The sequence below is a fragment of the Macaca mulatta genome, chromosome X (genome assembly GCF_049350105.2).
Source record: "Macaca mulatta isolate MMU2019108-1 chromosome X, T2T-MMU8v2.0, whole genome shotgun sequence".
Taxonomy (NCBI): Eukaryota; Metazoa; Chordata; class Mammalia; order Primates; family Cercopithecidae; genus Macaca; species Macaca mulatta.
In genome coordinates, this window is record NC_133426.1 from 48,420,647 (window position 1) to 48,492,564 (window position 71,918).

A 71,918-nucleotide genomic window follows, 5' to 3' on the forward strand; every position below is an offset into this window, starting at 1 on the left:
AAGTAAAGACAATGTCAGGCATATGACTTCAGGAGATTGAAGACACAGGGAAATGTTAAAGCAAACAAGTATGTATTGCACTTATTAGAGACTGTAAGGAAGGGTCAGCTGCAGTGGCTCATGCCTGTAATCCCAGCACTTTGGGAGCCCAAGGCAAGAGGATTCATCGAGCCCAGAAATTCAAAACCAGTCTGGGCAACATGGCGAAACCCCAACTCTACAGAAAATACAAAAATTAGATGGGCATATCAAGTTCCTCGGTCTGTAGAGAATTAAAAAAAAAAAAAACAAAAAACAAAAAAAAAAAACCTGGGTATGGTGGTACACACCTGTAGTCTCAGCTACTCGGGAGGCTGGGGCAGGAAGATTGCTTGGGCTCTGGAGTTTGAGGCTGCAGTGAGCTAGGATTGGGTCACTGCACTCCAGCCTGAGTGACACAGTGAGACTTTGTCTCTGAAAATGAAAAAAAAAAAAGATCGTAAGGACGATTTTACTCTAGTAAAAGCAAAAGACTACTGTGCTAGGTACAGGGACCACTGCAATGGGGTCTTGCAGCAGGAGAGTGATATTAGGATCGACTTCAACTCCACCAAGGACAAGTGGGGATTTGTAGTCAGGGAGTAGGGTCAGGGAGTCAGAAGATGGGAAATTACTTGGAGGAAACCTCAGGGGCAGGGGGATCCTGGCTAAACGGACTTGACAGGATTTTTGCTGAAACAGGCTAAATGGGCAGAGTCCCTGGATGAAGGACGGAGCCTGAGGTTGGGACCTAGTCAGAAACAGGACTCAGAGGAGCCCGACTTAAGTTTGGTCAAAGGATAGTGTCTGTCTGAAAGCATAAGCAATAAAGTCAACAGCAGTATAATGAATGGATCACAAAGGAGAATTTTTGTGCATTGCTAAGCAGGACTCTGCTTTAATCATTGTAAAAGTTGATTATGGGAAGTGAGCCATTCTTAGTTGATTTTTTGTTTGCTTGGTTTTTTCATTTTGTTTGTTTGTTTTGTTTTTTTTGTGTGTGTGTGGTTTTTTTAGATGAAGTCTCCCTGTGTCACCCAGGCTGGAGTGCAGTGCATAATCTCGACTCACTGAAACCTCAGGTTCGTGGGTTGAAGCGATTCTCCTGCCTCAGCCTCCCGAGTAGCTGGGACTACAGTCACGTGCCACCACACCCCACTAATTTTGTATTTTTACTAGAGACAGGGTTTTGCCATGTTTACCAGGCTCGTCTGGAACTGCTGACCTCAAGTCATCTGCCCACCTTGGCCCCCCAAAGTGCTGGGATTTCAGGCGTGCTCCACCACAATCCAGGCATTGAGTCATTCTTGGCATACACAACTATGTCAGAGTTGAGTGATCAGGGGAAAAAGCACTCAGAGCACATTGCACCTGCTCCAAGAATTGAATTTTCCACAAGGCTGGTGGCTGAAATGGCCTGCTGTCACCCTAAAACCACTTTTACGTAGTAACTGCTGAAACAACCTGCAATGACTCTAAGGCTCGTTTTACCTATTGTCCGCACTCACCAATCAGAGCTTCCAGCTCCCAAAAGCTTCTCTGGTGCCAATGGACTTGCTTTAAAAAATATAGGTAACATTTCTATTTCTAATAAAACTCTCAACTTTCTCTTTGTTCTTTGGACATACCAAAGACCAGTCAGTTTGTGTCTATGATTCTCAAATAAAATGTTTATAGATTCATGGCATGGCGTGGTGGCTCACCCTGTAATCCCAGCCCTTTGGGAGGCTGAAGCTGGCAGATCACTTGAGCCCAGGCGCTCGTGACCAGCCTGGACAATGTTGTGAAACCCTGTCACCACAAAAAAATACAAAAATTAGCTGGATGTGGTGGTGCATGCCTGTAATCCCAGCTATTCCAGAGGCTGAGTCCGGGAGGCAGAGGTTGCAGTGAGCTGAGATTGTGCCACTGCACTCCAGGGTGGGTGACAGAGTGAGACCCTGTCTTAAAACAGAAAACAAAAACAAAAACATAATATAACATCCTTAATATTGTAGTTTAAAAAAAGAGATTCATCTCCATAGTCTTTGATTTTGATATTTGTGGTGTCAGAAGTGGGGTCCAAAGCTGACTCGCCTTGGAGACATCAATGACCTCTGGAGCTATGGTGTGAGGTCTGCACACTTGGCCCCCTTAAGCTTTTGCTTTTCTGGTTGCCTCTTTCCCCCCACCCGGTGAGTCTCTCTTGGATCAAACTGTCATTTTCTGGGGGGTTGAGTTCAGTTTTATTTGGGAATTTGTTAGGAAGGGTCTTTCTCTCTCTCCTGGTTTTGAAACCTCCTCTTTTCTTTTCCCTTCTTTTCTTGTCTTGTCTTTTTTCTCTTTTCTTGTTTTTTTGAGGCAGTGTTTTGCTCTGTCGCCCAGGCTGCAGTGCAGTGGTGTGATCTGGGCTCGCTGCAACCTTCACCTCCCAGGCTCAAGTGATTCTCGTGCATCGTCCTCCCGAGTAACTGGGATTATAGGCGTGCACCACTACGCCTGGCTAATTTTTGTATTTTTTAGTAGACATGGGGTTTCACCCCGTTAGGCGGGCTGGTCTTGAACTCTTGAGCTCAAGTGACCTGCCCGCCTTGGCCTCCCAAAATGCTGGGATTACAGGCGTGAGCCACTATACCCAGCCAGAGACCGCCCGTTTAAGAGGGATTTTCTCCCTCCTGGTTATGAGGCCTGGTTACAGAGATTTTTCTGTTAGAGAAGGCTTCTCATGCTTCCTGATAAGTTTGCACTTTATTTTCAGAATCATTTGCATGCTTAGAGTTTAATTTGGCTTTTGTGTATTAGGCATTAAACCAAATCACCTAGATTAATTTATTTACACACAGGCTCTCAAAGTTCAAAGGCATGCCAACATAGCTCCCTCTTTCTGGGACGCCAGCTGGTAATATGTGCCAACATTATGGGGATCATTCATGCAGTCTGTTTTCCTCAAAGTGAACTAAAATAATACAGTCCAAATGAGACTCCTGTCTCAGTATCTTGAGGCTCCAGAACACATTCAAGACTCAAAGACTGCCTCACTGCAAAATACTGTCTAAAGCTAGCTGAGATTTTCTTCTCCAAAGCCTTCCCCTCTCCTTCCTTTACCGCTTCCTCTTTATCCTTCTTTAAGCAAAACTCTTTTCCCAAAACGCCTCAGCTACTCTGGCATACTGACTATTAAAATAAAGACAGTTGAAAAACATCAGATACAAATAAAATCACTGACCTTTGTAGTGTTTCTTAAAAGCAAAAGATGAAATTCCATGTAAAAGATCTCCTTCCTATAGTAAAAGGAAAGACAACACTCTTATCTTCAAGGATGAGGAATTGAGACCAAGAGAACACTATACAAAGCTTATGAGAATACCTCTTATCTTTTGGGCCTCCTCACATAATTCAGTCACATTTTACCGTTAACAATTCTTTGTCTAATTCAACATGTTGGTAACTGACTCAAACTGCTTTAACCAAAATTTGGGTCACCACCTTCATAAGATTACCTATTGAGGAGGAAAATCTTAAATAAAATTTAGCCTTCTTCCATTTTGTCAGAAATATAATTTAGATCCAATGTCTTTTATAAATTGGTGAGTTTGCATGTTTTACTGTCCCATAATCAAAATTCTAAAATGAAAGCTATCTTTGTTTATGTACGTATCCGTGTTTGGGTGTATTCATACATATGCACATGTGTTATGTTAAATGTGTCAACATGGTAAAATCTGGAATCGTTAGCAAACAATTATTTAAAGAATCCTATTCAGATTGGCTTAAATAGGTGCTCATATAAATATACAGTAATTAACTAAAATGCATTTAGTTCATGCAATTTAATTAAGTCTTTGAAAAATAAGTTGGTTTTAAAATTGTTGGTAAAATAAAATGACAAATGTTTTCAAAATTGTCAGTACACATTTTTGGCTGGGTTTACTGGTTCTATATTTGTCTCTGTTAGATGTTTTAAGGTTATGAAACATAAACCTAACCTAAAAACAGAATGGTCTCTTATGTGCAATTCTTTGATAAGTAAGACTAATTTAATATTGTGGGTGTAATAAAACCACTGTATTTTCTGAGTTATTGGCAAAATATTCATATATTTAAGGTTTTTGCTCAGGTGAACACCTGACATTTACAGGCTATAAAAATGTTTTAACAGGAAAATAACTCGAACTGATGACTAGCTTTATTTATTTATTTATTTATTTATTTAGAGCAGAGTCTCCCTCCGTCGCCCAGACTGGAGTGCAGTGGTGCTATCTCGGCTCACTGCAACCTCTGCCTCCCAGGTTCAAGAGGTTCTCCTTTCTCAGCCTCCCAAGTAGCTGGGACTCTAGGCATGCGCCCCCATGCTTGGATACTTTTTGTATTTTTAGTAGAGGTGGGATTTCACTGTGTTGGCCAGGCTGGTCTTGAACTCCTGACCTCAAGTGATCTGCCCTTCTCAGCCTCCCTAAGTGCTGGGATTACAGACGTGAGCCACCACCCCCGGCCGACTAGCTTTGTTCAATATGTCAGTTTTCATAAGTAATCTAGGTATAATTGTTAAAATGAATAAATGAGGTAAATGTGAGATACATGTTTATAAGTGAAATTTTCATGTAATTTGAAATCTTTTTTTCTCTTACTCTTACCATATGAAGATGAAATATTAAAGTTATGTTATGTTAGATTAAGTAATAGGTACTCACTAAATGCCAGGATCATTTCCAGCTAAGAAAACAATGGATCCCCCTGCCTAGGCCTCCCAAAATGCTGGGATTACAGGGGTGAGCCACCATGCCCAGTGAGGAAAAGAAGTATTAAACACTATTGTTATTAAAGAAACCAAAGATCGTGATGCTTGGAAGGTGTTTCTAAGACTCGAGATAATGGACTTCTGGCCAAGCCAACCCATGGTGACATCATCAGGTTTGCGCCTCCACTAGTGATCAAGGAAGAGGAGATTTGAGAGTCCAGTGAAATCATTAACAAGACCATCTTGTCATTCTGAGGGTAGCAGCTGTTTTCAGTGGTCCATGGGAGCTTGGCTCCCTGTAAAAGCTTGGCTCTAAATGTAGGCACATTCCACTCCCATGTATCTCCAAAGCCTTTTTGTGGAATATCCATTTTTTTCAGTTGATACATAATAGAACTACGTTTATGAACCTGCCGTTTGCTTTGTAATATAAGTAAGAGAATGTAATGGCATCTATATTCAGTGAAAGCATTTTGATGTGCAAGCGTACTTTTTAAGGTGAAATGCATCTATATATACAGACAGCCTTTAAATCACATCTTTCAGTATACTTTATATATGTTTTTATAATTTCCTTGCTGGTATAAATGTTTTGTATTTGAAAAAGTTATCTCTGGGGTACTACATAAAAGGCTTCACCTTGTAAAGTCAAATCACTTTTATCGTTGAATTTTAGGAAGGATGAATGGTTAGTCATATGTAAAATACCAATATTAAGTAAACTTCATATTGGGCCAATGCCAGAATGTATTCTATGGATGTCATTACTTTGAATTAAGAATTAGTGTTTAAAATTCCTAAGTTGTTTTGAGTGCTTGATTGTAATTTGTGGAAAAAAACGTTTATTTTAAATATTTCTTTTCTTTAAATTTAAAATAAAGCATATATTTCAGAAGAAAAAAGATACAGAACATGGCAAGGTGCAGTGGTTCATGGCTGTAATCCCAGCACATTGATAGGCCAAGGTAGGCAGATCGCTTGACGTCAGGAGTTTGAGACCAGCCTGCCAACATGGTGAAACCCCATCTCTACTAAAAAAATACAAAACTTAGCCAGGCATGGTGGCACGTGCCTGTAATTCCAGCTACATGGGAGTCTGAGACAGGAGAATGGTTCAAACCTGGGAGGCAGAGGTTGCAGCGAGCTGAGATCCTGCCACTGCACTCCAACCTGGGTGACAAAGTGAGACTCAGTCTTGGAATTTTAAAAAAAGAAAAAAAAAAGGTACAGACCATTTCCATCACCACAATGCTATCCCTTGTGCTACTCATTTTTAGTAATACCCACTCTCCTCCCATCCACCATCCCTAACCCCTGGCAACCACTAATCTGTTTTTCATTTCTACAATTTTGTCTTTTCTAGAATGCTGTACAAATGAAATCTCATAGTATATAACATTTTAGAGGCTTATTTCACTCCACATGATAACCTGGAGATTCATCCAAGATATTAATATTTGTGTATCAGTAGTTCATATTTTTGTTGTTGTTGAGATGGAGTCTCACTATGTTGCCCAGGCTGGAGTGCAGTGGCACGGTTTTGGTTCACTGCAACCTCTGCCTCCCAGGTTTAAGCAATTCTTGTGCCTCAGCTTCCCAAGTACTTGGGACTACAGGTGCACACCACCACGCCCTGTTAATTTTTGTATTATTAGTAGATACAGAGTTTCACCATATTAGCCAGGCTGGTCTCGAACTCCTGACCTCATGATCTACTTGCCTCCTGACCTCATGATCTGCCTGCCTCGGCTTCCCTAAGTACTAGAATTACAAGCATGAACCACCGCACGCGGCCAATAGTTCATTTTTATTACTGAGTGGTATTCCATGGTATGGATGTACCACAGTTTGGCCATTCACTTACTGTAGGACATATTGATTATTTCCAGCTTTTGGCTATTACAAGTAAAGCTGCTGTGAACAATTATGTACAAATTTCTGGATGGGGATAAATTTTAACTTCTCTGACGTGTAATTGTTGAATTGTAAGGTCATTGCATGTTTACTTGTATAAGAAACTACCAAACTGCTTTCCATGGTGGCTGTAAGATTTTACCTTCCCAGCAACATTTTACTAGATATCCAGTTTCTCTGTATCCTTTCCAGCATTTCGTATTGTCACTATGTCTTTTATTTTAACTGTTGTAATAAGTGTGTAGTGATGCCTCATCGTGGTCTTAATTTGCATCTAGTGAAGCAAATAAATGTTGAACATCCGTTCATGAGCTTATTTGCTTATTTCCTCTTCAGTGAAATGTATGTTCATATATTTTCATAATGTTCTAATTGAATTATTTGTTTGTTTGTTTTTACTGTTGTTTTGTTTTATTTTTGAGACAGAGTCTGGCTCTGTTACCGAGGCTGGAATACAGTGGCATGATCTTGGCTCACTGCAACCTCTGCTTCCCAGGTTCAAGTGATTCTTGTGCCTCAGCCTCCCACATACCTGGGATTACAGGCGTGCATCATCATGCCTGTCTAATTTTTGTATTTTTAGTAGAGATGGGTTTTGCCATGTTGCCTAGGCTGGTCTCAAACTCCTGGCCTCAAGGGATCTACCCACCATCCACCTCCACCTCCCAAAGTGCTGGGATTACAAGCGTGAGCCACCATGCCCGGCATATCGTTGAGTTTTGAGAGTACTATGCATATCCATTATATATTCTTAATGTGAGTCCTCTGTTGGATATGTGGTTTATAAACATTTTCTCCCAGTTTATACCCTGTTTTTTCATCCTTTTAACACAGTTTCTACAGAGCACAAGTTTTAAATTGGATGAAATCTAATTTATTTTTTTCCTTATGGATTATGTTTTTTGAACCATTCACTATGCCCTAGATCTCAGACGTTTCTCCTACGCTTTCTTGTAAAAGTTTTTTTAGTGTTATATTTTAGATTTAAATCTGTGATCCACTTGAGATATATATAAACGTATGAAAATTAGGGTTTTTGTTGTTGTTGTTGTTGTTGTTGTTTTGCCTACAGATATGTAACTGCTCGAGCATCATTTGTTAAGCAGACGATCCTTCCTTCTTTTTGTCTCTTGGTAAAAAATTAGTGTGAGGCTGTTTCTAGGTTCTCTATTTTGTTCCAGTGATCTATGTGTCTATTCTTCTCCCAATACTACCTAGTCTTGATTCCTGTAGCTATATAAGAAGTATTGAAATATGGTACAGCCATTCCTCCCACCTTCTTCTTCTTTTTCAAAAATGGTCTTAGCTATATAAATATTTTTTGAGGAGTCTCACTTGTGTCACCCAAGCTGGAAGGCAATGGGGTGATCTCAGCTCACTGCTATCTCTGCCTCCCATGTTCAAACGATTCTCCTGTCTCAGCTTCCTGAATAGCTGAAATTTCAGGTGCCCACCACCACACCCGGCTAATTTTTGTATTTTTAGTAGAGACGGGGTTTTGCCATGCTGGCAAGGCTGGTCTCGAACTCCTGACCTCAACCGATCCACCTGCCTCGGCCTACCAAAGTGCTGGGATTACAAGCATGAGCCACTGTGCCCAGCGTTGTCTTAGCTATTGACAATTTGTTACAGCAACAATAAAAAATGAACACATAGAAACAGATTAATTAGTGAAAAAAATAGAAAATCAAGAAACAGACTGATTTATGTAGAAACTTCAACATGCATTTCCAAACAGTGGGCAAAAGATGCATTGTATAATAAATTATTACTTGACAAGCGTCTATCCATTTGAAACAATAAAGACTAAATCCTTACTTTAAGCCACATAAAATAATAAATTCTAAAAATTCGCTGACTTAAATGTGAAAACGTGAAGTCATAAAGAACTAGATGAAAATTTAGGAAAGTATTACAGTGTAAGACATCTTGAGTTGGCATAGGCACTTCCTGACATTACACCAAAGCTATGAACAATGAATCTGACATACTTAAAGATGTAAAAACTAAAGTATCATCTAAGTCAAAAGACACTATAAACAACTGTTTAAACAGGCAAATTTTGGAGAAACTGGTGAAGCATCCACAGTAAATTAATAGTAACCATCTCTAATATATAACAAAGGTTTTGCATATCAGTAAGAGAAATTGGAACAGCCCAATGAAAAAAATGTGTTCAGGCATGGCACTACTTCACCATATAGCAGAAAAGGATTACAAAATAGAAAGGATGAGAGGAAAATAATAAAGGAAATGGAGAATAGATCCCAGAAGTTTCAACATTCATTCAATAGATGTTCCAGGCATACAGAATAGAAAGACTGGGCTAGGCACGGTGTTTCACACCTGTAATCCCAGCATTTTGGGAGGCTGAGGCAGGCAGATCACCTGAGGTCAGGATTCAAGAACAGCCTGGCCATCATGGTGAAACCCTGTCTCTACTAAAAATGCAAAAATTAGCCCGGTGTGTGGTGGGTGCCTGAAATCCCAGCTACTTGGGACGCTGGGCAGAAGAACCACTTTAACTCCAGAGGCAGAGGTTGCAGTGAGCTGAGGTTGTGCCACTGCACTCCACCCTCGGTGGCAGAGCAAAACTCCTCATCAAAAAAAAAAAGAAAGAAAGAAAGAATAGAAATACTGGAGAGAAGGAAGTACTTGAAGAAATAATGTTCCAGAATTTTCTGAACTGAACAAAGACATGAATCTTCACCTGAAAAGAGTCACCTAGTTCTGAGAGTGATTAACACACATGTGCACACACACACATGTGCACCCCTCCTCCGCCCCAACCCCACACACACACACCCCCTCTAGGAGTAAAATTTCTAAGATAAAGACAAAATCCTGAAAGGTCCCAGAGAGAAAGAGAGAAGAGAAAATGCAATGGAGAAGTTTTTCAAGGAGCTGATTAAAGATAACTTTGGGCCAGGCGCAGTGACTCACGCCTGTGGTCACATCCCTTTGGGAGGTCAATATGGTAGGATTGCTTGAGCTACGGAGTTTGAGACCAGCCTGGCCAAGAACATGAAACCCATCTCTACAAAAAATACGACAATTATCCAGGTGTGGTGCCATTTGCCTGTAGTCCCAGCTACTTGGGAGGCTGAGGCAGGAGAATCACTTGAGTCCAGGAGGTGAAGATTGCCATGAGCTGAGATGGTGCCACTGCATTCCAGTCTGGGTGATGGAGCCAGGCACTGTCTCAAAGAAAATGAAACAAAACAAAAACAAACAAATAAAAAAAAGTTGAACCTAGATATCTATATACAGCCAGGATAATCCAGAATGAGGGAAAAAATATTCCAGAAAATTCATGACACATATACCCTTCAGAAATAATCATTGGTGTACAGTTCCATGAGAAGGGAAAACTAAATTTAGGAGGAAGGAGGTGGTTTCAATAAGCAATGGTGAGGAGAAAAATAGTAAAATGTATTGAAAAGTGTGAACTTTAGATTATAAATTTTAAAAATTACAGTCTTGAACTAAAATTCCTAGTATTATAAACTTGTCAGATGGGAGGAGGGACAGGAAAGAAAAGAGAAGTTCTTTTGGTGTTCAAGGAATGGATACAGATGCCAGTGAATGATAGAACAGTAGAATGGTCAAAACACTAGCATTTTATTTTGGTTCATTTTAGACAGGGCCTCACCCTGTTGCCCAGGCTAGAGTTCCATAGCACAATCATGGCTCACTGTAGCCCCAGCCTCCTCAGCTCGAGTGATCCTCCTGCCTCAGCCTTCCATGTAGCTGGGACTACAGGTATGAACCACCATCCCTGGCTAATTATTTTTTTATTTTTTGGTAGAGACAGAGTCTTGCTATGTTGCCCAGGCTGATCTTGAACTCTTGTCCTCAAACAAAGCTACCACCTCTGCCTCTCAAAGTGGTGGGATTACAGGCGTGAGTCACTGTGTCCAGTTAATAGTAGTATTTTAGAGTACAAACTCTGCAGCCAAATGTTGCGGGAAGTCAGGGACCCTGAACGGAGGGACTAGCTGAAGCGTCAGCAGAAGAACATAAATTGTGAAGATTTCATGGACATTTATTAGTTATCAAAATTAATAATTTTATAATTTCTTACACCTGTCTTTACTACAATCTCTGAACATAAATTGTGAAGATTTCATGGACGTTTATCACTTCCCCAATCAGTACTCATAATTTCCTATGCCTGTCTTTACTTTAATCTCTTAATCCTGTCATCTTCATAAACTGAGGATGATTGTTGCCTCAGGACCCTGTGATGATTGCATTAACTGTACAAATTTTTTGTAAAACATGTGTGTTTGAACAATATGAAATCTGGTTGTAAAACATGGGTGTTTGAACAATATGAAATCAGGGCACCCTGAAAAAGAACAGAAAAACAGCAATTTTCAGGGAACAAGGAAAGATAACCATAAGCTCTGACTGCCTGTGTGGTCGGGCAGAGTAGAGTCTTAATTTTCTTCTCACAGAGAGCCTTCTCACAGAGGATGGGCGTGTGAGTAGGAGAAATATCACTGAATTCTTTTCCCAGCAAGGAATATTAATAACTGATAACCCTGGGGAAGGAATGCATTCCCAGGGGTAGGCCTATAGACAACCACTCTGGGAGTGTCTGTCTTATGCAGTTGAGAGAAGGGATGACATACACCCTGGTCTCCTGCAGTGCCCTTAAGCTTACTAGGATTGGGAAATTCCAGCCTGGTAAATTCTAGTCAGACCGGTTGTCTGCTCTCGAACCCTGTTTCCTGTTAAGATGTTTATCAAGACAATGTGTGCCCAACAGGACATGGACCCTCATCAGTAATTCTAATTTTGCCCTTGCCTTGTGATCCTGCTCTGCCCTTTTGTCTTGTGATCTTTTATTGCCCTTTGAAGTATGTGAGCTCTGTGACACACTCCCTATTCATACACTCCTCCCCTTTCGGAATCCCTAATAAAAACTTGCTGGTTTTGTGGCTCAGGGTCACCATCACAATCCTACCAATATGTGATGGCACACCCGGAGGCCCAGCTGTAAAATTTGTCTCTTTGTAATCTTTCTCTTTATTTCTCAGACCAGTTGACACTTAGGGAAATAGAAAAGAACCTACGTTAAAATATAGGGGGCTGGTTCCCCCAACAGCCAGACAGGTTGGGTTCAGTTTCTGGCTTCTCAACTTATTAAGCTGTGTGACCTTGTGTAGGTCATATAACATTTCTGTGTCTCAGGCTACTCAAGAGTGAACTGGGGATAACCACATTATCTAACTCATTTGATTGCTATGGTTAAATGGGTAAGTACATGTAAAGCATTTAGAATAGCACGTGTCATGTGGTTAAGTGGTATATATATTTTAGTTGTTGTTAGTAATGACTTCACATTACTTTTAAAATGTAAAGGCATATCTGGTTCCAGAAGAAGATGGTGAACCAGCAATAGCTGCTGGCTTCCTTCCCAAACCCAACACTGCAGATGCCACAGAAGAGGTGGGAAGTGGTTGGAGTTCAGAACAGTTCCCAGTAACAAAACCCTTGATGGTTTGGCCCCACTGAAGGATGAGATAGCTTAGAGTGGGAAAAGGTCAGAGGCCACAGATGGAGGATCAGTCCAGGTGGAGCTTTCTAAGTTGCATTCTTTTTTTCTCCTCGTTTTCTGGAAGGCTTATTACCTGTTCTGAAAACACTATAGAGCAGACACTTGGCAGGGCTGGCCCAGTGCTAGCCCAAAGTGGCGTGATAACATTAAGGAATAGGGGGCTTGGAAAGCTCCTAGAAAAAGTGCAGACTCATCAAAGCTGGCCAGTAACTGAGCATTCCTTTCCTACCTCTTCCTCTGCCCTCTGAGCTAGGCAATTAAAACCAATATCACTCACCCATAGACTCCCTCCACACTGTAAGGCAGAAATCCTGTAAGCATCTCTGGGGGCTCATAGGCTGGGGACTGGAAAGAAGAATTGTCTCAGCTCAGCTCTGGAGGCTCTGTACTCTAAGTCCTATCAATCCAGAAACCCTGAAACTCAAGTGGAATGTCTGGGCTGACACATCTTCCCAGGAAAAAAGAGTAATATGGAAAAACTATCAGATAAACCAGGCACGGTAGCTCACACCTGTAATCCCAGCACTTTGGAAGGCTGAGGTGGGAGGATCACCTGAGGTCAGGAGTTAGAGACCAGCCTGGCCAACATGGTGAAACCCCATCTCTACTAAAAATACAAAATTAGCTGGGCATCATGGTGCATGCCTGTAACCCCAGCTACTCAGGAGGCTGGGACAGGAGAATCACTTGAACCTGGGAGGTGGAGCTTGCAGTGAGGCAAGATCATACCATTGTACTCCAGCCTAGGGAACAAGAGTGAAATTGTCAAAAAAAAAAAAAAAAGTCACTTTTCTAAATGTGAGAAATTCTCATTCATTACTTATTTAAGTACACTTTCTTTTTTAATGACTATATTCTCTTCTTATAAGGGTACTGTTAGATGCGTTTTGACATTTATTCTTCTATCCTCCCTATTAATTAACTTTTCTTTCATTTACTCCATCTCTATCCATTACTGATTACTTTATGAATACTTCAGGGTCATTTCCTCAGTTCAGTAATTGCTTTTTCAACTATATCCATTTTAATATCCAACCCATTCCACTGAATTATTGATTTGAGCAGTTAATGTTTTCATATCCAATGTATCCAACAGGTTATTTATTTATTTATGAAGGAGTCTTGCCCTTTCGCCCAGGCTGGAGTGCAGTAGTGTGATCTTGGCTCACTGCACCTCTGCCTCCCAAGTCCAAGCAATTCTCCTGCCTTGGTAGAGAATTAAAAAATATATATAGCTGCATTTGGTGGTGTGTACCTGTAGTCCCAGCCACTGGGGAAGCTAGGGCAGGAAAATTGCTTCACCCCTGGAGTTTGAGGCTGCAGTAAGCTAGGATTGGGTCACTGCACTCCAGCCTGAGTCTCTGTCTCTGAAAATAAAAAATAAAAAAAAAAAGATCTTAGGAACGATTTTACTCAGAGGCGAGAGTACTATGATATGTACATGGGCCACCGCAATGGGGTTTTGCAGTAGGAGAGTGATATTGGGGTTGACTTCGACTCCACCAAGGACAAGTGGGGATTTATAGTCAAGGAGTAGGGTCGGGGGGTTAGAAGATGGGAAATTACTTGGAAGAGACATCAGGTGCGGGGGGATTCTGGCTAAACAGACTTGACACGAATTTTATTAAAACAGACTAAATGGGCAGAGTCCCTGGATGGGGAGGCATGAGCCACCTCACTTGGCCAACTGGCTTTGTTTAATATGTCAGTTTTTATAAGTAATCTAGGTATAATTGTTAAAAATGAATCAATGAGGTAAATGTGAGATACATGTTTATAAATGAACTTTTCATGTAATTTGAAATTTTTTTTATCTTGCTGTTATCATAGGAAGATGAAATTTAAAGTAATGTTATATTAGATTAAGTAATAGGTACTCATTAAATGTTGGGATCATTTCCAACTAAGAAAACAACTGAAACAAATCACTGAACATAAATACAAGTTTGTTCTTGGCCCTTAAGTTTTATAAAAGACAAAAGATATTTGGATCTGTTAATAAAATGCCCTGTTCCACATTGAAAATTGTTCTGGCTGGGTGCGGTGGCTCAAGCCTGTAATCCCAGCACTTTGGGAAGCCAAGGTGGTTGGATCATGAGGTCAAGAGATTGAGACCATTCTGGCCAACATGGTGAAACCCTGTCTCTACTAAAAATACAAAAATTAGCCAGGCATGGTGGCAGGTGCCTGTAGTCCCAGCTACTCGGGAGGCTGAGGCAGAAGAATAACTTGAACCCAGGAGGCAGAAGTTTCAGTGAGCCTAGATTGTACCACCGCACTCTAGCCTGGGGACAGACCAAGACTCTGTCTCAAAAAAGAAAATTGTTATAAAGCGTATTCAATTAGGAAAAGAGGAAGTCAAATTGTCCTTGTTTGCAGATGACATGATTGTATATTTAGAAAACCCCATTGTCTCGGCCCAAAATCTCCTTAGGCTGATAAGCAACTTCAGCAAAGTCTCAGGATACAAAATCAGTGTGCAAAAATCACAGCATTCCTATACACCAATAACAGACAGAGAGCCAAATCATGAGTGAAATCCCATTCACAACTCTTTCAAAGAGGATAAAATACCTAGGAATCCAACTTACAAGGGATGTGAAGGACATCTTCAAGGAGAACTACAAACCGCTGCCCAACAAAATAGAAGAGGACACAAACAAATGGAAGAACATTCCATGCTCATGGATAGGAAGAATCAATATCATGAAAATGACCATACCGCCCAAGGTAATTTATAGATTCAATGCCATCCCCATCAAGCTACCAATGACTTTCTTCACAGAATTGGAAAAAACTACTTTAAAGTTCATATGGAACCAAAAAAGAGCCTGCATTGCCAAGACAATCCTAAGCAAAAAGAACAAAGCTGGAGGCATCATGCTACCTGACTTCAAACTATACTACAAGACTACAGTAACCAAAACAGCATGGTACTGGTACCAAAACAGAGATATAGACCAATAGAACAGAACAGAGCCCTCAGAAATAACACCACATGTCTACAACCATCTGATCTCTGACAAACCTGACAAAAACAAGAAATGGGGAAAGGATTCCCTATTCAATAAATAGTGCTGGGAAAACTGGCTAGCCATATGTAGAAAGCTGAAACTGCATCCCTTCCTTACACCTTATACAAAAATTAATTCAAGATGGATTAAAGACTTAAATGTTAGACCTAAAACCATAAAAACCCTAGAAGAAAACCTAGGCAATACCATTCAGGACATAGGCATGGGGAAGGACTTCACGTCTAAAACACCAAAAGCAATGGCAACAAAAGCCAAAATTGACAAATGGAATCTAATTAAATTAAAGAGCTTCTGCACAGCAAAAGAAACTGCCATCAGAGTGAATAGGCAACCTACAGAATGGGAGAAAAATTTTGCGATCTACCTATCTGACAAAGGGCGAATATCCAGAATCTACAAAGAACATAAACAAATTTACAAGAAATAATCAAACAACCCCATCAAAAAGTGGGCAAAGGATGTGAACAGACACTTCTCAAGAGGAGACATTTATGCAGCCAACAGACACATGAAAAAATGTTCATCATCACTGGTCATCAGAGAAATGCAAATCAAAACCACAATGAGATACCATCTCACACCAGTTAGAATGGTGATCATTAAAAAGTCAGGAAACAACAGGTGCTGGAGAAGATGTGGAGAAACAGGAACACTTTTACACTGTTGGTGGGACTGTAAACTAGTTCAACCATTGTGGAAGACAGTGTGGTGATTCCTCAAGGATCTAGAACTAGAAATACCATTTGACCCAGCCATCCCATTACTGGGTATATACCCAAAGGATTATAAATCATGCTGCTATAAAGACACATGCACATGTATGTTTATTGTGGCACTATTCACAATAGTGAAGACTTGGAACCAACCCAAATGTCCATCAATGATAGACTGGATTAAGAAAATGTGGCACATATACACCATGGAATACTATGCAGCCATGAAAAAGGATGAGTTCATGTCCTTTGTAGGGACATAGATGAAGCTGGAAACCATCATTCTGAGTAAACTATTGCAAGGACAGAAAACCAAACACCACATGTTCTCACTCATAGGTGGGAACTGAGCAATGAGAACACTTGGACACAGGATGGGGAACATCACACACTGGGGTCTGTCATGGGGTGGGAGGAGGGGGGAAGGATAACATTAGGAGATATACCTAATGTAAATGACAAGTTAATAGGTGCAGCACACCAACATGGCACATGTATACATATGTAACAAACTTGCCTGTTGTGCACATGTACCCTAGAACTTAAAATATAATGAAAAAATTGTTCTATAAAAATATTTTTAAAGATTATAAAGTACATATTCATGAGATGTTAATATATAACAATTCCAAACTACTTTCCAGATTTTTACTAAAAATTAAGATTACGTCCGGGTGCAGTGGCTGAAGCCTGTAATCCCAGCACTTTGGGAGGCTGAGGCGGGTGGATCACGAGGTCAGGAGTTCGCGACCAGCTTGGCCAACGTGGTGAAATCCCGTCTGTACTAAAAGTAAAAAAATTAGCCAGGCGTGGTGGCCCGTGCCTGTAATCCCAGCTACTCAGGAGCCTGAGGCAGGAGAATCATTGGAACCCAGGAGGTGGAGGTTACAGTGAGCTGAGATTACACCAATGCACTCCAGCCTGGGCAACACAGCAAGACTCTGTCTCAAAAAAAAAGAAAAGAAAAGAAATTAAGGTTACTAAAAATTAAAGGTTCTTAGTATATGTAATTCTGTATACAAAATGTACAAAAAATAATTTTTATATGGCAAAATTTTGTGTGATCTGAGTGACAAATACATTTTTATCCTAAAATAAAATGATTGGTTGCCTTATATTAAAAATAGTCTAGGCCGGGAGTGATGGCTCAGGCCTGTAATCTCAGCACTTTGGGGGGCAGAGGTGGGCAGATCATGATGTCAAGAGATTGAGACCATCCTGACCAACATGATGAAAATCTGACTCTACTAAAAATACCAAAATTAGCTGGGTGTGGTGGCTAACGCCTGTAGTCCCAACTATTTGGGAGGCTGAGGCAGGAGAATTGCTTGAACCCAGGAGGTGGAGGTTGCAGTGAGCTGAGATCGCGCCACTGCACTCCAGCCTGACAACAGAATGAGACTACGTCTCAAAAAAAAAAAAAAAAAAAAAAAAAAAAAAAAAACGTCTATGGCTCTACCACCTGAATTTGCCAAACCTTGTCCTGATTTCAGAAGTTAAACAGGGTCGGGGTTGGTTAGTTCTTGGATTGGAGTCCAATATAAAAATGAAAAACTATAGGACTAAGACTAGGGGTAAAAAAAAATGATGGAATGTCTAGGCAAGTTGCTAAGGGTTTATGAAGGATGAGCCTTGGGAAGGGAGTCTTATATGTGATCAGATTGGTTGGGATTGAAAAGAAATTATCAGTTTTTCTAAAAATCGAACATTAGTGTCAAGGGTGCACTGAAAGCAGGACGAGTCTGCTCCTCTAGGATTGACATAGGTTTTCTCAACATGTTGATCTGCTTTTCTTCATCTTTTAAATAATCAATCTGAAAAAATGGGGATTTTGTGTTTTAAAATAGTTTCTTAACTGCATTTATTAGGTTTTGGTTTTGGTTTTGGTTTTCTGAGACAGAGTCTCACTCTGTCGCCCAGGCTGGAGTGCAGTGGTGCGATCCAGCCAGTGCAGTGAGCAAGGTTGCTCACTGCAAACTCCACCTCCCAGGTTCAAGTGATTCTTGTGCCTCAGCCTCCCGAGTAGTGGGGATTACTGGTGCCCACCACCACACCCTGCTAATTTTTGTCTTTTTAGTAGAGACGGGGTTTCAACATGTTGGCCAGGCTGGTCTCAAACTCCTGACCTCAAGTGATCTGCCTGCCTTGGCATTCCAAAGTGCTGGGATTACAGGCATGAGCCACCACACCCAGCTATAATTAGCAATAGTATAATAAATTTAGTTTGTACAATGGTTTTGAACCAAGATCCCAAGCCTAGAGGCCACCAGCTAAACAAATGGAAAGACTATGGAGGAAGTGAATGAGGCCTCCTGTAGTCTTTGAGTAGCATTTTAGGAGTGGGTTGAATGAAAGCAGAGTGCCAACTCTATAAAAGGGACCACTAGGTGATCACTAGGTGACGTAAAGGATTTGGGGATCAGGTTCTGTCAAGTGAAAAATGTAGACATTCAGGGGGTAAGGGTTTCATTATGATATGAAGACTTATTCTGACATCTTGGGAAAAGCTGTCTACAGTGTGGAAACATCATCTTCTCACCCTGATTTGTCGTTCAAATGTCTCTGGTTACGGCATTGGACAGTTTCGTGAACTTTTTGTGTGGTCCATACATCAGGCACAAGACTTGTTCCTTAAAATGTATGCAGTTTTATTTCATAGGACTTGTAAATCAAAAATAAAATCCTAAGCCGTCTGCCCCCAACCATCTGAATGCACTTCCTCCTTAGTCAGGGCTCTTTTAAAATTTAACCTGAGAGACGGTTTCAGGCCATGACAGGAAGTGGGGGTCAGACATGCCTTATTTTACCTCTCTGGCATCAACATCAACACAGACTTGAAGTCTGATAAGAAACATGTTACGGCCGGGCGCGGTGGCTCACGCCTGTAATCCCAGCACTTTGGGGGCCGAGGAGGGTGCATCACGAGGTCAGGAGATCGACACCATCCTAACACAGTGAAGCCCTGCCTCTACTAAAAATACAAAAAATTAGCCGGGCGTGGTGGCTGGCGCCTGTAGTCCCAGCTATTCGGGAGGCTGAGGCAGAAGAATGGCGTGAACCTGAGAGGCGGAGGATGCAGTGAGCGGAGATTTCGCCACTGCAACATAGCAAGACTCCGACTCAAAACAAAACAAAACGAAAAGAAACATGTTACAACCAATTCTCTCTGAAGTGTAGTAGCTGAAGGCTTCCTCTGCAAATAAGAACTTTAAAAAAACTAAGAACGACTCACTTCACATAATCAACTTTTACAATGATTGTAAATCGAGTCCTGCTTAGCAATGCATAAAAATTCTCCTTTGTAATCCATTCATTATACTGCTGTTGACTTTATTGCTTATGCTTTCAGACAGACACTATCCTTTGACCAAACTTGAGTCAGGCTCCTCTGAGTCCTGTTTCTGACTAGGTCCCAACCTCAGACTCTGTCCTTCATCCAGGGACTCTGCCCATTTAGCCTGTTTCAGCAAAAATCGTGTCAAGTCCGTTTAGCCAGAATCCCCCTGCCCCTGAGGTTTCCTCCAAGTAATTTCCCATCTTCTGACACCCCGCTCCTACTCCCTGACTACAAATCCCCACTTGTCCTTGGTGGAGTTGAAGTCGATCCTAATATCACTCTCCCACTGCAAGACCCCATTGCAGTGGTCCCTGTACCTAGCACAGTAGTCCCCGCTCTGAGTAAAATCGTCCTTACGATCTTTTTTTTATTTTCAGAGACAAAGTCTCACTCTGTCACTCAGGCTGGAGTGCAGTAACCCAATCCTAGCTCACCAATCCTAGCTCACTGCAGCCTCAAACTCCAGATCCCAAGCAATCTTCCTGCCCCAGCCTCCCCAGTAGCTGGGACTACAGGTACGCACCACCAAATCCAGCTTTTTTTTTTTTTTTTTTTTTTGACGGATTCTTGCTCTTGTCGCCCAGGCTGGAGTACAGTGGCGTGATATTGGCTCACTGCAACCCCTGCCTCCCGGGTTCAAGCGATTCTTCTGCCCCAGCCTCCTGAGTGGCTGGGATTACAGGCATGTGGCACCACACCCAGCTAATGTTTGTACTTTTGGTAGAGATGGGGTTTCGCCATGTTGGCCAGGCTGGTCTCAAACTCCTGACCTCAGGTGATCCACTAGCCTCCGCCTACCAAAGGGCCAGGATTACAGGCATGAGCCACCACGCCGGGCCAATTTTTGTATTTTTTGCAGAGACAGGGTCTCGCCATGTTGCCCAGGCTGGTCTTGAACTCCTGGTCTCAACCAGTCCTCTTGCCTTGGGCTCCCAAAGTGCTGGGATTACAGGCATAAGCCACTGCATCTGGCCCTTCCTTACAGTCTTTAATAGGTGTAATAAATACTTGTTTGTTTTAACGTTTCCCTGTCTTCAATTTCCTGAAGTCTTATGTGCCTGACGTTGTCTTTCCTCCATCCGATATAAAAATTCCTTTCTTTTGCAGTGGCTTACGCCTGTAATCCCAGCACTTTGAGAGACTGAGGTGGGCAGATCACCTGAGGTCAGGAGTTTGAGACCAGCTTGGCCAACATGGTGAAACCCCATCTCTACTAAGTAAAATACAAAAATTAGCCGGGTGTGGTGGTATGTGCCTGTAGCCCCAGGTACTCGGGAGGCTGAGGCAGGACAATCTCTTGAACCCAGGAGGCGGAGGTTGCATTGAGTCCAGATCATGCCACTGCACTCTAGCCTAAGTGACAAAGCAAGATTCTGTCTCAAAAAAAAAATCCTTTTCTTTCAACACTTTGGAGTTATTACACCATTGCATCCTTACCTCCAGTGTGGTGTTTGAGAGATCCCATGTCAGTTTAATTATTTTTCCTGTGTAAGTAACCTGCTATTATTTCTCTCTGATAATTTTTAAAATATTTTTTGCCTTTCACAGTTGTACATTTCACTGTTCCCGTGTGTGTGTGTGTGTGTGTGTGTGCACTATAATACCTTTAAATCTTAAGTCATTTTTCTAAATCTGAGAACTTCTCATTCATTACTCATTTAAGTATACTCTCCTTTTTAATGACTATATTCTCTTCTTATAAGGCTACTATTAGATGTGTTTTGACATTTGTTCTTCAATCCTCACTATTAATTAACTTTACTATCATTTACTTCATCTCTACCATTACCATTTACTTTTATGAATTTCTTAGATGCATTTCCTCAGCTCAGTCATTGCTTTTTCAACTATATCCATTTTAATATCCAACCTATTCCACTGCATTATTTATTTGGGCACTTAATGTTTCATATCCAAGCTATACAACAGGTTATTTATTTATTTATTTATTTATTTATGTAAGATGGAGTCTTGCTTTTTCGCCCAGGCTGGAGTGCAGTGGCACGATCTTGGCTCAATGAACTTGTGCCTCCCGAGTCCAAGCAATTCTTCTGCCTCAGCCTCTTGAGTTGCTGGGACCACAGGCGTGTGACAGTATGCCCGGCTAATTTTGGTATTTTTAGTAGAGACAGGGTTTCACCATGTTGGCAGGCTGGTCTCGAACTCCTGACGTCAAGTAAGCCGCCCGCCTCAGCCTCCCAAAGTGCTGGGATTACAGGCGTTAACCACCTCGCCTGAGCTTTTTTAAAATTTATTTTTAGACGGAGTTTCACTCTTGTTGCTCAGGCTGGAGTACAATGGTGTGTTCTCAGCTCACTGCAACCACTGTCTCCCAGGTTTAAGTGATTCTCCTACCCCAGCCTCCTGAGTAGCTGGGGTTGCAGGTGTGCACCACCACACTCACCTAATTTTGTATTTTTAGTAGAGATGGGGTTTGCCATGTTGGCCAGGCTGGTCTTAAACTGCTGACTTCAAGTGATCCTCCCGCCTTGGCCTTCCAAACTGCTGGATTACAGGTGTGAGCCACCACGCCCGACCTATCCGATAGTTTTTCTATATAACTCTTTGTTATTGGGAAGATGTGTAAGTCCAGACATTCCACGTGAGTTTCAGGGTTTCTGGATTGATAGGACTTAGAGTAGAGAGCCTCTAGAGCTGAGCTGAGACAATTCTTCTTTTCAATTTCTAGCCTATGAGCCCCTACAGAAGCTTACAGGATTTCTGCCTTACAATGTGAAGGGAGTCTACGGGTGAATGATATTGGTTGTAACTGCCTAGCTCAGAGGGCAGAGGGAGAGGTAGGAAAGGAATGCTCAGTTACTGGCCAGCTTTGATGAGTCTGCACTTTTTCTAGGAGCTTTCCAAGCCCCCATTCCTTAATGTTATCACGCCACTTTGGGCTAGCACTGGGCCAGCCCTGCCAAGTGTCTGCTCTATATGTTCGCAGAACAGGTAATAAGCCTTCCAGAAAACAAGGAGAATAAAGAATGCAACTTAGAAAGTTCCACCTGGGCTGATCCTCCATCTGTGGCCTCTGACCTTTTCCCACTCTAAGCTATCTCATCCTTCAGTGGGGCCAAACATCAAGGGTTTTGTTACTGGGAACTGTTCTGAACTCCAACCACTTCCCACCTCTTCTGTGGCATCTGCAGGGTTGGGTTTGGGAAGGAAGCCAGCAGCTATTGCTGGTTCACCATCTTCTTCTGGAACCAGATATGCTTGTACATTTTGAAAGTAATGTGAAGTCATTACTGACAACAACTAAAATATATATACCACTTAACCACATGACAGGCACTATTCTAAGTTTTTTACATGTATTTCCCCATTTAATCATAGCAATCAAATGAGTTAGATAATGTGGTTATCCCCAGTTCACTCTTGAGTAGCCTGAGACACAGAAAGGTTATATGACTTACACAAGGTCACACAGCTTACTAAGTCGAGAAGCCAGAAACTGAACCCAAGCTGTCTGGTTCCAGAGTCTGTACTCTAAAATACTAGCGTTAACTGGGCACAGTGACTCACTCTTGTAATCCCACCCCTTTGGGAGGCAGAGGTGGGAGGATTGCTTGAAGACAAGAGTTCAAGATCAGCCTGGGCAACATAGCAAGAAAAAGAAAATACCTACCAAAAAAAGAAAATTTAATTAGCCAGGCTTGGTGGTGCATGCCTGTAGTCCCAGCTACATGGAAGGCTGAGACAGGGGGATCACTTGAGCTGAGGAGGCTGGGGCTACAGTGAGCCATGATTGTGCTATGGAACTGTAGCCTGGGCAACAGAGTGAGGCTCTGTCTAAAATAAAACCAAATGAAATGCTAGTGCTTTTAACCATTCTATCATTCATTAGCATCTGTATCCATTCCTTGAACACCAAAAGAACTTCTCTTTTCTTTCCTGTCCCTCCTCCCATCTTCCATGTTTATAATACCAGGAATTTTTAGTTAAGACTATAATTTTTTATGTTTACAATCTGAAGTTTACACTTTTCAATACATTTTACTATTTTTCTCCTCACCATTGCTTATTGAAACCACCTCCTTCCTCTTAAATTTAGTTTTCTCTTCTCATAGGACTGTACACCAATAATTATTTCTGAAGGGTATATGTCTCATTAATTTTCTAAAATTTTTTTTTTACCTCATTCTGGATTAACCTGGTATATAGATATCCAGGTACATCTTTTTTTGTTTGTTTTTGTTTTGTTTTGTTTTGTTGGAGACAGTGTCTGGCTCTGTCACCCAGGCTGGAATGCAATGGCACAATCTCAGCTCACAGCAATCTCCATCTCCTGGACTCAAGCTATTCTCTTGCCTCAGTCTCCCAAGTAGCTGGGACTACAGGCACATGGCAACACACCTGGCTAATTGTTGTATTTTTTGTAGAGATAGGTTTCGCCTTGTTTGTTAGGCTGGTCTCAAACTCCGGAGCTCAAGCAATCCTCCCATCTCAGCCTCCCAAATGCTGGGACTATATGCATGAGCCACTGCGCCTGGCCCAAAGTTATTTTTAATCAGCTCCTTGAGAAACTTCTCCATTAAATTCTCTCTTCTCTCTTTCTCTCTGGGACCTTTCAGGATTTTATCTTTATCTTAGAAATTTTATTCCTAGGGGGTGTGTGTGTGCATGCGCACAGGTGTGTGTGCACATGCGTTAATCAGACTCAGAGCTAGGTGGCTCTTTTCAGTTTGAAGATTCATGTCTTTGCTCAGTTCAGAAAATTCTAGAACATTATTTTTTCAAGTACTGCCTTCTCTCTAGTCTTTACAGTCTTCTTTTCTTTTTTTTTTTTTTTTTTTTTCTTTCACTTTTGTGACGTAGTTTTGCTCTGTCACCCAGGGTGGAGTGCAGTGGCAAGACCTCAGCTCACTGCAACCTCCGCTTCTCGGGTTCAACTGATTCTCCTGCCTCAGCCTCCCAAGTAGCTGGGATTTCAGGCGCCCACAATCACACCAGGCTAATTTTTGTATTTTCAGTAGAGACAGGGTTTTGCCATGTTTGACAGGCTGGTCTCGAACTCCTTACTTCAGGTGATCTGCCTGCCTTGGCCTCCCAAAGAGCTGGGATTACAGGTGTGAGCCATTGCGCCCGGCCCAGTCTTTCTATTCTGTATGTCTGGAACTTCTATTGGATGAACCGTGAAACTTCTGGGATCTATTCTCCATTTCCTTTATTATTTTACTTTCATACTTTCTATTTCGTAATCCTTTTCTACTATACAGTGAAGTAGTGCGGTGCCTGAACATATTTTTTCATTGGGCTGTTCCAGTTTCTCTTACTGATATGCAAAAGCTTTTTTGTATATTAGAGATGATTACTTTTACTGCTGATGCTTCACCATTTTCTCCAAAATTTGCCTGTTTAAACAGTTGTTTATGGTGTCTTTTGACCTAGATGATACTTTAATTTTTACATCTTTAAGTATGTCAGATGCATTGTTCATAGCTTTGGTGTAATGTCAGGAAGTGCCTATGCCAACTCAAGATGTCTTACACTGTAATATTTTCCTAAATTTTCATCTAATTCTTTATGACTTCACGTTTTCACATTTAAGTCTCTGAATTTTTGGCATTTATTGTTTTATGTGGTTCAAAGTAAGGATTTAATCTTTTTTTTTTTCAAATGCATAGACACTTGTCAAGCAATCATTTATTATACAACCCATCTTTAGGCCACTGTTTGGAAATGCATGCTGAAGTTTGTACATAAATCAGTCTGTTTCTTGACTTTCTATTTTTTTCACTGATTAATCTGTTTCTATATGTGTTCATTTTTTATTGCTGCTGTAACAAATTGCCAATAGCTAAGACAACGCTGGGCACGGTGGCTCATGCCTGTAATCCCAGCACTTTGGGAGGCTGAGACGGGCGGATCGCTCGAAGTCAGGAGTTCAAGACTAGCTTTGCCAACATGGCGAAACCCCGTCTCTACTAAAAATACAAAAATCAGCCGGGTGTGGTGGCATGCACCTGTAATCCCAGCTATTTGGGAAGCTGAGACAGGAGAATTGCTTGAACACGGAGGTGAAGGTTGCAGTGAGCCGAGATCACCCCACTGAGCTCCAGCTTGGGTGACACAAGTGAGACTCCATCTCAAAAAATATTTATATAGCTAAGACCATTTTTGAAAAAGAAGAATAAGGTGGGAGGAATGGCTGTACCATATTTCAATACTTCTTATATAGCCACAGGAATTAAGACTGTGTAGTATTGGGAGAAGAATAGACACATAGATCACTGGAACAAAATAGAGAACCTAGAAAGAGCCCCACGCTGATTTTTCACAAAGAGACAAAAAGAAGGAAGGATCATCTGCTTAACAAATGGTGCTGGAGCAGTTGCATAGCCATAGGCCAAAAAAAAAAAAAAAAAAGACCTAGTCTTCATAACTTTATACAAAAAAGTAACTCAAGTGGATCATATATTTAAATCTGAAATAGAAAACTAAAAAAAAACTTTTACAAGAAAACATAGGAGAAACGTCTGAGATCTAGGGCATAGTGAACAGTTCAAAAAGCATAAACCATAAGGGAAAAAAGTAAATTAGATTTCATCCAATTTAAAACTTTTGCTCTGCAAGAAACCCTGTTAAAAGGATGAAAAAACAACATATGGACTGGGAGAAAATGTTTGCAAACCACATATTCAAGAAAGGACTCACATCCAGAATATATAATGGATACGTATAGTACTCTCAAAACTCAACGGTAGGCCGGGTGTATCCCAGCACTTTGAAAGGTCGAGATGGATGGAAGGCAGATCCCTTGAGGCCAGGAGTTTGAGACCAGCCTGGGCAACATGGCAAAAAACCATCTCTACTAAAAATACAAAAATTAGACAGGCATAATGATGCACGCCTGTAATCCCAGCTACACAGGAGGCTGAAGCACGAGAATCGCTTGAATCTGGAAGGCAGAGGTTGAAATGAGCCAAGATCATGCCACTGCACTCCAACCTGGGTAACAGAGCAAGACTCTGCCTAAAAATAATAATAATAATAATAATAATAATAATAATAACTCAATGGTAAAAAAAACAAATAATATGATTAGAAAATTATGAAAAGATATTAACATACATTTCACTGAAGAGGAAATAAGCAAATAAGCACATGAAAAGATATTCCACACTCATTCGCTTCATTAGATGCAAATTAAGACCACAATGAGGTATCACGACACACTTTATTACAATAGCTAAAACAAAAGACATAGTGGCAACACCAAATGGTGACAAGGATGCAGAGAAACTGGACATCTAGTAAAATGCTTCTGGGAAGGTAAAATCTTACAGCCACTCTGGAAAGCAGTTTGGCAGTTTCTTATAAAACTAAACATGCAATGACCATACAATTCAACAATTACACTTCAGAGAAGTTAAAACGTATGCCCATCCAGAAACTTGTACATAATTGTTCATAGCAGTTTTACTTGTAATAGTCAAAAGCTGGATATAATCAATATGTCCTACAATAAGCGAATGGTTGAACTGTGGTACTTCCATACCATGGAATACTACTCAATAATAAAAATGAACAACTGGCCGGGCGCAGTGGCTCATGCATGCAATCCCAGCACTTTGGGAGGCTGAGGCGGGCGGATCGCGAGGTCAAGAGATCGAGTCCATCCTGGCTAACACAGTGAAACCCCATCTCTACTAAAAATACAAAAAATTAGCCGGGGGTGGTGGCGGGCGCCTGTAGTCCCAGCTACTCGGAAGGCTGAGGCAGGAGAATGGTGTGAACCTGGGAGGCAGAACTTGCAGTGAGCAGAGATGGCGCCACTGCACTCCAGCCTGGGCGACAGAGGGAGACTCCGTCTAAAAAAAAAAAAATTACCCGGCCGTGATGGCGCGCGCCTGTAGTCACAGCTACTCAGGAGGCTGAGGCAGTAAAATTGCTTGAACCAGCAGAATCGTTTGAACCTGGGAGGCAGAGGTTGCAGTGAACCGATATCACGCCACTGCACTCCAGCCTGGGCAACAGACTGAGACTCCGTCCCGACAACAAAAACAACAACAATGAACTATTGATACAAAAATATTAATATCTTGGATGAATCATCATGGAATTATGCTGAGTGAAATAAGCCCCTAAAACATTACATACTGTAAGATTTCATTTGTACAGCATCATAGAAAAGACAAAATTATAGAAATGAAAAACAGATTAGTAGTTGCCAGGGGTTAGGGATGGTGGATGGGAGGAGAGTGGGTATTAGTAAAAATGAGTAGCACAGGGGATAGCATTGTGGTGATGGAAATGTTCTGTAACTTTTTTTTTTTCCAGAGAGGGATTTTCACTCTGTCACCTAGGCTGGAGTGCAGTGACACGATCTCAGCTCACTGCAACCTCTGCCTCCCAGGTTCAAACGATTCTGCTGTCTCAGGCTCCCATGTAGCTGGGATTACAGGTGCGTGCCACCATGCCTGGTAAGTTTTGTATTTTTAGTAGAGATGGGGTTTCTCCATGTTAGCCAGGGTGGTCTCAAACTCCTGACCTCAATGATCCACCCACCTCAGCCTCCCAAAGTGCTGGGATTACAGGCATGAGCCACCGCACCTGGCCGTGTTCTGTATTTTTTTTTTTTCTGAAATATAAGCTTTATTTAAAATTTAAAGAAATACTAAAAATAAACGTTTTTCGGCCTGGCGCGATGGCTCATGCCTGTAATCCCAGCACTTTGGGAGGCCGAGGCGGGTGGATCACGAGGTCAGGAGATCGAGACCACGGTGAAACTCCGTCTCTACTAAAAATACAAAAAATTAGCCAGGTGCGGTGGCAGGCGTCTGTAGTCCCAACTACTTGGGAGGCTGAGGCAGGAGAATGGCATGAACCCCAGAGGTGGAGCCTGCAGTGAGCCGAGATCGCGCCACTGCACTCCAGCCTGGGTGACAAAGAAGACTCGGTCTCAAAAATAAAAAATAAAAGAATAAAAAATAAATACACATTTTTCTACAAATTTTAATCAAGCACTCAAAGCAATTCAGGAATGTTAAACACTAATTCTTAATTGAAAATGATGACATCCATAGAATACATCCTGGTGTTAGCCAACATCAGGTTTACTTAATATTGGTATTTTATATATGCTTAACTATTCATCCTTCCTAAAATTCAATGATAACAATGATTTGAATTTATAAGGTGAAGCCATTTATGTAATACCCCAGATATAACATTTTCAAATACAAAACATTTATACTAGCATGGAAATTATAAAAACATACATAAATTATACTGAAGGATGTGATTTAAAGGCTATCTATATACATAGATGTGTTTCACCTTAGAAAGTACACATGCACATCAAAACATTCACTGAATATAAATGCCATTAAGTTCTCTTACTTACGTTACAAAGCAAAGGGCCAGTTCATAAATGTTGTTCTAGTATGTATCAACTGCAAAAAACACATATTCCACAAAAAGGTTTTGAAGACACATGGGAGTGGGATGTGCCCACATTAAGAGCAGAGCTTTTACAGGACCACCTGTCTCTCCAGCCGGCTCCCAGCGACCACTGAAAACAGCTGCTACCCTCAGAACAACAAGATGGTGTTGTTAATGATAACGATGGACCCTGGAATCTCATTCTCCTTGACCACCAGCGGAGGCGAAATCTGATGATGTCGCCATGGGTTGGTTTGGCCAGAAGTCCATTATCTTGAAGTCTAGACACACTTTCCAAGTATCACAATCTTTGGTTTCTTTAATAACAATAGCGTTTAATAATTCTTTTCCTCGCTGGGCTCAGTGGCTCACACCTGTAATCCCAACACTTTGGGAGGCTAAGGTGGGTGGATCAGCTGAGGTCAGGAGTTTGAGACCGGCCTGGCCAACATGGTGAAACTCTGTCTCTACTAAAAAATACAAAAGTTAGCCAGGCATAGTGGTGCGTGCCTGTAATCCTAGCTACTTAGGAGGCTGAGGCAGGCGAATCACTTGAACCCAGGAGGCAGAGGCTGCAGTGAGCGAAGATCACGCCATTGCAATCCAGCCTGGGCAACCACAGTGAACCTGTGACTTAAGTAAATAAATAAATAAAATAATTATTTTCTTCTTACAGCAGTTACAACATCAGAAGGCAGCTTCATGGGTTCATTTCTCAAGATAATACCTATTTTTTTCTGCATTTTCAGCAAGGTTTTCTTCTAAAACTTCAAGGGCTACGATGGCCACTTGGCAGCCTAGTGGATTGCCACCGTATGTGGACCCATGTTCTTCTGGCTTAATGGTCAGCATTATGTCATCATTCCACAGCAGCGCAGACACAGATTGTCAGCCCCCAGAAAGGGCCTTTCTAAGGAGGACTATATCAGGTCTGACATTTTCATGATCAACAATTAGCCATCTATCAGTTCTGGCCACTCCTGTATGTATTTCATCAACAATAAACAGAACCAAGCTGGGATCATGAGATGGGACAAGAGTAAGTTAAAATACCACAAAGCTTACTATTCTTACAGAGATTCAGCTGGTCTTTCTTGTCTGTCTGTCTTTCTTTCTTTCTTTCTTTCTTTCTTTCTTTCTTTCTTTCTTTCCTTCCTTCCTTCCTCCCTCCCTTCCTTCTTCCCTTCCTTCTTCCCTTTCCTTCCCTTTCCTTCCCTTCCCTTCCTTCTTCTCTTCCCTTCCCATCTTCCCTTCCGTCTTCCCTTCCCTTCTCCCTTCCCTTCTCCCTTCCCTTCCCTTCCCTTCTCCCATCCCTTCTCCCTTGCCTTCCTTTTCTTTTCAACAGTTTTTCTCTGTGGCCCAGGCTGGAGTGCAGTGGTGGGATCTCAGCTCAATGCAACCTCCCCTTCCCGGGTTCGAATCATTGAGTGAGCCCAGGAGGTCAAGACCAGCCTGGGAAAAATAGCAAAAGGCAGGGTGGTGCATGCCTGTAGTCCCGAGGCCGAGGGGGGAGGATTACTTGAGCCCAGGAGGTAGAGACTAGCCTGGACAACATAGCAAAACTGTCTCTACTAGAAAAATTAAAAATATTAGAAGGGGCTGGGTGGTGTATGCCTGTGGTCCCGAGGCTGAGGCAGGAGGATTGCTTGAGCCCAGGAGGTCAAGGCCAGCCTGGCCAACATAGTGAAACCCCATTTCTACTAACAACAAGGACAACAAAAAATAGCATGGGCAGGGTGGCTCACCCCTGTAGTTCCGAGCCTGAGGTGGGAAGATTGCTTGAGCCCAGAAGGTCAATATCAGCCTGGTCAACATAGCGAAAGCCTGTCTCTCCTAAAAAAATTATCAGGGCAGAATGGCACACGCCTGTAGTCCTGAGGCCGAGGCAGAAGCATCGCTTGAGCCCAGGAGATTGAGGCCAGTCTGTGCAACATAGCGAAACCGGTTTCTACTGAAAAAAAAAAATACCGTGGGCAAGGTGGTGCATGCCTGTAGACCCCAGGCTGAGGCGGGAGGATCTCTTGAGCCCAGGAGATTGAAGCCAGCCTGGCCAACATAGAGAAACCCGGTTTTAACTACAAAAAAAAAAAAAAAAAAAAAAAAAAAAAAAAAAAAAAAAAAAAACGTGGGCAAGGTGGCGCATGCCTATAGTACTGAGAACGAGGTGGGAGGATTGGCCAAGGCGGACGTAATCAATACCACAATCACATCCCGTAAGTAAATACCTTTTCCTCTCTCCAGGACTACAGGTAAAGGATGGTAATTGTGTGCACCATACTTAGATTCCCTTCCAAAAATGCAATCAGAGGTTGGAGGGCCTTGGACGGATTTTTTAGTTCCAACAGATGTAGAAGCCACTGAAGAATGAATGTCACGACGAAGCACAGCAAACCTCCGCAAATGTGCTAGTTTGGAAAACATTGTGTCTTTCAAGTAGAAAAATCACAAATCGACTATTGTTTTCTTCCCATGGTTCAGACTAAAATACAGATGTTTAACGCAAGATCCAGGGACGGTCTTCAGAGATATCAAAATCTCCTGATGGCACCTGAGGACCACCCACTTTGTCACACAAAGTGTGGATGGAGGAGGCAACAATATTCTGCAATGTCACTGCCCAAGGATGATGGACCAATCAGGGCAGTTAGTGAACTCCATCTGGCCAATTAGAAGTCAGGACAGTAGGCGGAACAAGCGAAGCTGATTTGGCGTCTATCAGTCCAGGCTCCAGGGAAAGAACCTTCTCAAAAGCGGGGCGGAGACTCTGATTTTCCCGCCAAAAGCATCCCCTTGGATTGGCTACTTTAAGTTCAGAGTGCGCATGCTCTGATTTGCTCTTTTGATTCTTCCACAATCAGGGTAAGCGTGCGCTGATTTTCTCCTTCCCTTCTTCCTACCCATCCCCTCCCCCGTGGTGCATTTCTTATCTAGCGTTAATAATGTGTTTATATGAGGCAGGTCGCCATCTCAACTCCTTCCTGTCCGTTTCTAACTTTTTCAGGTATGGTATTTTTCCTAGGAACTCTGTAGTAACTTAAGAAATTTGGGCGGAGCGCGGTGGCTCACGCTTGTAATCCCAGCACTTTGGAGGCCACAGGAGGTGGATCGCTTGAACCTGGGAGGTGGAGGTTACAGTGAGCCAGGGTCATGCCACTGCAGCACGCCTAAGCAACAGAGCGAAAACCTGTCTCAAAAAAAAAAAAAAAAAAAAAAAAAAAACTCACTCAAATCATTCCTTCGGCTCCGGGACTACAGGCACACACCACCCTGCCCGGAGCACCAAAGGTCCTGTGGCTGGAAAGACTCAGGCTGTTTCTCTTGCAGATCAGACTGCTCCCGGTGCCATGAACGGAGACAACACCTTTGCAAGGAGACCCAGGGATGATGCTCAAATATCAGAGAAGATACAAAAGGTGAGGCGACCTGGAGGGGGCAGAGTAGTGGCCCAGGGGACAGTGTGGGGTGAGTAGGTTTCTGAGGGGAAGAGGACAGAGGTACTAGGGACAAGGAGCAGGGTCTCGGGGGAGATCTGGACCCTTGGGAGCCTCCCACCCTCGCTCTGTCATCACCTAGCATCCCTGGAGACAAGTCTGTGATCTTGCACTTCATTTGGTGACTCTCAGTCCACTCTGGAAGGTGGGAAGAGAGTCAGCCAGCAGCATTAAAGCCCTACTGTGTGACAGGGGAGAAGCTAGGGTAGGTCCCCATGTTCTCTCAGTTAACCATGGCATCAACCAGGACGGATTATCATCCCCACTTCCTAGATCCAGCACACAGGAAGTGGCTCCAGCTGAATGGCAGACATGCCTAGCTGAGTCACCGCCAGAATTTCTTTTTTTTTTTTCCAGGCCTTCGATGATATTGCCCAGTACTTCTCTAAGAAAGAGTGGGAAAAGATGAAAGCCTCAGAGAAAATCATCTATGTGTATATGAAGATAAACTATGAGGTCATGACTAAACTAGGTAACAGAAAGTTCTAGGTACACAGAAGTCTGGGGACACATGAGCATCCCTTTTCCTGCTTTGGCTACTTCTTAGGCTACAGAAAGTACCCCACATTTTCATTTTGTGTAGGGAAAAATCGCAAGGCAGCTTCTGGGTGTTCTGCTCTTCTGTATCCTGCAGGGCTGAGGGCAGGGACTGGCCACAGTGGAGCTCATACCTGTATCCTGCTCATACCGTCTTTTCTGATGAGCCCAGCTGTCTCTGTGGCATCCCTCCATCCCCTCAACCAACACACATACCCTCCCTTCCGTCTCTTGGCTTGTCTCTCTCTCTCTCTCTCTCTTTTTTTTTTTTCTATGAGTCAGTCTCACTCTGTCACCTAGGCTAGAGTGCAGTAGTGCAATCATAGCTCACTGCAGCCTTGAACTCCTGAGCTCAAGCAATCCTCCTGCCCAGCCTGTGGAAAAGCTGAGGCTACAGGCACGTGCCACCATGCGGAACTAATTTTATTTTATATTTTGTAGATATAGAGGTCTCTCTATGTTGCCCAGGCTCGTGTTGAGTGCCTCGCCTCAAGCAATCCTCCAGCCTCAGCCTCCCAAAGTGCTGGTACTACAGACATGAACCACCGTGCCAGGCCTAAGCTTGTCTCTTAAAGAATAAACATTTTGCTTCTTTCTAGGTTTCAAGGTCACCCTCCCACCTTTCATGTGTAGTAAACGGGCTGCAGACTTCCACAGGAATGATTTTGATAACGATAGAAACCGCGGGAATCAGGGTGAGTAGATGGGAAGGGGCTGGAAAGGGTCTCCTCAAGCCCAGTTGCTTTTCAGCTCAGCGACCTGGGAAAGATCCTCAGACATTTGTTCCCTCATACACATCAGGGCTGAGTGAAAAAAGAAATTGCATGCAGAAAATTAATTACAGAGGCCAATCATATAAAATTCTAAAACATGCAAAACAAGAAAATATATTTTTATGGATAATAAGTAAATGGTAAATGTATACAAACCTGAATGTGAATAAAAAGCCATCAAATTAAGGTGACTGGCTGTAGTGGAGGAGGGAGGGAGGGCATGGATTGGTGAGTGCTGCACAGACAGCTTCAGCTGTGACTTATTGATAGTATGTTTTGCGTTTTTTGGGGTTTTTTTGTTTGTTTGTTTTGTTTTGTTTTTGAGTTTCGCTCTTGTCACCCAGCCTGGAGTGCAATAGCAAAATCTGAGCTCACTGCAACCTGCACCTCTCAGGTTCAAGCAATTCTGCTGCCTCAACCTCCCAAGTAGCTGGGATTACAGGCACCCACCCCCACATCCAGCTAATTTTTGTATTTTTGGTAGAGACAGGGTTTCACCATGTTGGCCAGTCTGACCTCAAACTACATGACCTCAGGTGATCCACTTGCCTCAGCCTCCCAAAGTGCTGGGATTACAGGCATGAGCTACCACTCCTGGACTGTTTATACTATTGCTAATATTCTGAATAAATAAATCAGATCTAAGATAACTGTGAGGTAATGTTGAGACCCGACTGGACTCAATTTTATTCCCCATACTTTTCTGTGGGTTTGAAATATTTCTTTTTTAAAGAACGTGTTGTTCTTCCTAAGCACTGTTAATGAATCAAAGGACATTTAAGAAAATGTTAAAGGTGAAAAAAAGAAAATGTTAAAACTGTAGATCCGCCAAAAACTTCCAGAGTTTGTTTCATTAACAGCATGTGGGTATTGAATAAGTATCTTAAGAGAGGGTGATGAACACATTATGTAATAAAGATCGCTGTTTCTCTGTATTTTATCAAAACCAAATAGTCCTCACATTCTGCAACAACCCCTGTTCTCCGTGTTGAGCTTGGAAGAGGGTTTGAAAGAGTGATCCCTTATCCAACACACAGAGAGCTTTCCCACTTCTCAGTGAGCAGAGATAATATAGGGTGAAAAACAGACGGGTTCTTGAGTAGAGATCTTTGTGCATTTCAGCAATATAAAGGGGACATATGTGTTTACCTGCTCTTCTGCTCTGAGAACACAGTTATAAGACGAGGTCAAAATGTCCAAACTGTCTCCAATAGACCTATTACTCCCCAACTAAACAGGCCAGATTCTACCATCTCCCACAATCACTATAAGAGGTCTGAAAATCCAGTGCTTGAGTATCTGCCAAGTTTTTGACATTAAAGGAGTGTCTTTATACTGAAAATATTTCAGAGCCACTGGACTAAATCATCCATGGGTTCGTCACACATTTAACAGCTTAATTGGCATACCATAAGATTCACCCATTTCAAGTGTAGAGAGATTTTCAGCTGTTGCACATCTTGAGTGGATACAGTTCAGAATCCTAAACAATCAATTTAACTATTTGGGAAAAAGTAAAAGACACGTAATGAAATAAGATGAGACTGTGATGGGATTTAGTTCCCATTTGATAAACCGTAAGATGGATAATTCTGAGCTGATGCCACAGATAAATGCAGTAACCATTACTAAACATAATTCAGAAGCAAATTTCAAATAACTCCTCAACAATGAGTGGACTCATAACCCTCTGCTGCAGCATACCCTGATACTACAGAAGTCTCTCTAGTTTGGAAATCTTTACCAACAAAGAAAAATTCTGATGTATTCTCTTTCAGTTGAACATCCTCAGATGACTTCCGGCAGGCTCCAGGGAATCTTCCCAAAGGTGAGTATCTCTCAAATCTAAAGGACCAGAGAAGCTTTGTCCCTCCACAGATGCAAACACTGGTAACAGTGGGAGAATATAAAAAATGCCCTCACTGCCTCCTTCTCCCCATGTGTATCACAACACCTAATGTAGCACCGACAGCTTGATAATACTAACAGTTGTGATCCTTGATACTTCTTTTGTTTTCATAGTGATGCCAGATACTATTTTAAACAGTTCACATGGGTTAATTTATTTAATCCTTAAGAAGACCTCTATGATGTTGTTTCTGTTATTATCTCCAGATAATAATGAGTCACACACTTCAGTTGTCGTCCATAGAAAAGCCATGTGACTTGGCGCAAATGTTCTAAGTTCTCTGAGTTTCAGATTCCTGGTCCATGAAATGGAAGTAAAGAATCATACATAGTTCATGTTTTAGATCCTAGTTATCAGCAACATAATAATAAAATGAGGCTATCGGGGTACAGAGATTTTAAAGAATTTCCTGGGGCGCAGTGGCAGTGGTAGTCTAATTCAGAGTTCCAAGCCATTTAAAGCTCATTAACGTTTGCATTTTTTTATGAAGTTCAGATGTTGCTCACTAGGGCTTTACCCCATAGAGCCTGCTGGTGCTTCAGCTGAGACACCCACTCTCACAACAGGAAGGACCAGCTGGCCTCTGATCTGTTACTGGGGCCACTTGCATGGCTTAGGAATTGCTTTGACTGTTGGCCCCTCCCTACTGTGAGCTCCTTGAGGGCCTTGTCTGCACCTGGGGCATCCAGGAAGCCCCAGTCCCAGCCCAGGGGATCCCTCGGAGGCTCCTGAATGAGTGATCCCACAAGTGCAGATTCAACTCTGGTTTAGAGGGTAAAGGAATCTGGGAGTTGGGTTGCCAGTGTGGAGACCAAATTCAAAGAGGATCATCAAAAGTATTAGTTTTTTTTATTATTACTGCATTTAAACAGTGTTTACAAGCTCAGAGAGGGCTTTCCCTTAGCCTATTTTACATGTGTTGTTGACTATTTTGTAAGTGAGGAAGCTGAATAAAAAGTAGCTTAAGGGCCGGGCGCGGTGGCTCACAATTGTAATCCCAGCACTTTGAGAAGCTGAGGCGGGTGGATCACGAGGTGAAGATATCAAGACCAACGTGTCCAACTTGGTGAAACCTCGTCTTTACTAAAGATAGAAAACTTAGCGGCGCGTGTTAGAGCCTGCCTGTAGTCCCAGATACTCTGGAGGCTGAGGCAGGAGAATTGTTTGAACCCGGGAGGCAGAGGTTACAGTGACCCGAGATCGTGCCACTGCACTCAAGCCTGGCAACAGAGCAAGACTCCGTGTCAAAAGAAAAAAAAAGGAAAAAAAAAGTAGGTTAAGACTGTTGGTCAGTGACACATCCCAATGTAACCAAAATTGGTATGGGTACCACCTTACTTATTTCCACATTCAATGTTGGTGCCTCTGTGGGGTGGTATGTCATATCTGGTACTGCTTTCTTTGCTGCCTAGATTAATTTCAGCAAACCATTTCTTTCTCTCTCCCTTCCCTGTATTCATCTCCCCACACTATCTTTCCCAGCAGTGTTTTGTCCCCCCTCTATGTTTTTACATTTACTCTCCCAGTAGCTGTCTACAAGCTTATATGGGATCCCTTGTATTTTATAGAAGCTCTTCCTTTTGTAGACCTTGTGAATTCTTAGAATGCTATTCTTCTCCAAATCTTCTGTATATGACGCTCTCAATTACATGGAGATTTTTGCTGTTTGCAAGAATGTCAGTCTTAAAAGACTGTGAGGATAAGCATTCTATCCCTGGAAAGCCCATTCATTTAGGCCATTCCTTTCCCTTCTAACCTCCCAGGTTTCTCCTAATATAGGGCTATGTAACTCTCCCAGTGTTGTTGAGAACATTGATTAAGGTAATGCATGTGAAGACGCTTTGTAAGCTCTAAAGCACTATAGAAATGTCACTGATACTGTTTATCTGTGACCTTCACATTATAAAGATCATGCCCAAGAAGCCAGCAGAGAAAGAAAATGATTCGAAGCAAGTGGCAGAGGCATCTGGCCCACGAAATGGTGGGAAACAGCTGTGCCCCCCGAGGAAACCAAGTACCTCTGAGAAGATTAACAAGAGATCTGGTAAGAGGAAACAATTTGGGAACGACCCCTCTGGCTTCCCTGGCTATGTTCAGGTGTGGGGACTGGGTGTGTGGCATGGATCCCAGACAAGCCTGGGTCCAGGCTGGGCTGAGGAGCTCGCCCAGCTCCAGATGAGATGTTAGACATGACTTCCAGAGACATAGACTTGAGTTGTCACCCATACAAAAACCATGTGACTTGGGGCAAGTCTTCCAAATTTCCTCAGCGCCAGGTTCCTAGTCCATAAGATGGAAATAAAGAATCACAGTTCATAAGTTGTTTGGAAACATTACATTTAATGTAGAAGGCCTGATGACATGAAAGGTGCTCAATCAATTCTATCTGTGATGACCTGCAATCATATCTTACTCAGTTCAATGCCTGATACCCAATATAGATGTGCTTCAGAGATATTGCAGGTTCGGTTCCAGACCACTGCAATAAAGTGAGTCACACACATTTTTTATTTTTGGTTTTGCAGTGCATAAAAACATTATGTTTACACTATACTGCAGTCTACTAAGTGTGCAATAGCATTATGTCTAAAAATGTACATACCTTAATTTTAAAATAATTCATTGTTAAAAATGCTAACAATCTTCTGAGCCTTCAGTGAGTCACACTCTTTTTGCTGGTGGAGGGTCTTGCCACAGTGTTGATGGCTGCTGGCTGATCAAAGTGTTGGTTGCTGAAGGGTGGAGTGGCTGTGGCAGTTTCTTAAAATAACACGACAATGAAATTTGCCACATCAATTAGCTCTCCCTTTCTTGAAGGATTTCTCTGTAGTATGTGATGCTATTGGATAGCATTTTACCCACAGTAGAACTTCTTTCAAAGTTGGAGTCAATCCACTCTAGCTATGAAAGTCCTAGATGGCATCTCCTTCCAATAGAAGGCTATTTTATCTACATTGAAAATCTGTTGTTTAGTGTAGCCACCTCCATCAGTGATCTTAGCTAGATCTTCTGGGTAAGTTGCTGCAGCTTCTCCATCAGGGTTTGCTGCTTCACCTTGCACTTTTATGTTATGGAGACGGCTTCTTTCCTTAAACCTCACAAACCACCCTCTTCTAGCTTCACACGTTTCTCCTGCAGCTTCTTCACCTCTCTCAGCTTTCATGGACTTGAAGAGGGTTTGGGTCTTGCTCTGAATTAGACTCTGGCTTAAGGGAGTGTTGCAGCTGTTTTCATCTTCTATCCTGACCACTCAAACTTTCTCTATTTCAGCAGTAACGCAGTTTTGCTTTCTTATTCTTGTGTTCACTGGAGTATTAGTATTATTATTTCCTTCAAGAACTTTTCCTTTGCATTCACGGCTTGGCTGTTTGGTGCAAGAGGCGGAGCTTTCAGCCTGTCTTGGCTTTCCGCATGCCTTCCTCACTCAGCTTAGCCATTTCTAGCTTCTGATTTAAAGTGAGAGACATGCGACTCTTCCTTTCATTTGAACACTTAGCGGCCATTGTAGGGTTGTTCACTGTCCTAATTTCAGTATTGCTATGTCTCAGGAAATAGGGAGGCCCAAGAAAAGGAAGAGAGGCAGGGAAGAGCTCATCCGTGGAGCAGTCAAACCACACACAACATTGGTCAATTAAGTTTCTCATCTTCTATGGGTGCAGTTCCTGGTACCCCCAAAACAATTACATAGAACAGGGTGATTATAGTCAATAATAACTTAATCGTACATTTTTTAAAAAACTAAAAGAGTGTAAATGGATTTTTTGTAACACAAGGATAAATGTTTGAGGGCATGGAGACCCTATATTCCATGATGTGATTATTACGCATGGCATGCCTGTGTCAAAGCATCTCATGTACCCCATAAGAATATACACCTACTGTGGAACCACAAAAATAAAAAACAAAAATTATTTTAAAAGACTAAAGAACAACAAAACAATTGCAGTAATAATATCAAAGTTCACTGATGACAGATCACAATAACAGATATAATAATAATGGAAAAGTGTAAAATTGGTGAGAATTCCCCCCAAAAAATTGCAGCATATGCAAAGCACTATAAAAACGATGTGCCATAAAACAAGGTATGCCTGTGTGCCCTTAGCAAATACATGCAGCATGAAAGGAGGTATGGTTGAATGTTCCTGTAAGTGAAGAGGTTGGGAATCTAAACCTCACAACGGAAGGAGCCAGAAGCTAAAACTTTAACTGGCATTTGCACTGTACTGGTGTGGCTTTAAGATCTCAGCCTCTCTAAGCCAGAGAATGTGAAAACCTGGGTAAAGAAGGCCCATGGGCACTTGGGAGCGGGGAGGCATCTCCTTTTGAGAAAACAAAGCCTAACACTCTCCAACCTACCCAACCCTCATCTTCCAACTCTTCTCCATCATAGGACCCAAAAGGGGGAAACATGCCTGGACCCACAGACTGCGTGAGAGAAAGCAGCCGGTGATTTATGAAGAGATCAGCGACCCTGAGGAAGACGACGAGTAACTCCGTAAGTGAACCTTCAGCTCATCCCCCACATCCCTGCAGATGTGCTATTCTGTTACGGTACCGGTGTCCCATCTTGTCTCTTGTTCCCGAAATCATTCCCTTCTCATAATTTTCTAGGGTACAGCATTGAGGCTGAATGATGAGATTTCCCATGCTCTTTTCTTTCTATTTTTTTTTTTTTCTTTTTGAGAGGGAGTCTTGCTCTGTCGCCCAGGCTGGAGTGTAGTGGTGCAATCTTGGCTCACTGCAACTTGTGCCTCTCAGGTTCAAGCAATTCTCCTGCCTCAGCCTCCTGAGTAGCTGGGATTACAGGTGCGCACCACCACACCAGTGTAATTTTTGTATTTTGGGTAGAGATATTGGTCAGGCTGGTCTCAAACTCCTGACCTCGTGATCCACCTGCCTTGGCCTCCCAAAGTGCTGGGTTTACAGGGGCGAGCCACCGCGCCCGGCCAATTTCCCATACTCTTTCTACTCCCTGCTCTGTATATCCAGGGATGCTCCCTACCCAGGATGCTGTGGGTTCCCAAACCCCAGGTCAGCCCTGATACGCGGGCCACACCTTCCTCTAGCCTAGGAATTGATAACCCAGGAGAGGAAGTCACTGTGGCATGAGCAGATGGTTCACTTCGAGGAACCGTGGAAGGCGTGTGCAGGTCCTGAGGTAGGGCAGAATCAGAATGTGCAAGGTCTGCAGGTCAGGAGGACTTGAGATTGAGTTGTCACACGGTGGGAACTCACTGCCACTTACTTTCCTTCTCTCTTCTTGCCTCAGCCTCAGGGATATGACACATGCCCACAATGAGAAGCAGAACGTGGTGACCTTTCACGAACATGGGCATGGCTGTGGACCCCTCGTCATCAGGTGTATAGCAAGTCAAAGCAAGTGTTCACAACAGTGAAAAGTTGAGCATCATTTTTCTTAGTGTGCCAAGAGTTCGATGTTAGCGTTTCCGTTGTATTTTCTTGCAGTGTGCCATCCTGTTAGATATTACCGTTTTCATTGATGAGCAAGACATACTTAATGCATATTTCGGTTTGTGTATCCATGCACCCACCTCAGAAAACAAGTATAGTCAGGTATTCTCTCCATAGAACAGAACTACCCTCCTTTCTCCCCAGATGTGACTACTGAGGTCAGGTCTGAGTGTATAATTTCTGATTTTCTCCTCTGCATTTACACCACACAGACACACACACACACACACACACACACACACACACACACCAAGTACCACTATAAGCATCTCCCATCTGCTTTTCTCCATTGCCATGCATCCTGCTCAAGCCCCCCTCACTCCATTTCCTGTTCAGCATGTACTCCCCTCATCCGATTCCCCTCTATCAGTCATTGACAGTTAATAAACATTTGCAAACGTTCCCCAGTTTTTGCTGCTCTCGTTATTGTGTACACAGCTCTGTGCATGTATGTGAATATTTCTTTAGGAAAGATTCTTAGAAGTGGAATTGCTGCGTCAAAGGAGTCATTTATTCAACAGAAACCTAATGAGTGCGTCCTCGTGCTGAGCGCTGTTCTAGGTGCTGGAGAGACATCAGGGAACAAGGCAGACAGATGTTCCTGACCACCATTCTAGAGGAGGATGTTTCCAGTTGTTTGTTTGTTTTTTCTAGAGATGGGGTCTTGCTCTGTCCAGGCTGGAGTGCAGTGGCATGATCATAGCTCAATGCAGCCTTGAACTCCTGGGCTCAAGCGATCCTCCCACCATGGCCTCCTAAAGTGCTGGGATTATAGGCATGAGGCACCGTGCCTGGCCTCCAGTTTTTATTTTGATGGAGACTAAACACTTCAGTCCTGGAGCAGGATTCTGCAGCAGGTGGTTGGGCATCTTGGCCTTCACGCTCTGAACAATTTTCGGGTTCTAGGGCTGGGACGGCCCATTTGGGAGTATGTGGGAGGAGACACAGATGAAATAGTCCTCTGGGTGATGTGGAGGAATGAGGAAGATGCGTGCACAGTAAACCCTGTGATGGACAGGGAATAGAAGAGTCCACTAGTCTCCATGCAGGGGAGCAACGGTGGGAAAGTCCCCTGGACAGAAGCATGAGACTGCCCATCAAGGGTCTCACCAACCAAGGGCCTGGGAGCTGGGGTGGGGACAATGATTTGGAATGTGACAGCTCTTTCTCACAGGTACCGTTACATGGTGCAGAGGGGAAACAAATGTGGGGAAGGGAAGGGCAGAGGGGAGTCTGTTTTCGAACAAACCATTGCGTGTGAATGAAGACATCAAGGCCTCCTGGTTCGCCCCAGCCTTGGAAGGAGGACACTATCATCATTATGCCTATATGATAGATGAGAGACGGAGTCCCAGACAGATGGTAGGCGTCTTGTCACAGGTCCCACAGCTGGCAGGTGCACCAGGGGCTGAGTTTGGAGCTCACTGACTTCAGAAACATTAAGGAGGACAGATGTGTGTGATGGAGGGAGGGAGAATTGAACAAGCCCCGGGTTCTGTCCCCAGTTGCAAGGTAGAGGTTTTGGGTTCATTTTCCCAAGACAAGGAGCACTCAGAGAGGGAGAGTGCAGGGAGGGAGAGGCAAACGTGGTCATAGTGGGGACAGTGGGAGACAGAGATATGCAGGGTGGGCAGAAGAGGGGCAGGCAAAGAAGCAGGGGAGACCCAAGGCCAAGTGTGGGCTGTCACAGCCACCAGAGGGACAGGGTGCCAGGAAGGAGGTTGTGGGGCTCCAGGAGCAGCAGAAGTTCCCCAGATCTGTGAGCATGCCCTGCCTGGCACTGCAGGAAGAGGTGGCTGCCACCCAGGTCAGTGTGGACGTACCTCTACCTGTGACTCACAGAAAACAAATTCTATTTTATCCCAATATAGTTCTGTATTACACAAATGTAATATTCCGATACTAGATATTGAGTGCCTTATCCTCCACGCAAATAGAGGAGAGGATACCCTAAAAGAGGTACTGAGGGATTTGATTTTTCTTTCTCCCTGGGAAGATGGAATCCATAAGCTGGGTCCCCCAGCCCACAAGAGAGGTGCAAGGAAGGGTAGCTGGAAGACTGTGAGTCATGACAGGGAACATTTTTCCTTAGGTTCCTTGGGGATATAAAGCTCCCGACTGTCTGTCTATCATGGATAATGAGTGAACATGGTCCCCTCTCCACAAATGTGTTTCTCTCCTTCATTATTACTGTGAAGGGCTAAAGGTACACCAAGTCCTGATACATCACATTTTTGTGTTATTTTTGAGACAGAATCGCACTCTGTCACCCAGGCTGGAGTGCAGTGATGCAAGTACAGCTCACTGCAACCTCAGTCTCCCAGGCTCCCACTTCAGCTTCCGAACTAGCTGGGACTACAGGCACATGCCACCATACCCAGCTAATTTTTGTGTTTTTGGTAGAAACGGCATGCAGTATGTTGCCCAGGCTGGTCTGGATCTCCTGGCCTCAGTCAATCCTCCTGCTTCAGCCTCCCAAAGTGCTGGGATGACAAGTGTGAGCCACCTCACCAGGCCTTCACTTTCTTTAATGAGCAATTAGCAGAGTTTCATCTTAGAGGCAAAAGTGGCTACTGCCAGCCAAACTGTCTGTGGTGTTGGAGGGGAATCTGGCTGATTCAGACATTTCAAATGAACTTTTAAATTAACCTACCTGATGATTATCCTAAGGCCGTTTCCTGCTCCGTGATTTTTTGATTCAGGGTTTGGAGTTTTTCAGAGACTGTTACAAAGAGCATCTCCTGGCCGGGTACGGTGACTTATGCTGTAACACCAGCACTTTGGGAGGCCGAAGCAGGCAGATCACTTAATGTCAGGAGTTTGAGACCAGCCTGGCCATCATGGTGAAACCCCCATCTCTACTAAAAATACAAAAATTAGCCGGCTGTGCTGGCAGCCTCCTGTGAATTCCAGTTAATGCAGGGGCTAAGGCAGGAGAATCACTTGAACACAGGAGACGGAGGTGCAGTGAGCCGAGATCACACCACTGCACTCCAGCCTGGGCGACAGAGTAAGTCTCCGTCTCAGAAAACAAACAGCATCTCTTACCTACAGTGATTTGAGCTGTGGTCTGTTCTCCTTGGGTTTCTCTATCAGTCTGATCCCATCTACTCTGTCTCCCTGGAATGCCTCAATATTTCTGGTGGACCACTGACACGCTTTCTTGTTTTCCTCTACTGTTAAGAATTGACCCTTGAAAACATTTTCTTCCCAGTTCAATGGAATGTTGAGTGGGGCACGGAATCTATCTGTCATCTTGCTCCAATCATCTGCTTTTAGATATTTTATGTACTTTTGTCACTATAAACGTGTAATTTTTCTCAATTTGATTTTCTAAATGGTTATTATTGGTAGGCCTTATCTATTACTGTATATAATATTTTGTTACCTGTCTGGGTGCAGCTTACCCTACATTTTGGCACAAGACTCAATCTGTTTTATTCTACAAAAGAAAATTGACAGGCTGGGCGCGGTGGCTCACGCCTGTAATCCCAGCACTTTGGGAGACTGAGGCGGGTGGATCACCTGAGGTCAGGACTTTGACACCAGCCTGGCCAAGATGATGAAACCCCATCTCTACCAAAAAATTTTTTTTAATTAGCCATGCATTGTTGGCGCGCACCTGTATTCCCAGCTATGAGGGCAGCTGAGGCAGGAGGATCACTTGAACTCGGGAGGTGGAGATTGCAGTGAGCTGAGATTGCCCCACTGCACTCCAGCCTGGACGACAGCGATTCTATCTCTAAAAAAAAAGAAAAAGAAAAGAAAATTCACATCACAGGCAATAGAGAGTTTTAAAAGGATACTTTATGAAAGATTTCATAGGGGAGGCTTATGGAAAGAAAGAAATATATATTTTACAGAGCTGAGCAGTTCACAGCAAAAATCACCAGAACTGCCTTTTTCTCCAAAATTATTACTCCTACGCTATACTACTACTGGTTCTTCTAGTCCTTCCCTGTATTCCAAATCTTCAAATTGTCCATTTTCTTATTGGGATAATTTTCCTCTGCCCAGATCTAGGTCCTCCACAACACTTAACACTGTCTTCGGGTGTTTGAATTCCCATTGTTTTAGCTCAGGTTCCCAAGGAAACAGGCTTTGGGCCATACAGGACACCTCTAGACAGACTATACTGAGAAACCATGCCTGGAATGGTGCAGTGGGGAGAGGAGAGGAGAGGCAATTTACATACCTGGCTCTCACTCTTGGTTCCTTTTCTTATTGGTCAAAATTTACCCCACAGGCACAAACTCCCACACACTTCTAGATTACATAATCTGCCCCTTTGGCAGCTGTCTGGGCAGCCAGATCCCACACTTTGAAGTGTAGTGTTTCATACAATCCAAAAGTGGTAGCAGAGGTTAGGCACGGTGGCTCACGTCTATAATCCCAGCAATTTGGGAGGCCAAGGCAGGTGGATCATGAGGTCAGGAGTTTGAGACCAGCCTAGCCAGCATGGTGAAACCCCGTCTATAGCAAATATACAACAATTAGCCGGGCATGGTGGTGGATGCCTGTAATCCCAACTACTTGGGGGGCTGAGGTAGGAGAATCACATGACCCCAGGAGGCAGAGGTTGCAGTGAGCTGAGATCGCACCACTGCACTTCAGCCTGTGCGACAGATCAAGACTCTGTCTCAAAAACAAACAAAGGAAGAATTTACAAATTCAAATTTTTCAAGGAAATGCTCCAAGGAAAGTGAAATGGGGAAAGGTCTCTTCTTGCCCTTTTGACAACAGGAAAAATCTCAATTTTATGTTTGTTACCCTTATAATTTCCCCCTATTGTTATTCTTTTATAGTAAAACTACAATTTTCTAATTATCTCCACTGCTGTTTCTATCTTTCTCTGGGTAGTTTACAGCCACCTAGTTATCCAACAAGTCCATAGTAAGATGCAAAGCAGAGCAATTATCAGGATTATAACAAAATGATTTTTTTTGAGATGGAATTTCTCTCTTGTTGCCCAGGCTGGGGTACAAAGGTGCCATCTCAGCTCACTGCAACCTCCACTTCCCGAGTTCAAGCGATTCTCCTGCCTCAGCCTCCCGAGTAGCTGGGATTACAGGCATGTGCCACCAGGCCCAGCTAACTTTGTATTTTTTGTAGAGATTAGATTAGGCTGATCTTGGACTCCTTACCTCGGGTGATCTGCCTACCTCATCCTCCCAAAGTGCTGGGATTACAGACATGAGCCACCACGCCCAGTCTGGAATGAGTTTTTAAATTCAGTATAATACTCACCCTGTCAGGGTGAGGGGCGACCTTTAAACACATCATACTGGTTAATTGTGTCAAAGTCAAAATAAATTATAGAGACAAATCCTGAAATCAAATGCTCTATTCGGGAATCACAAAATTGCAATTCAGGACATATACATGGACTGAGGTGGTCTTCAGTATGTCCAACAAACAAAGAAGTTGGAAGCTTTATTAGAAAGAAAAAATGTTACATATTGTTTTGAAATGAGGCTCATTGGCCCTGGAAAAGCTGGTTCATTCGCCTAATCAGCTTTCACATTCCCTCTTTTGATCAGCATCTTTCTTTGAAAACCTCACTGATCAGCCATCTTAAAGTGAGGCTTCATTGTCACTCCATGCCAGGATGGACCTGGGCCGGTTGTCTTTGTCCCATGTCAAGGGAAAGGTAAGGGAGTCGGTATCAGAGACATGGGCCACATTTGAGCCAAAAAGAGGAGAGAAGGAAAAAAAAATTCAGGCATGTTTGTCTGGAGTTCAGCATCAAGTTCCATGTTATTAGTCCCATCTGTATTAGCATTCATCTTGACGCACTGGGCCAAACTAATCCTGTTTGGAGAACTGGCTTAACAAATATTAGACAGGCAGTAAGAACGGAGCTCAGAGATCATAATACAAAACTACTTAGCAATCGTTTTTTATTTTATTTTATTTTATTTTATTGAGATGGAATCTTGCTCTGTCACCCAGGCTGGAGTGCAGTGGCATGATCCCAGCTCACTGCAACCTCCACCTCCTGGGTTCAAGAAAATCTCCTGCCTCAGCCTCCCGAGTAGCTGGTATTACAGGTGCCCACCACCAATCCAGGCTAATTTTATATTTTCAGTAGAGACAGGATTTTACCACGTTGGCACTCACTGCAACCTTCGCCTCCCGGGCTCAAGTAATTTTCGTGTCTCAGCCTCCCAAATAGCTGGGATTACAGGTGCCCGCCCCTACACCCAGCCAATTTTTTTGTATTTTTCGTAGAGATCAGGTTTCACCACGTTGGTCAGGCTAGTCTCCAACACCTGACCTCAAGTGATCTGCCTGCCTTGGCCTCCCAAGGTGCTGGGATTACAGGCATGAGCCACTGTGCCCGGCCCATCCTAGATTTTTAGATAAACCCAACCAATCGTCAACCAGAAAATGTTTAAATCTATCTATATGCTGGAAGCCCCTGCTTGGAGTTGTCCTGCCTTTCTGGACCAAACCAATGTATTTCTTAAATGTATTTGATTGAGTCTCCATAAAATCTATAAAACCAAGCTGCACCCCAACCTCCTTGGGCAACTCAGGACCTCCTGAGGCTATGTCATGGGCCATGGTCACTCCTATTTGGCGCAGAATAAATCTCTTCAAATGTTTTCCAGAGTTCGTCTCTTTTCATCAGCAGACTTCAGGAACGGAGCAGTTTCTGTTTTTAGTAATTTTATGGGAAAAAGTTGGATCTATTCTATATGTAGATAACAAGAACTCAGCCGGGCGCGGTGGCTCAGGCCTGTATTCTCACCACTTTGGGAGGCTGAGGCGGGCGGATCACGAGGTCAAGAGATCGAGACCATCCTGGTCAACATGGTGAAACCCCATTTCTACTAAAAATACAAAAATTAGCTCAACGTGGTGGCATGCTCCTGTAGTAACAGCTACTCAGGAGGCTGAAACTATTCCAAACAATAGAAAAAAGAGGGAATCCTCCCTAACTGACTTTACAGGCCAGCATCATCCTGATACCAAAACCTGGCAGAGACACAACAAAAAAAGAGAATTTTAGATGTTCAGCCCTGCTGAACATCGATGCAAAAATCCTCAATAAAATACTGGCAAACTGAATCCAGCAGCACATCAAAAAGCTTATCCACCACGATCAAGTTGGCTTCATCCCTGGGGTGCAAGGCTGGTTCAACATATGCAAATCAATAAATGTAATCCATCACATAAACAGAACAAAAGACAAAAACCACATGATTATCTCAATAGATGCAGAAAAGCCCTTCAACAAAATTCAACAGCCCTTCATGCTAAAAACTCTCAATAAACTAGGTATTGATGGTTCATATCTCAAAATAATAAAAGTGGCTGTTTTTACTTACTCACTGTAAAGCTAAAAACACTTGAAGTTAGCCATTCCATGCGTTTTGATGAAAGCCTTGGTAATATAACCAATGTTTTATTTTTTTTTCTTTTTGAGACAGGGTCTTGCTTTGTCACCCAGGCTGATGTGCAGTGGTGAGATCTCAGCTCACTGCAGCCTCCACCTCCTGGGTTCAACCAATTCTCCTGCCTCAGCCTCCTGAGTAGCCAGTATTACAGGCGTGTGCCACCATGCCTGGCTAAATTTTTTCTGTATTTTTAGTAGATATGCGGTTTCACCATGTTGGCCAGGCTGGTCTCAAACTCCTCAGGTGATCCATCCACCTCAGCCTCCCAAAGTGCTAGGATTACAAGCACAAGCCACTGCGCCCAGCGCTATAACCAATGTTTATAATTGTATCCCTCTAGAGAGAGAGCGAGTAGAGGTGTCTCTCTGTCTTTCTCTCTCTGTGTGTGTGTGTGTGTGTGTGTGTTAAAAAAAAATGGGCCAGGTTCAATGGCTCACACCTGTAATCCCAGAACTTTGGGAGGCCACTTGAGCCCAGGAGTTCAAGACCAGCCTGGCCAACATAAGGAGACCCCCATGTCAAAAAGAAAACAGAAGAGAAAAGAAGAGATGTATGGTTTTATTACTACCTGTATACTTGCATGCAGTGCCTGCATGAGGTGGTGGATATGCTTGAGAGAAGAGAGGAGAGGAGAGGAGGGAAGAGGAGGGGAGAGGAGGGGAGAAGAAAGTGGGTAGGGGGAGGGAATGGTTTTATTACTATCTGCAGGCAGGGCCTGCATGAGATGATGGGTGTGCTGGGCTCAGGGGACATGTGGGCTGTGAGGAGATGGTGATGGCAAGGCTGGAAGGAAAAGGGGTGGCTTGGAAACCAGGCCCAAGGGATCCTCAGATCTGCTTTGGAATGGGCAGCCTTGAGAAAAGAGTCACGGTAAGCCACAGTCATGCCATCCATCAGAGGCAGACATTCTTGGAAATCTAACTGCCCATCACTAGTGAGGTCCAGTTTCTTCATTATGCGGTCAAGGACATTGGCACCCTTCTGGTTCTATGTGGAGGCAGCCAGGTCTGTATTCATGAAGCTTGGGAACTCCATCTTGGGGTGAATGCTGTTGTAACCATCCTTTACAGCCTATTTCTGCAAAACAGCAATCAGGGACTTAATGCACTGCTCCATCTCTGTAGGGCTGGAGATTTTTGCCATGTTAGAGTTGACTGAGGCACCAAGAGCAGGTTTTTACTGGACCTGTGTAAATAACCATATTGCCATAAGAATATTTGCAAATAGTTTTCTAATTCTGGAGGAATCAAGTAGAAAGAAAAAGCAAACATTTCCATCTTAGTTTACAAAAGTATACCAAATTGTTACAAACTGTAGATAGTTTAACAGAGAAAATTTTCTCTCTTTTTTTTTTTTCATTTTTTTGAGAAAGGGTTGCGTTCTGTTGCACAGGCTGGAGTGCAGTGGTACAAACACAGCTCCCTGCAACTTCTGCCTCTCGACTCAGCCTCCCAAGTAGCTGGGACCACAGGCGTGCACCACCATGCCCAGCTAATTTTTTTTTTTTTTTATTTTTTTGTAGAGACAGGGTTTTGCGACGTTGCCCAGGGTGGTCTTGAACTCCTGGGCTCAAGCAATCTTCCCACCTTGGCCTTCCAAAGTGAACCACCACACCCCATCAGAAAATTTTCTTATATGTGGCAAATAAAACATTTAAGTAAAAAACAAAGTTTTTATTTTGTGAATTTTCTTTTTAGAATCCCAGTCTCCTATATTTCCCAGGTTGGTCTTGAATTCCTGAACTCAAGGGATCATCCTGTCTCGGCCTCCCAAACTTCTGGGATTACAGGTGTGAGCCACCGTGCCCAGCCCAAGAACAAATAAAGTTTTAAATAAAGTTCAAAAATACATTAACTTTATCAGTTATTTAGTCTCATGTAATTAATTTTTTTCTGCTTGATCTTTTTTTTTTTTTTTTTTTTTTTGAAATGGAGTTTCACTCTTGTTGCCCAAGCTGGAGTGCAGTGGCCCGATCTCAGCTCACTGCAAGCTCCGCCTCCCGGGTTTACGCCATTCTCCTGCCTCAGCCTCCCGAGTAGCTGGGACTACAGGCGCCCATCACCTCGCCCGGCTAGTTTTTTGTATTTTTTAGTAAAGACGGGGTTTCACCATGTTAGCCAGGATGGTCTCCATCTCCTGACCTCGTGATCTGCCCATCTCAGCCTCCCAAAGTGCTGGGATTACAGGCTTGAGCCACCGCGCCCGGCCGTTCTGCTTGATCTTGATGATCAGTTGCATGAACCCATCAGTTTCTGTTAGAGTTTTGAAAAACAATTATTCAGTTCATTGATGTGAAAGTTATTAGAAATCTATATTCAACAGTACTTGTTAGAATCTTTTTTTTTTTTTTTGAGACGGAGTCTCGCTCTGTCGCCCAGGCTGGAGCTCAGTGGCCGGATCTCGGCTCACTGCAAGCTGCGCCTCCCAGGTTTACACCATTCTCCCGCCTCAGCCTCCCAAGTAGCTGGGACTACAGGCGCCCGCCACCTCGCCCGGCTAGTTCTTTGTACTTTTTAGTAGAGATGGGGTTTCACCGTGTTAGCCAGGATGGTCTCGATCTCCTGACCTCGTGATCCGCCCGTCTCGGCCTCCCAAAGTGCTGGGATTACAGGCGTGAGCCACCGCGCCCGGCTAGAATCTTTTTAATGAATCTGATTCCAGATGCCTTTAGAGAAGAATCAGCACTGTAGACGAAAAAACTTAGAAGAGCGATGACTAAAATCTGATGAAAGTTCAATAACTGACAAGAAAGTTCAGATATTTCTATTATATACAGCATTTTAAGATAACAACCAGAATCATGACTGATAGCATCACACCAGGACCATCAGACCTCTATAAATTTTATATGATCTTCAGAACATGTAAACATTAACATCAATAACATATCTATATAAGTGTAAACATATAACATTAACATCAGTATCATATCTATATAAGTGTAAACAGCAATTAGTATTATTTTATTATTTGACATTGCTTTTCATATAATCTAACATATCAAATAAGCCTAATGAGAGACACATTCTTTGAGGCTCTCCAGGGGCCTCACTGGTAAATCTCAAAGTCAATTTCAGGTTAAAAAGACTTAAATTAGAATTTGATTAGTTTGTTCAACAGCAACAGATAAATTAAAACAGAATTCGATTTGGGGGAAATTTGTCAAAGATGTTAAAAGGCTCAAAACATTTGTTCAAAACAGGATCACGGGTCACTATGAAATAACAGTCACTCATTTAGGGGCACATGTTCTCAGGACCTCCTGAGTGCTGTGTCACAGGCCAAAAATAAATTCTAAAAAAAAGAAAAGAAAAAGGGAAAAAAGAAAATAGTCACTCATTTAACCAGAGTGATAGTCAACAGACTTCAACAGCAATACAGAAAGTTACATGGACTTAAAAACATAACCTTTCCAAAGCTCAGTTTTCCTAAGCAATCAGAAACCTAATTAATAGGCCAGGCATGTCGGCTCACATCTGGAATCCCAGCACTTTGGGAGGCCGAGGCAGGCGGATCACTTGAGGCCAGGAGTTCAAGAACAGCCTGAGCAACATGGTAAAACCCCATCTCTATTAAAAGGACAAAATGTTAGCTGTGCACAGTGGCCTGCGCCTGTGGTCCCAGCTACTCCGAGGCAGGAGAATTGCTTGAACCTGGGAGATGGAAGTTGCAGTGAACCGAGATAGCACCATTACACTCTAGCCTGGGTGACAGAGAGAGACTCTGTTTCAAAACAAAACAAAACAAAACCCTAGGATCAACAGAAAGGAATGCCAAAGTTAACATAAAGGATTGTGGAGAGCCAAGTTCTTATTTGCAGAGGAAGCCTTCAGGTACTAGGCTTCAGAGAGAATAGGTTGTAACATGTTTCTCTCTTTTTTTTTTTTTTCTTCAGATGGAGTCTCGCTCTGTTACACAGGCCGTAGCGCAGTGGCGCGATCTCAGCTCACTGCCACCTCCACCTCCCAGGTTCAAGCAATTCTCCTGTCTCAACCTCCTGAGTAGCTGTGAATACAGGCACCTGCCACCGCACCCGGCTAATTTTTGTGTTTTTAGTAGAGACAGGGTGTCACCATATTGGTCAGGCTGGTCTCGAACTCCTGACCTCAAGTGATCTACCCGCCTCGGCCTCCCAAAGTGCTAAGATTACAGTTGTGGGCCGGGCGCGGTGGCTCAAGCCTGTAATCCCAGCACTTTGGGAGGCCGAGATGGGCGGATCACGAGGTCAGGAGATCGAGAACATCCTGGCTAACACGGTGAAACCCCGTCTCTACTAAGAAATACAAAAAATAGCCGGGCGAGGTGGCAGCGCCTGTAGTCCCAGCTACTCGGGAGGCTGAGGCCGGAGAATGGCGTGAACCCGGGAGGCGGAGCTTGCAGTGAGCTGAGATCCGGCCACTGCACTCCAGCCTGGGCTACAGAGCGAGACTCCGTCTCAAAAAAAAAAAAAAAAAAAAAAAAAAAAAAAAAAAAAAAAGATTACAGTTGTGAGCCACCGTGCCCGGCCGTAACGTTTCTCATCAGACTTCAAGTCTGTGTTGATGTTGACGCCAGAGAGGTATAATGAGGCATGTCTGACTCCCACTCCCTGTCGTGCCCTGAAACCATCTCTCAGGTTAAATTTTGAAAGAGCCCTGGCTGAGGAGGAAGTCCATTCAGATGGCTGCGGGGACACGGGGGCTTAGGATTTTACTTTTGGTTTACAAGTCCTATAAGATAAAACTGCATAAATTTTAAGGAACAAGTCCTATGCCTGATGTATGGACCATATAAAAAGTTCACCAAACTGTCCAGTGCCATAACCAGAGACATTCGAACGACAAATCAGGGTGAGAAGACGATATTTCCACACTGTAGACAGCTTTTCCCAAGACATCAGAATAAGTCTTCATAGCACAATGAGACTCTTACCCCCTGAATGTCTACATTTTTCCCTTGACAGACCCTGACCCCCAAATCCTTTAATTCACCTAGTGCTCCCTTTTATAGAGTTGGCACTCTGCTTTAATTCAACCCAGTCCTAAAATGCTGCTCAAAGACACAGTCTTTTGATTTGTTTAGCTGGTGGCCCCCAGGCTTAGGATCTTGGTTCAAAACTATTGTACAAACTAAATTTATTATACTATTGCTAATTATAGCTGGGTGTGGTGGCTCATGCCTGTAATCCCAGCACTTTGGGATGCCAAAGCAGGCAGATCACTTGAGGTCAGGAGTTTGAGACCAGCCTGGCCAACATGTTGAAACCCCATCTCTACTAAAAAGACAAAAATTAGCAGGGCATGGTGGTGGGTCCCTGCAATCCTAGCTACTCGGGAGGCTGAGACAGGAGAATCGCTTGAACTGAGAGGTGGAGGTTGCAGTGAGCAACCTCGCTCACTGCACTGGCTGGATCACAGCACTGCACTCCAGCCTGGGCGACAGAGCGAGACTCCAGAAAACATAAACAAAAACAAAAACTTAATAAATACAGTTAAGAAACTACCTTAAAATGCAAAATCTCCGTTTTTATAGACTGATTATTTAAAAGGTAAAGAAAAACAGATCAACATGTTAAGAAAACCTATCTCAGAGAGGAGCAGACTCGCCCTGCTTCAGTGCACCCTTGACATTAATGTTCAATTTTTAGAAAAACTGATAAACGATTTCTTTTCCATCCCAACCTGTCTCATCATATATAAAACTTCCTTCCCAAGGTTCATCCTTCATAAACCCTCAGCAACTTGCCTAGACATTCCATCACTTTTTACCCCCGCCTTAGCCATATAAATTTTCATTTTTATATTGGACTCCATTTCAAGTACTAACCAAGCCCAACCCTGTTTAACTTCTGAGATTAGACAAGATTTGGCACATTCTGGGTGGTATGGCCATACACTATTTTTTATATTAAAACAACCAATCATTTTATGTTAGGATAAAAACGTATTGTCACTCAGACCACACAAAATTTTGTCATATAAAAATTATTTTTGCACATTTTGTATATAGAATTACATATACTAAGAACTTTTAATTTTCAGTAATCTTTATTTTTAGAAAAAACCTAGGAAGAAGTTTGGAATTGTTATATATTAACATCTCATGAATATATATTTTATAATCTTTAAAAATATTTTTAGAGAACAATTTTCCATGTGGAACAGGGCATTTTATTAACAGACCCAAATACCTTTTGTCTTTTATAAAACTTAAGGGCCAAGAACAAATTTGTATTTATGTTCAGCAATTTGTATCCATTGTTTTTTTAGTTAGAAATAATCCCAGCATTTAGTGAGTACCTATTACTTAATCTAACATAACATGACTTTAATATTTCATCTTCATCTTCATATGGTAAGAGCAAGTGAAAAAAATATTTCAAATTACATGAAAAGTTCACTTATAAACTTGTATCTCACATTTACCTCATTTATTCATTTTAACAATTATACCTAGATTACTTATGAAAACTGACATATTGAACAAAGCCAGTCGGCCGGGAGTGGTGGCTCACGTCTGTAATCCCAGCACTTAGGGAGGCTGAGAAGGGCAGATCACTTGAGGTCAGGAGTTCAAGACCAGCCTGGCCAACACAGCGAAGCCCCATCTCTACTAAAAATACAAAAATTATCCAAGCATGGGGGCGCATGCCTAGAGTCCCAGCTACTTGGGAGGCTGAGACAGGAGAATCTCTTGAACCTGGGAGGCAGAGGTTGCAGTGAGCCGAGATAGCACCACTGCACTCCAGTCTGGGCGACGGAGGGAGACTCTGCTCTAAATAAATAAATAAATAAATAAATAAAGCTAGTCATCATTTCGAGTTATTTTCCTATTAAAACATTTTTATAGCCTGTAAATGTCAGGTGTTCACCTGAGCAAAAACCTTAAATATATGAGTATTTTGTCAATAACTCAGAAAATACAGCTGTTTTATTACACCCACAATATTAAATTAGTCTTACTTATCAAATAATTACACATAAGAGACCATTCTGTTTTTAGGTTAGGTTTATGTTTCATAACCTTAAAACATCTAACAGAAACAAATATAGAACCAGTAAACCGGACCAAAAATGAGTGACAATTTTGAAAACATTTACCATTTTATTTTACCAACAATTTTAAAACCAACTTATTTTTCAAAGATTTAATTGAAGTTGCATGAACTAAATGCATTTTAGTTAATTACTGTATATTTATACGAGCACCTATTTAAGCCAATCTGAATAGGATTCTTTAAATAATTGTTTGCCAACGATTCCAGATTATACCATGTAGACACATTTAACATAACACATGTACATATGTATGAATACACCCAAACACGGATACGTACATAAACAAAGATAGCTTTCATTTTAGAATTCTGATTATGGGACAGTAAAACATACAAACTCACCAATTTATAAAAGACGTTGGACCTAATTTCTGACAAAATGGAAGAAGGCTAAACTTTATTTAAGATTTTTCTCCTCAATAGGTAATCTTATGAAGGTGGTGACCCAAATTTCGGGTAAAGCAGTTTGAGTCAGTTACCAACATGTTGAATTAGACAAAGAATTGTTAACGGTAAAATGTGACTGAATTATGTGAGGAGGCCCAAAAGATAAGAGGTATTCTCATAAGCTTTGTATAGTGTTCTCTTGGTCTCAATTCCTCATCCTTGAAGATAAGAGTGTTGTCTTTCCTTTTACTATAGGAAGGAGATCTTTTACATGGAATTTCATCTTTTGCTTTTAAGAAACACTACAAAGGTCAGTGATTTTATTTGTATCTGATGTTTTTCAACTGTCTTTATTTTAATAGTCAGTATGCCAGAGTAGCTGAGGCGTTTTGGGAAAAGAGTTTTGCTTAAAGAAGGATAAAGAGGAAGAGGTAAAGGAAGGAGAGGGGAAGGCTTTGGAGAAGAAAATCTCAGCTAGCTTTAGACAGTATTTTGCAGTGAGGCAGTCTTTGAGTCTTGAATGTGTTCTGGAGCCTCAAGATACCGAGACAGGAGTCCCATATGGACTGTATTATTTTAGTTCACTTTGAGGAAAACAGACTGCATGAATGATCCCCATAATGTTGGCACATATTACCAGCTGGCGTCCCAGAAAGAGGGAGCTATGTTGGCATGCCTTTGAACTTTGAGAGCCCGTGTGTGAACAAATTAATCTAGGTGATTTGGTTTAATGCCTAATACACAAAAGCCAAATTAAACTCTAAGCATGCAAATGATTCTGAAAATAAAGTGCAAACTTATCAGGAAGCATGAGAAGCCTTCTCTAACAGAAAAATCTCTGTAACCAGGCCTCATAACCAGGAGGGAGAAAATCCCTCTTAAACGGGCGGTCTCTGGCTGGGTATAGTGGCTCACGCCTGTAATCCAAGCATTTTGGGAGGCCAAGGCGGGCAGGTCACTTGAGCTCAAGAGTTCAAGACCAGCCCGCCTAACGGGGTGAAACCCCATGTCTACTAAAAAATACAAAAATTAGCCAGGCGTAGTGGTGCACGCCTATAATCCCAGTTACTCGGGAGGACGATGCACGAGAATCACTTGAGCCTGGGAGGTGAAGGTTGCAGCGAGCCCAGATCACACCACTGCACTGCAGCCTGGGCGACAGAGCAAAACACTGTCTCAAAAAAAGAAGAAAAGAGAAAAGAAAAGAGAAAAAAGACAAGACAAGAAAAGAAAGGAAAAGAAAAGAAAAGAGGAGGTTTCATAACCAGGAGAGAGAGAAAGACCCTTCCTAACAAATTCCCAAATAAAACTGAACTCAACCCCCCAGAAAATGGCAGTTTGATCCAAGGGAGACTCACCAGGGGTGAAAGAGGCAACCAAAAAAGCCAAAGGCTCAAGGGGGCCAAGTGTGCAGACCTCACGCCATAGCTCCAGAGGTCATTGATGTCTCCAAGGTGAGTCAGCTTTGGACCCCACTTGTGACACCACAAATGTCAAAGTCAAAACCTATGGAGATGAATCTCTTTTTTTAATTACAATATTAAGGATGTTATATTATGGTTTTGGTTTTTGTGTTTTAAGACAGGGTCTCACTCTGTCACCCACCCTGGAGTGCAGTGGCACAATCTCGGCTCGCTGCAACCTCTGCCTCCCCGACTCAGCCTCTGGAATAGCTGGGATTACAGACATGCAACACCACATCCAGCTAATTTTTTACATTTTTTATACAGACAGGATTTCACCATGTTGCCCAGGCTGGTCACGAACCCCTGGCCTCAAGCGATCCACTGGCCTCAGCCTCCCAAACGGCTGGGATTACAGGCGTGAGCCACCACGCCTGGCCATGAATCTATAAACATTTTATTTGAGAATAATAGAATTGCAATCTGAAGCATACAAACAAACTGGCTGGTCTTTGGTATGTCCAAAGAACAAAGAGAAAGTTGAGAGTTTTATTAGAAACAGAAATGTTACCTATATTTTTTAAAGCAAGTCCATTGGCACCAGAGAAGCTTTCGGGAGCTGGAAGCTCTGATTGGTGAGTGCAGACAATAGGTAAAACAAGCCTTAGAGTCACTGCAGGTTGTTTCAGCAGTTACTACATAAAAGTGTTCTTAGGGTGGCAGTAGGCCATTTCAGCCACCAGCCTTGAGGAAAATTCAGTTCTTGGAGCAGGTGCAATGTGCCCTGAGTGCTTTCTCCCTTGGCCACTCAACTCTGAAAATGTCAAAAATGACTCAAACAGGTTGGTTTCAGTGGCATACGCCTGAAATCCCAGCACTTTGGGAGGCCAAGGCAGGCAGATGGCTTGAGGTCAGGAGTTCGAGGCCAGCCTGGTCAACATAACAAAATCCTGTCTCTAGTAAAAATACAAAATTAGTCCAGTGTGAGGCACATGACTGTAGTCCCAGCTACTCGGGAAGCTGAGGCAGGACAAGCACTTCAACCCAGAAAGCTGAGATTTCAGTGAGCCGAGATCACGCACTGCACTCCAGCCTGGGTGACACAGCAAGACTTCATCTCAAAAAAAAAAAAAAAGAATGACTCACTTCACATAATCAACTTTCACAATGGTTAAAGCAGAGTCCTGCTTAGTAATGCACAAAAATTCTCCTTTGTGATCCATTCATTTTACTGCTGTTGACTTTATTGCTTATGCTTTCAGACAGACACTCTCCTTTGACCAAACTTGACTCAGGCTCCTGAGTCCTGTTTCTGACTAGGTCCTAACCTCAGGCTCTGTCTTTCATCCACAGACTCTGCCCATTTAGCCTGTTTCAGCAAAAATCCTGTCAAGTCAGTTTAGCCAGAATCCCCCTGCCCCTGAGGTTTCCTCCAAGTAATTTCCCATCTTCTGACCGCCCGCTCCTACTCCTTGACTACAAATCCCCACTTGTCCTTGGTGGACAAGTTAAAGTCGATCCCAATATCATTCTCCCACCACAAGATCCCATTGCAGTGGTCCCTGTACATATCACAATAGTCCCCCCTCTGTGTAAAATCGTCCTTACGATCTTTCATTTTATTTTATTTTCAGAGACAAAGTCTCACTCTGTCACTCAGGCTGGAGTGCAGTGACCCAATCCTAGCTCACTGCAGCCTCAAACTCCAGATTCCAAGCAATCTTCCTGCCCCAGCCTCCCGACTAGCTGGGACTACAGGTATGTACCACCAAATCCAGCTATTTTTTTTTAATTCCCTGCAGATGCAGGAACTTGATGTGCCCAGTGGATTTTTGTATTTTTTGTAGAGTCGGGGTTTTTCCATGTTGCCCAGGCTGGTCTTGAACTCCTGGGCTCAACCAATCCTCTTGCCTCGGGCTCCCAAAGTGCTGGGATTACAGGCATCAGTCACTGCAGCTGACCCTTCCTTTTTTTTTTTTTTTTTTTTTTGAGACGGAGTCTCGCTCTGCCGCCCAGGCTGGAGTGCAGTGGCCGGATCTCAGCTCACTGCAAGCTCCGCCTCCCGGGTTCACGCCATTCTCCTGCCTCAGCCTCCCGAGTAGCTGGGACTACAGGCGCCGCCACCTCGCCCGGCTAGTTTTTTTTTTTTTTGTATTTTTAAAGTAGAGACGGGGTTTCACCGTGTCAGCCAGGATGGTCTCGATCTCCTGACCTCGTGATCCGCCCGTCTCGGCCTCCCAAAGTGCTGGGATTACAGGCTTGAGCCACCGCGCCCGGCCTAGCTGGCCCTTCCTTACAGTCTTTAATAAGTGCAATAAATACTTGTTTCCTTTAACATTTCCCTGTGTCTTCAATCTCCTGAAGTCTTACATGCCTGACATTGTCTTTACTCCACTCCACACAAAAATTCCTTTCTTTGGTCGGATCCAGTGGCTTACGCCTGCATTCCCAGCACATTGGGAGGCCGAAGCCGGCAGATAACCTGTCAGGAGTTCAAGACCAGCCTGGCCAACATGGCAAACCCAATCTCTACTAAAAGTACAAAAATCAGCCGGATGTGGTGGTGTGCGCCTGTAGCCCCAGCTACTCAGGAGGCTGAGCCAGGAGATTTACTTGATCCCAGGAGGCAGAGGTTGCAATGAGCCGAGGTCATGCCACTGTACTCCAGCCTGGGTGACAAGGAGACTCTGTCTCAAAAAAAAAAAAAAATTTCTTTCAACACCTTGGAGTTAATTACACACCATTGTATCCTTGCCTCCAGTGTGGTGTTTGAGAGATCCAATGTCAGTTTAATTACTTTTCCTCTGTAAGTAACCTGCTATTTCTCTCTGATCGTTTTAAAATATTTTTTCCTTGTCTTCCACAGTTTTATATGTCCCTGTTCCTGTGTGTGTACTATAATACCTTAAAATCTTAAGTCATTTTTTAAAATCTGAGAAATTCTCATTGATTACTTATTTAAGTACATTCTCCTTTTTAATAACTATGTTCTCTTCTTATAAGGCTACTATTAGATGCGTTTTGACATTTATTCTTCTGCCCTCCATATTAATTAACTTTTCTTTCATTTACTTCTCTATCCATTACTGATTACTTTTATGAATTTTTTAGGCTTATTTCCTCAACTCAGTAATAGCTTTTTCAACTTTATCAGTTTTAATATCCAACCTATACCACTGAATTATTTATTTGAGCAGTTAATGTTTTCATATTCAATCTATCCAATAGGCTTTCTTTTTATTTATTTATTTATTTGAGGCAGAGTCTTGCTCTGTCACCCAGGCTGGAATGCAGTGGCGTGATCTTGGCTCACTGAACCTCTGCCTCCCGAGTCCAAGCAATTCTCCTGCTTCAGCCTCTTAAGTAGCTGGAACCACAAGCATGTGACACCATACCAGGCTAATTTTTGTATTTTTAGTACAGACGGGGTTGCACCTTGTTGGCCAGGCTGATCTCGAACTCCTGACCTCAGATGATCCACCTGCCTTAGCCTCCCAAAGTGCTGGGATTACAGGCATGAGCCACCGCACCTAGCCTTTTTTTATTTATTTTTAGATGGAGTTTCACTCTTCTTGCCTAGGCTGGAATGCAATGATGTGATCTCGGCTCACTGCAACCTCCACCTCCCAGGTTCAAGTGATTCTCCTGCCCCAGCCTCCTGAGTAGCTGGGGTTACAGGCCTGCACCACCATGACCGACTAATTTTATATTTTTAGTAGAGATGGGATTTCGCCATGTTGGCCAGGCTGGTCTTAAACTTCTGACCTCAGGTGATCCTCCCGCCACAGCCTTCCAAAGTGCTTGGATTACAGGCATGAGCCACCCTGCCTGGCCTATCCGATAGTTTTTCTATATAACCCTTTCTTTCTGGGAAGATGTGTAAGCCCAGACACTCCATGTGAGTTTCAGTGTTTCTGGATTGATAGGTTGTTGGATATGGAGCCTTTAGAGCTGAGCTGAGACAATTCTTTCCAGTCCCTAGACTATGAGCCCCCAGAGACGCTTACAGGATTTCTGTTTTACAGTGTGAAGGGAGTCTACAGGTGAATGATATTGGTTTTAACTGTCTAGCTCAGAGGGCAGAGGGAGAGGTAGGAAAGGAATGCTCAGTTACTGGCCAGCTTTGATGAGTCTGCACTTTTTCTAGGAGCTTTCCAAGCCCCCTATTCCTTAATGTTATCACGCCACTTTGGGCTAACACTGGGCCAGCCCTGCCAAGAGTCTGCCCTATTGTGTTTACAGAACAGGTAATAAGCCTTCCAGAAAACAATTCTCCTGCTTCAAGGAGAAAAAAAGAATGCAACTTAGAAAGCTCCACCTGGGCTGATCCTCCATCTGTGGCCTCTGACCTTTTCCCACTCTAAGCTATCTCATCCTTCAGTAGGGCCAAACATCAAGGGTTTTGTTACTGGGAACTGTTCTGAACTCCAACCACTTCCCACCTCTTCTGTGGCATCTGCAGGGTTGGGTTTGGGAAGGAAGCCAGCAGCTATTGCTGGTTCACCATCTTCTTCTGGAACCAGATATGCTTGTACATTTTGAAAGTAATGTGAAGTCATTACTGACAACAACTAAAATATATATACCACTTAACCACATGACAGGCACTATTCTAAGTTTTTTACATGTATTTACCCATTTAATCATAGCAATCAAATGAGTTAGATAATGTGGTTATCCCCAGTTCACTCTTAAGTAGCCTGAGACACAGAAAGGTTATATGACTTACACAAGGTCACACAGCTTACTAAGTCGAGAAGCCAGAAACTGAACCCAAGCTGTCTGGTTCCAGAGCCTGTACTCTAAAATACTAGCGTTAACTGGGCACAGTGACTCACTCCTGTAATCCCACCCCTTTGGGAGGCAGAGGTGGGAGGAAAAATGAAGACAAGAGTTCAAGATCAGCCTGTGCAACATAGGAAAACACTCTCTCTACCAAAATCATTTTTTTTTTAAATTAGCCAGGCTTGGTGGTGCACGCCTGTAATCCCAGCTACATGGGAGGCTGAGGCAGGAGGATCACTTGAGCTGAGGAGGTTGGGGCTACAGTGAGCCATGATTGTGCTATGGAGCTCTAGCCTGGGCAACAGAGTGAGGCCCTGTCTAAAATAAAACCAAATGAAATGCTAGTGCTTTTAGCCATTCTACCATTCTATCATTCATTAGTGTTGGTATCCATTCCTTGAACAGCAAAAGAACTTCTCTTTTTTTTTCCTGTCCCTCCTCCCATCTCCCATGTTTATAATACTGGGAATTTTATTTCAACACTATAATTTTTTTAAGTTTACAAACAAAAGTTTACACTGTTTAATAAATTTTACTATTTTTCTTCTCACAATTGCTTATTGAAATCACCTTCCTCTTAAATTTACTTTTCTCTTCTCACAGGACTGTATACCAATAATGATTTCTGAAGGGTATATGTGTCATTAATTTTCTGAACTATCTTTTCCCTCATTCTGGATTATCCTGGCTGTATATAGATATCTAGGTTCAACTTTTTTCATTTGTTTTGTTTTGTTTTTCTGAGGCAGTGCCTGGCTCTGTCACCCAGACTGGAATGCAGTAGCACCATCTCGGCTCATGGCAATCTCCACCTCCTGGACTCAGTGATTCTCCTGCCTCAGCCTCCCAAGTAGCTGGGACTGCAGGCACGTGGCACCACACCTGGTTACTTGCATTTTTTGTAGAGATGGATTTCGCCTTGTTGGCCAGGCTGGTCTCAAAACTCCTGAGCTCAAGCAATCCTCCCGTCTCGGCCTCCCAAAGTGCGGGGACTACAGGCGTGAGCCACTGCACCTGGTCCAAACTTATTTTTAATCAGCTCCTTGAAAAACTTTTCCATTGCATTCTCTCTTCTGTCTCTCTAGGACCTTTCAGGATTTTATCTTTATCCTAGAAATTTACTCTGAGGGTGTGTATGTGTGTGCGTGGGCAGGTGTGTGTACACATGTGTGTTAATCAGACTCAGAACTAGGTGGCTCTTTTCGGTTTGAAGATTCATGTCTTTTGTTCAGTTCAGAAAATTCGAGAACATTATTTCTTCAAGTACTGCCTTCTCTCCAGTCTTTCTATTGTTTTGTTGTTTTTGTCATTACTTTTTTTTTTTTTTTTTTTTTCATTTCTGAGACTGAGTTTTGCTGTGACACCCAGGTTGGAGTGCAGTGGCAGAACCTCAGCTCACTCCAACCTCCACCTCCTGGGTTCAAGTGATTCTTCTGCCTCAGACTCCCAAGTAGCTGGGATTTCAGGCGCCTACCACCACACCGGGGTAATTTTTGAATTTTTAGTAGAGACAGGGTTTCATCATGTTGGACAGGCTGGTCTCCAACTCCTGACCTCAGGTGATCTGCCTGCCTCAGCCTCCCAAAGTAGTGGCGTGAGCCACGGCGCCTGGCCCAGTCTTTCTATTCTCTAACTCTGGGACTTCTATTGGATGAAGAGTGAAACTTCTGGGATCTATTCTCCATTTCCTTTATTATTTTCATTTCCTATTTTCTATTTCATAATACTTTTCTGCTATACAGTGAAGTAGTGCCATGCCTGAACACATTTTTTCATTGGGTTGTTCCAGTTTCTCTTATTGATATGCAAAAGATTTGCTGTATATTAGAGATGGTTACTTTTAGTTTATTGTGGATGCTTCACCATTTTCCCCAAAATTTGCCTTTTTAAACAGTGTTTATGGTGTTTTTTGAATTAGATGATACTTTAGCTTTTACATCTTTATGTCAGATTCATTGTTTATGGCCTTGGTGTAATGTCAGGAAGTGCCTATGCCAACTCAAGATGTCTTACACTGTAATATTTTCCTAAATTTTCATTTAGTTCTTTGTGACTTCGCATTTTCACATTTAAGTCTCTGAATTTTTAGAATTTATTATTTTATATGGTTCAAAGTAAGGATTTCATCTTTATTTTTTCAAATGGTTAGACACTTATCAACAATCCTTTATTATACAACCCATCTGTTGCCCACTGTTCGGAAATGCATGCTGAAGTTTGTATATAAATTAGTCTGTTTCTTGACTTTCTATTTTCACTAATAAATCTGTTTCTATGTGTATTCATTTTTTTATTGTTGCTGTAACAAATTGTCAACAGCTAAGACAACACTGGGAGCGTTGGCTCATGCCTGTAATCCCAGCACTTTGGGAGGCTGAAATGGGCGGATAGCTTGAGGTCAGGAGTTTGAGATTAGCCTGGCCAACATGGCAAAACCCCTTCTCTACTAAAAATACAAAAATTAGCCAGGTGTGGTGGCACGTGCCTGAAATCCCAGATACTCGGGAAGCTAAGACAGGAGAATCGCTTGAACACGAGAGGCAGAGGTTGCAGTGAGCCGAGATCACCCCACTGAGCTCCAGCTTGGGCGACACAAGTGAGACTCCATCTCAAAAAATATTTGTATTGCTAAGACAGTTTTTGAAAAAGAAGAATAAGGTGGGAAGAATGGCTCTTTCATATTTGAATACTTCTTATACAGCCACAGGAATCAAGATAGTGTAATATTGGGAGAAGAGTAGACACATAGATCACTGTAACAAAACAGAGAACCTAGAAATAGCCTTACACTGATTTTTTAGAAAGAAACAAAAAGAAGGAAGGATCATCTACTTAACAAATGGTGCTGGAGGAGTTGCATAACCATAGGCAAAAAAAAACCAAAAAGACCTAATCTTCATGCCTTTATATAAAAAAGTAACTCAAGTGGATCATATATTTAGATTTAAAATATAAAACTAAAAAAAAAAAACTTTTACAAGAAACCATAGGAGAAACGTCTGAGATCTAGGGCATACTGAATGGTTCAAAAAGCATGATCCATAAGGGAAAAAAATACATTAGATTTCATCCAATTTAAAACTTTGGCTCTGCAAGAAGTCTTATTAAAAGGATAAAAAAATAGGGTATGACCTGGGAGAAAATGTTTGCAAACCATATATCCAACAAAGGACTCACATCCAGAATATATAATGGATGTGTATAGTACTCTCAAACCTCAACCGTAGGCTAAGCATGGTGGCTCACGCTTGTAATCCCAGCACTTTGAAAGGTCAAGATGGACGGAGGACAGATCCCTTGAGGCCAGGAGTTTGAGACCAGCCTGGGCAACATGGCAAAAACCCATCTCTACTAAAAATACAAAAATTAAACAGCATGATGATGCCTGCCTGTAATCCCAGCTACTCTGGAGGCTGAGGCACGAGAATCGCTTGAACCTGGGAGGCGGAGGTTGGAGTGAGCCAAGATCATGCCACTGCACTCCAACCTGGGTAACAGAATGAAACTCTGTCTCAAGAAAAATAATAATAATTATAAAAAACCCAACAGTTAAAAAACAAATTAGTCAACTGGAAAATCATGAAAAGATATGAACACACATTTCACTGAAGAGGAAATAAGCAAATAAGCACATGAAAAGATGTTCAACACTAATTTGCTTCACTAGATACAAATTAAGACCACGATGAGGTATCACTACACACTTATTACAATAGCTAAAATAAAAGACATTGTGACAACACCAAATGGTGACAAGGATGCAGAGAAACTGGACATCTCATTAAGTGCTGCTGGGAAGGTAAAATCTTACAGCCACTCTGGAAAGCAGTTTGGTAGTTTCTGATAAAACTAAACATGCAATGACCACACAATTCAATAATTACACATCAGAGAAATCAAAGTTTATGCCCATCTAGAAACTTGTACATAACTGTTCGTAGCAGCTTTACCTGTAATAGCCAATAGCTGGAAATAATCAATATGTCCTACAATAAGTGAATGATCAAACTGTGGTACCTCCATATCATAGAATACTACTCAATAATAAAAATGAACTATTGGCCAGGCGCAGTGGCTCACCCTGTTATCCCAGCACTTTGGGAAGTCGAGGCAGGTGAATCACGACGTCAGGAGTTCGAGACCAGCCTTGCCAGTATGTTGAAACTGTGTCTCTAGTAATAATACAAAAATATCCAAGGCGTAGTGGTGCACACCTGTAGTCACAGCTACTCGGGAGGCTGAGGCAAGAAAATCGCTTGAATCCGGGAGGCAAAGAGTTGCAGTGAGCTTAGACACTGCACTCCAGCCTGGGCAACTGAGTGAGACTCTGTCTCAACAACAACAACAATGAACTATTGACAAACAAATATCAATATCTTGGAGGAATCTCCACGGAATTATGCTGAGTGAAATAAGCCCCTAAAACATTATATACTGTAAGATTTCATTTGTACAGCATTGTAGAAAAGACAAAATTGTAGAAATTTGATTGTCAAGGATTAGGGATGGTGAATGGCAAGAGAGTGGATATTACTAAAAAATGAGTAACACAAAGGATAGCATTGTGGTGATGGAAATGGTCTGTACCTTCCTCCCCCCAAAGAGGGATTCTTACTCTGTCACCTAGGCTGGAGTGCAGTGGCACAATCTCTGCTCACTGCAACCTCTGCCTCTCGGGTTCAAGTGATTCTCCTGCTCAGCCTCCCATGTAGCTGCGGTTACAGGGGCGTGCCACAACGACCACCTAATTTTTGTATTTTTAGTAGAGATGGGGTTTCTCCATGTTGGCCAGGCTGGTCTCAAACTCCTGACCTCAAGTGATCCGCCCACCCCGGTATCCCAAAGTGCTGGGATTACAGGCATGAACCACTGCACCCAGCCATGTTCTGTATCTTTTTTTTTTTTAAATATAAGCTTTATGTAAACTTTAAAGAAATATTAAAAATAAACATTTTTGACAAATTATAATCAAGCACTCAATTTAGGAATGTTAAACACTAATTCTTAACTGAAAATAATGACATCCATAGAATATATCTTGGTGTTGGCCAACATGAAATTTACTTAATATTAATATTTTATATATGCTTAACCATTCATCCTTCCTAAAATTCAGTTATAACAATGATTTGACTTTATAAGGTGAAGTTTTTTATGTAATACCCTAGAGATAACTTTTTCAGATACAAAACATTTATACCAGCAAGGAAATTATGAAAACATATATAAAGTACACTGAAGGACGTGACTTAAAGGCTGTCTGTATACATAGATGTGTTTCACCTTAGAAAGTACACATGCACATCAAAACACTTTTACTGAATATAGATGCCATTGCATTCTCTTACTTACATTACAAAGCAAACGGCAGGTTCATAAATGTTCTTCTATTATGTATCAACTGAAAAAAAAACATATATTCTAAAACAAAAGTTTTGAAGACACATAGAAGTGGAATGTGCCCGCATTAAGAGCAGAGCTTTTACAAGATCACCTCTGTCCAGCCAGCTCCCACGGACCACTGAAAACAGCTGCTACACTGAGAACGACAAGATGGTCTTGTTAATGATTTCACTGGACTCTCGAATCTCATCCTCCTTGACCACCAGTGGAGGAGAAACCTGATGATGTCACCATGGGTTGGCTTGGCCCAAAGTCCATTATCTCGAAGTCATAGACACACCTTCCAATCTTTGGTTTCTTTAATAACAATAGCATTTAATAATTATTTTCCTCCTGCGCACAGTGGCTCATGCCTGTAATCCCAACAGTTTGGGAGGCCTAAACGGTGGATTACCTGAGGTCAGGAGTTCGAGACCAGCCTGGGCAACATGGCAAAATCCCGTCTCTATTAAAAATACAAAAATTAGCCAGGCATAGAGGCACATGCCTGTAATCCCAGCTACTCAGGAGGCTGAGGCAGAAGAATCGCTAGAACCCAGAAGGCAGACGTTGCAGTGAGCCAAGATCGCGCCATCACACTCCATCCTGGGCAACCAGAATGAACCTCTGACTCAAATAAATAAATAAAATAATTATTTTCATCTTACGGCAGTTACATCAGAAAGTGACGTCATGGGTTCATTTCTCAAGATAATATCCATTTTTTTCTGCATTTTCAGCAAGGTTTTCTTCTTCTAAAACCTCAAGGGCTGGGATGGCCACTTGGCAGCCTAGTAGATTGCCACCATATGTGGACCCATGTTTGCCTGGCTTAATGGTCAGCACTATGTCATCGTCCCACAGCACCACCGACACAAAGTATCAGCCCCCAGAAAGGGCCTTTCCAAGGGGGACTATATCAGGTCTGACATTTTCATGATCAACAGCTAGTCATCTACCAGTTCTGGCTAATCCTATCTGTATTTCTTCAGCAATGAACAGAACCAAGCTGGGAGCATGAGATGGGACGAGGGTAAGTTAATATACCACAAAGCTTGCTGTTCTTATGGAGATTCAACTGGTCTTTCTTTCTTCCTTTCTTCTTTCTTTTCCTTCTTTCCTTTTTTTTTTTTTTTTTTTTTTTTTTTTTTTTTTTTTAACAGTCTTGCTCTGTCGCCCAAGCTGGAGTGCAGTGGTGTGATCTCAGGTCAATGCAATCTTTGCTTCCTGGGTTCAAATCGTTGAGTGAGCCCAGGAGGTCGAGTGCAGCCTGGGAAACAGAACAAAAGGCAGGGTGGTGCATGCGTGCCAGGCTGAGGCAGGAGGATCACTTGAGCCCAGAAGGTCGAGACCAGTAACTAGCCTGGACAACATAGCAAAACGGTCTCTACTAGAAGCACTAAGAATATTGGCCAGGCATGGTGGCTCACAGCTGTAATCCCAGCACTTTGGGAGGCTGAGGCAGGCAGAACACAAGGGTCAGGATGTGTCTGGAATTGGTGGGTTCTTGATCTTGCTGACTTCAAGAATGAAGCCCTGGACCCTGGCAGTGAGTGTTACAGTTCTTAAAGATGGTGTGTCCGGAGTTTGTTCCTTCAGATGTTCAGATGTGTCCAGAGTTTCTTCCTTCTAGTGGGTTCGTGATCTCACTGGCTTCAGGAGTGAAGCTGCAGACCTTCGCAATGAGTGTTACAGCTCATAAAGGTGGCATGGACCCAAAGAATGAGCAGCAGCAACATTTATTGGGAAGAGCAAAAGAACAAGGATTTCACAGCATGGAAAGGGACCGCAGTGGGTTGCCATAGCTGGCTCGGGCAGCCTGCTTTTATTCTCGTATCTGACACCACCCACATCCTGCTGATTGGTCCATTTTACAGAGAGCTGATTGGTCCATTTTGACAGGGTGCTGATTGGTGCCTTTACAAACCTTTAGCTAGACACAGAGTGCTGATGGGTGCATTTACAGTCCTTTAGCTAGACACAGAGTGCTGATTGGTGTGTTTACAATCCTTTAGCTAGACACAGAGTGCTAGACAGAAAAGTTCTCCAAGTCCCCACTAGATTAGCTAGACACAGAGCACCTATTGGTACATTTACAAACCTTGAGCTAGACACAGGATGCTGATTGGTGCATTTACAAACCTTGAGCTAGACACAGGGTGCTGATTGGTGCGTTTACAAACCTTCAGTGAGACATAAAAGTTCTCCAAGTCCCCACCTGACTCAGGAGCCCAGCTGGCTTCACCTAGTGGATCCCGGGCCAGGCTGCCAGTGGAGCTGCCCACCAGTGCTGCGTGGGCACCTGCACTCCTCAGCCCTTGGGCAGTCCATGGGACTGGGTGCCGTGGAGCAGGGGGCGGTGCCTGTCCGGGAAGTTCGGGCAGGGTGGGAGCCCACTGGGGGCGGGGCTCAGGCATGGAGGTTTGCAGGTCCTGAGCCCTACCCTGCCGGGAGGCGGCTAAAGCCCAGTGACAATTCGAGTCAGCTCAGGTGGGCAGGCAGTGCTGGGGGACCCGGTGGACCCTCTGCAGCTGCTGGCCCAGGTCCTAAGCCCTTTACTGCCCAGGGGCGGCCACTCAGAGTGCAGAGCCCACCCAGCCTGCGCCCACCCGGAACTCACACTGGCCCGTGAGCACCGCACGCAGCCCCCGTTCCCTGCCACGCCTCTCCCTCCACACCTCCCAACAGGCAGAGGGAGCCAGCTCCGGCCTCGGCCAGCCCAGAGAGGGGCTCCTACAGTGCATCCAAGTGCTGAAGGGTTCCTCAAGCACAGCCAGAGCGGACACCGAGGCTGAGGAGGTACCGACAGCGAGCGAGGGCTGCTAGCACGTTGTCAACTCTCACGGAGATCGAGACCATCCTGACTAACACGGTGAAATCCCATCTCTACTAAAACAAATACAAAAAATTTAGCCAGGCGTGGTGGCTGGCACCTGTAATCCCAGTTACTCGGGAGGCCGAGGCAGGAGAATGGCGTGAACCCGGGAGGCGGAGCTTGCAGTGAGCCGAGATGCGCCACTGCACTCCAGCCTGGGCGACAGAGCGAGACTCTGTCTCAAAAAAAAAAGAGAAAATTAGTGGGGTCAGGGTGGTGTGAGCCTGTAGTCCCGAGGCTGAGGCAGGAGGATTACTTGAGCCCAGGAGGTCAAGGCCAGCCTGGCCAACGTTGCGGAACTCCATTTCTACTAGCAAAAACAACAACAACAACAACAAAAATAGCATGGGCCGGGTGGCTCAGGCCTGTAGTTCCAAGACTGAGGTGGGAGGATTGCTTGAGCCCAGGAGGTCGATACCAGCCTGACCAACATAGCGAAAGCCTGTCTCTCCTAAATAAAATAAAATAAAATAAAAATAAAAGCATTAAAAAATTAAAAATTATCAGGGCAAAATGGCACACCTGTACTCCTGAGGCCACGGTGAGGTTGAGCCACACTTGAGCCCAGGAGGTTGAGGCCAGCCTGAACAACATAGTGAAACCTGGTTTCTACTAAAAAAAAAAAAAAAAAAAAAATAGCGTGGGCAGAGTGGTGCAAGCCTGTAGTCCCGAGGCTGAGGCAGGAGGATCCCTTCAGCCCAGGAGTTTGACGCCATCCTGGTCAACATAGCGAAACACGTTTCTTTAAAAAAAAAAAAAAAAAAAAAAAAGCACAGGCAGGGTGGTGCATGCCTGTACTCCCAAGGCCGAGATGGAGGATCACTTGAGCCAGGAGGTCGAGACCAGCCTGGCCAACATAGCGAAAATGTCTCTACTGAAAAATCAAAAAATAAAAAATATTAGTGGGGGTGGGATGGTTCACACCTGTAGTCCCGAGAACGAGGCAGGAGGATTGGCCAAGGCAGATGTAACCAACACCACAATCACGTCCCATAAGTAAATACATTTTCCTCTCTCCAGGGCTACAGCTAAAGGATGGTAATTGTGCGCACCACATTTAGATTCCCTTTCAAAAATGTAATCAGAGGTTGGAGGGCCTTGGACTGTTTTGTTGTTGTTGTTGTTGTTGTTGTTGTTGTTGCAACAGATATAGAAGCCACTTAAGAATGAACGCCGTGACTAAGTAAAGCAAAGCTCTGCAAATGTGCTAGTTTGGAAAACATTGTGTCTTTCAAGTAGAAAAATCACAGATGACTATTTTTTTCTTCCCATGGTTCAGACTAGAATACAGATGTTTAACCCAAGATCCAGGGATGGTCCTCAGAGAGATCAAAATCTCCTGACGGTGCCTGACGACCACCCACTTTACCGTACAAAGTGTGGCTGGAGAAGGAAACAATATTCAGCAATATCACTGCCCACAGATGATGCACCAATCAGGGCAGTTAGTGAACTCCACCTGGCCAATCAGAAGTCAGAACAATAGGGAGAACAAGCGAGGCCGATGTGGCTTGTATCAGTCCAGGCTCCAGGGACAGAACCTTCTCAAAGTGGGGGTGGAGACTCTGATTTTCCCGCCTAAAGCGTTCCCTGGGATTGCTCTGACTTTCTCTCCCTTTCCATTCTTCCACACTCAGAGTAAGCATGCGCTGATTTTCTCTTTCCACTCTTCCTACTCCTCCCCTCCTCTGTGGTGCATTTGTTATCTAGTTTTAATAAGGAGTGCATATGAGGCAGGCCACCATCTCAAATCCTTCCTGTCAGTTTCTAAC

The 71,918-nt window shown here is 43.0% G+C and overlaps 1 protein-coding gene and 4 pseudogenes across 4 annotated transcripts; 2 read left to right on the top strand and 3 right to left on the bottom strand.

The window, feature by feature from the left end:
- LOC100423568 (ornithine aminotransferase, mitochondrial-like) overlaps positions 1–4,990 on the top strand; it is a 15,144-nt pseudogene extending 10,154 nt beyond the window's left edge.
- A 23,849-nt stretch (positions 4,991–28,839) lies between these two features.
- On the bottom strand, positions 28,840–31,513 carry LOC100423677 (ornithine aminotransferase, mitochondrial-like; annotated as a pseudogene).
- Positions 31,451–41,278, top strand: LOC709684 (protein SSX4). 4 transcript variants are annotated; one of them, XM_002806223.4, is made up of 8 exons: positions 31,451–31,549; positions 32,015–32,103; positions 32,539–32,653; positions 33,318–33,413; positions 35,270–35,319; positions 37,309–37,444; positions 39,794–39,898; positions 40,673–41,278. In XM_002806223.4, exons 2-7 carry the CDS (start codon positions 32,035–32,037, stop codon positions 39,892–39,894), a joined length of 567 nt encoding a protein of 188 aa, XP_002806269.2. In that variant the 5' UTR covers positions 31,451–31,549; positions 32,015–32,034; the 3' UTR covers positions 39,895–39,898; positions 40,673–41,278. The 4 variants fall into 4 exon arrangements, with proteins under 4 accessions (XP_002806269.2, XP_077844826.1, XP_077844828.1 ...); XM_077988700.1 differs by lacking the exon at positions 31,451–31,549 and adding an exon at positions 38,949–39,026 and having other exon boundaries at positions 32,023–32,103; positions 40,673–41,106; XM_077988702.1 differs by lacking the exons at positions 31,451–31,549; positions 37,309–37,444 and having other exon boundaries at positions 32,023–32,103; positions 40,673–41,106.
- Positions 41,279–41,777: 499 nt separating this feature from the next.
- On the bottom strand, positions 41,778–49,421 carry LOC144338514 (protein S100-A11 pseudogene; annotated as a pseudogene).
- Positions 49,422–67,423: 18,002 nt separating this feature from the next.
- Positions 67,424–70,130, bottom strand: LOC100423868 (ornithine aminotransferase, mitochondrial-like; annotated as a pseudogene).
- Positions 70,131–71,918: the final 1,788 nt, after the last annotated feature.

What these genes read in the sequence shown, in the direction of transcription:
- LOC709684 (XM_077988700.1), top strand. Translation starts at nt 32,035, where the DNA reads ATGAACGGAGACAACACCTTTGCAAGGAGACCCAGGGATGATGCTCAA. An exon ending in TCCAGGGAATCTTCCCAAAG is followed by an intron (nt 35,320 to 37,308) that starts GTGAGTATCTCT and finishes CACATTATAAAG; the next exon opens with ATCATGCCCAAGAAGCCAGC. An exon ending in GAAGATTAACAAGAGATCTG is followed by an intron (nt 37,445 to 38,948) that starts GTAAGAGGAAAC and finishes GCTATGTCTCAG; the next exon opens with GAAATAGGGAGGCCCAAGAA.